General features: G+C 41.6%; 2 protein-coding genes across 2 annotated transcripts; one reads left to right on the top strand and one right to left on the bottom strand.

Annotated features, from left to right (window-relative positions):
* Positions 1–30,317: 30,317 nt before the first annotated feature.
* LOC147619821 (chitin elicitor receptor kinase 1-like) lies at positions 30,318–63,570 on the bottom strand. Its single transcript, XM_086825668.1, has 12 exons — positions 62,817–63,570; positions 62,694–62,727; positions 62,570–62,583; positions 62,296–62,463; positions 61,955–62,148; positions 51,545–51,634; positions 50,874–50,964; positions 50,607–50,758; positions 50,330–50,427; positions 31,191–31,311; positions 30,935–31,033; positions 30,318–30,827 (listed from the first exon to the last, which is right to left on the bottom strand). The coding sequence occupies exons 1-12, from the start codon at positions 63,436–63,438 to the stop codon at positions 30,705–30,707; spliced, it is 1,806 nt and encodes a 601-aa protein (XP_086681794.1). The 5' UTR covers positions 63,439–63,570; the 3' UTR covers positions 30,318–30,704.
* Positions 40,346–43,901, top strand: LOC147619822 (uncharacterized). The gene is made up of 4 exons (XM_086825667.1): positions 40,346–42,413; positions 42,514–42,859; positions 42,966–43,127; positions 43,251–43,901. The coding sequence occupies exons 1-4, from the start codon at positions 41,569–41,571 to the stop codon at positions 43,695–43,697; spliced, it is 1,800 nt and encodes a 599-aa protein (XP_086681793.1). The 5' UTR covers positions 40,346–41,568; the 3' UTR covers positions 43,698–43,901.
* Positions 63,571–72,089: the final 8,519 nt, after the last annotated feature.

Genomic DNA, 72,089 nt, shown 5'->3' with positions numbered 1-72,089 from the left:
AATGCACTAGCAACTTTCCAACGATTGATGTGCATGGCCTTCAAGGACTACTTGCATAGGTGGCTTGAGGTATTCATTGATGATATTTGAGGTATTCATTAACGATCTTTGTGCACACTCATGATGGACGAAACATTTGGCTTGCTTGAAGAAGGTGTTTGAGAGGTATCGATTATATCGCATATCCTTAAACCCTTTAAAGTGTCAATTTTGGGTCAAACACGGTGTTATCTTATGGCACATTATCTCTAAGAATGGAATTTCCACTGATGAGAGCAAGGTGAAGTTGATCATGGAATTACCCCCACCAGCAAACTACAAGGGTGTGCAGCGGTTTATGGGACACGTTGGGTATTACCGACGATTCATCATACTCTATGCTGAAATTACGAAGCCATTGTATAAACTACTCATCGTCTTTGAATGGACTGAAGAATGCCAAGAAGCATATGACAAGTTAAAGAAAGCATTGGCTAGTGCACCAATTTTAAGACCACCTAACTCGGACCTCATATTCCATGTACACATTGATGCATCGAATTTTTTTATAGAATGCGTATTGGCACATCCTGGAGAATTCAAATTGGATTACCCAATTTGCTTTGCCAGTCAATAACTAAATGATGTAGAAATAAACTATACCATAATTGAGCGTGAAGGGTTGGCCATGGTTTATGCTATTAAGAAATACAGACATTACTTATTGGCCAACAAGTTTGTATTCTTTGTTGATCATCAAGCCTTATTATATCTAGTGAATAAGCCATGCACCATGGGGAGAATCACATGATGGTTGCTTTTACTCTTGGAATTCGACTTTATGATCACGGTGAGAAAAGGAACACAACATGTTTTGGCAGACCATATGTCTAGAATTCCAAACGGAGAACCTATAAACGATGACCTCCCAGATGCATGTCTATTCAAAATTGATTTGGTGCCTGAGTGGAGCGAGGAAATATCCAAATACCTAGCTCATGGCTTTCCACAAGATCGGCCCTTGAACAAGGATAATATGCGTCGACTTATTAAGCTGGCCACACCATATCAATTGTTATGGGAGAACTATATAAGCTGGGCAAAGATGATATCCTCAGGAGATGTATGCAAGAAGATGAGTTCGTCCCACGGTATTAGAAGAAGCACACTCGGGAATAGCCATACATTTTATTGGAGAAGTTACAGCTCGCAAAGTGCTTCAAGCAGGGCTATGGTGGCCAATGTTATTTGGAGACGCCTTAGAATTTGTGAAAAGATGTGAGGAATGTCAACGATTTGCTATTCCGCAATAGACGGATGGAATTCCACTTACCCTTGTAATTGTGAGATATGGGATATTGATTTTGTTGGACCCATTAGTCTAGTAGTGCATCCGTCACACAAGCTCGTTATGTGATTGCGACCACAGATTATTTCACCAAGTGGACAGAGGCGAAAGCCTCTAAAAAAACTAATGCTCGAACTACGGCCAAGTTCTTATATGAACAGATCATCTCCAGATTTGGATGCCTCTGAAAAAGCTAATGCTCAAACTACGGCCAAGTTCTTATATGAATAGATCATCTCCAGATTTGGATGCCCACTAGAATCAGTCACTGACCGGGGTTCATATTTCATCAATGAGGTGATTGAACAATTACTCACAGGATTCTTGGTAATCCATAGGAAATCATCACCTTATTATCGATAGGCAAATGGCCAATCTAAGAACATTAACAAGATTTTATGTGTTGTCTTGACCAAGACCTTAGAAGCCAGTCGAACACGGATTGGGAACACAAGCTAACTGTAGCACTATGGGCCTATCATATGTCGTATAAGGTAGTGAAGGGATACACTCCCTTTCATCTAACTTATGGCATTAATGTGGTAATGCCTATGGAATTCTTAGTTCCAAGCCTGCGTATTGGGGTACAAGAAAGGCTTACAAAAAATGCGTTAACTAAAAGGTTGATTGACTTAGAGAAACTCGATGAAACCAGGCTTATTGCATCGCATGCACTTATGGTTGAGAAATTACGAAGAAAACATTGGTTTGAACATAACCTAAAACAAAAAGAACTTGAAAAGGGGGACCTTGTTCTCATATATGGTGTTGGAAGCACCAAGAAAAAGAAATTAAAATACATAGGGTTAGGACCTTTTAGGTGTCCGAGATCACCCCTCAAGGGTCAGTCCAAATTGAAACCATCAATGGGGTAGAAATGGAGGGGTATATTAATAGAAGTATATTGAAAAAATATTATGGAACTTTGACCTAGGGAATGCTCACATAAGAGCATCTTTTGAAACACAAGAAAGAGCTAGCAAAGGAAAAAATCAGACAAGCTCAAGAGGAAGCCAAGGCAAGGGAAGCCAAAACAAAACAAAGACTCCAAGGAAGAATGCTACATGATGTAAACATGGCTTCACTAACCTTGCTTGAAGAGGATGACCTGGATATTGAGCTTGCATGCCTCAGTGTACATGTCTCTAGAAAGGGTAGTCAAACAAAGAGCATTGCATTGATTGATACGGGGATCAAGTCATAACTTGATTTCCTACTATGAAACATGGGTAGCTCTAAAGAAACCCCACCTAGAGGCAACTAATGCACAAGTTCACAATGTGCATCTATCAGTTACGCAAACAATGGGATTTTTGAATGTTAACATCTCCATCAGAAACAATCCCTTAGTTGGGAAGGTATTTGTTATGCCTGCATAGGAACAATGGAAGAGGAGATGACTCTAGGAAACTCCTAGATTTGCACCACAACAACTGTAACATCCAATGGGAAAGACAGACAATACAACTTAACGATGGCAATGACACCATGACCATCCCATTATGGAGTCCCTTGAATAAGGGAAAGAAGGCAATTACATATGCGACATGGAGCTGCCAATGCCAAGCAAAGCAGAAGAATCCATAGAACAGGCGTCCATCTCAAATCAGCGTCACCATTCAAGAGGACCACAGAAAAAGCACTATATGTATCCAGTAAGACAACAATGGGTTCCCAAATCCTAGCTTCAAGCCCAAGGATACTATGATAATGACAAAATCTCATGGGTGTTAAGGCAGAGAAACAAAGCTCCATGCAAGAGCCAATGGAATCAAACCAGGGAGAGAAAGCAACAAACTCTGCATGCCTCAATGTACATTTATCTACAAAGGGTAGTCAAACAAAGAGCATTGCATTGATTGATGCAGGATCAAGTCATAACTTGATTTCCTATGAAACAAGGGTAGCTGTAAACAAACCCAACCTAGAGGCAACTAATGCACACGTTCGCAATGTGCATCTATCAGTTACGCAAACAATGGGATTTTTTAATGTTAACTTCTGCATCAGAAATAATCCCTTGGTTAGGAAGGTATTTTTAATACCTGCAAGAACAATAGAAGAGGAGATGATTCTAGGGGACGATCCTGAATTTGCGCCAACAACAATTGTAACATCCAATGGGAAAGATGGACAATACAACTCAACAATGGCAATGACACCATGACGATCTTATTGTGGAGTCCCTTGAATACAAGAAATCAGGCAATTACATATAACATGGAGCTGCCAATGCCAAACAAAATGGAGGAATCCACATAATAGGCATCCTCTTCAAACCAGCATCATCACTCAAGAGGACCACAACAAAAGCACTATATGTATCCAATATGACAACAATGGGTTCCCAAATCCGAGCTTCAAGCCCAAGGATACTATGATAATGACAAAACCTCATGGGTGTCAGGGCAGAGAAATAAATCTCCATGTAAGAGCCACGAGAATCAAGCCAAAGAAAGAAAGCAACAACCCAAGTATGCCCGAACACCACTTGGAGTTCAAAAGAGGTGGGTAAGGAAAGACTTACTAATAGCGCATGGCTACTATCAGGGAACAACAAAAGTATGGGTACCAAAGGACAACACAAGATCCAATGTGGCGTTTACCTCCAAAAGAACAGAAGAAACCCATAGGCACAAGAAGAATCAAAGCCCAAATATTTCAAGTGTCAAGACAACACCAAAATTGGTATGGAGAAAGAAAGCCAGTCACCCAAATAAACAAGGGAGTGCAACACCACCAACATCACCCCAAAAAAAAGATCAAACAAAACCAAATTCTTGAAAATGAAGTGAACCCACATGCATAGGTAACACAATAGATTCACGAAGTACTTCCCCATTGGCTGAAAGGGAAACTAAGGAGTTCTCACTCAAAACTAAATTGTCTACAACAATACATACCCACAAGCTCCAAAGTACCGGATTGGTTCCCATGGCAATAAGAAATATGGAGGGCTACAAAAGGAACCTAGATACTAGGTCAATCACTTCAATTGTTAATGGGTACAAGGTAAATGGTTAAGCGTTCACGCTGATGCCTATCCCATTTCACGCCCGTGAAACAAGTTCATACGTTTCATGTGCTCAATTCTACTCCTCTAAATGCATATTCCTTATTGTGGAATGTTTGAGCATAGGGTATCAACAATTACATGAGGGAACATGGGCTATTTCACGTCGTGAAACACTTCAGGGCTATTTCACATCGTGAAACGCTTCAGGCCTGTTTCATGTCGTGAAACACTTCAATCCATTTCACGCCGTGAAAATGGTCAAAAAATCCAGCGAATCATTGTCTTTGGCCACATGGCATGCCCAATTAAGGCGATCGGCAGGCCGCCAATGGCTAGAGCATAAATACATTGATTTTGCTCTTTTGTGCACTTCTGCTCATCATAATCTTGTTCGACGGTCTTCTTCTCCCCTTGACCTTGTGTTCATCATCTACACTTTGCCATCCTAGCATTTTTCCATGATCCATTCTCAGATAGGAGCTGTACGCTCTGCGTATGGCTCTACGTATGCGTGCTTTAATTCAATTCTATTCTCATCGTAAATGCTTGATACTACCTGCACAATGTGTTTTCGATAATACCATGCTTGTATTGGTTTCTTTTCTTTTCCTTTTTTATCTTTTTTCATTTCCCCTTGCTAAGACACATGCTACTACCTTCAACTTGATCAATGCATACAAATCGCACAACGTGAAACAACAGTCTGCTGTTTCACGATTTCAAATCAAGCCCCTGCACTTTCACGAACCATCTTCTCATGAAATTGCCTACTAACTGAAATTCACCTATTGATTAGAAAATCATCGACTTTCCCCCATCACAAACTTTCACACTGTGAACAACATTCAGTTGTTTCACAAAATAACTCTTTCATGCTTTGACAGTTCATGCCGTAAACAACATTCTGCTATTTCACGGCCTAAAACTTTCACGGAATAAGTCTTTCATGATTTAACAATTCACGCTGTGAACATCATTCAGGCTAACACTTTCACAGCCTAACATTTATTGCATTAACTCTTTGACACCTTAACAGTTCATGCAGAGAACAACACTTTGCTATTTCATTGTATCACTCTTTCACGCAATAAAGTTTCACGGACTCACGCCTTCACATGGACTAACCATTTCACATAAAAATCCTTCACGATGTGAACATCAGTCTGCTAGTTCACGAAATAACAACTTCATGACGTGAACTTCCTTCTACTAGTTCACGAACTAACTACTAGTAAACTAGAGTTTTCACGACTCTATCTTGGGTTTTTTTACCCTTGATTATCTTATGATTTTCATATTGTGATTATCCTTTGAGATAAATTAGTTTTGGATGATGTCTAGTCTAGCCAACTAAGGAAACAATATTGATAAGAAGAGTAACCTTGAGTTTAAGGGATAAGTGAGAAAGTTGGACATGAAAACCCAGAGTTATTCATGCCTTGAATAACTCAACCTTTGGGTAATCAAAGGTTAGTAAAAAAAATTTTGGGTCCAGAGATTAATATTTGGCCTACTAAAAATCCCCTTTCATGCACTTGAGATCAGGAAAATTTTTGGGAGACGAAGTCACTCTCCATATGATAGTGCATTGAATTACCGAGATCTTCCTACTAAAGAAGTGTCGAATCCAGCCCTTCGGCCAACACAAATCAAAGTGTGTTTGTTTGGAGATGTTTGCATTCAAGTGACACTAGTAGCGAAGAGTCTATGGAAGACACTCATATGGTTGATGAGGGAGTGGAGGAGAGATTTTTCAACTCTTTTACACTATCTAGTGGCTTGTTGAATATTTCTAAAGGGTTATTTGGGATGCATCCTGATGCAAATCAAGAGGTTCACTCTGCCGATGAGGGTCGTGCAATGAGCAACATTTCAAGGTTCCTAATAAGAAGAGGAATTGCATAGGCAACACCTCCTCTTTATAATTTTGTTCAGAGAGAAATCTTTAACCATTCTCAAGAGCTAATCTCTTACACTCTGAGGATTAAGAGGGATGCAAAAATTATTGCTAGAATTGGGAAAACCTTTTTTCCTACTACAAGCAAAGAGATGGAAGTAGAGATGAAGTTCAGGGAGGCCCAAAAACATATACATATTTATAACTAGTGGAAACAATAATTGGATGCTAGAAGGGCCCTAGTAGCTAAACAAAGACATCAAGAAAGAGGGTCAATCCTAGAGTTGAATGTTCCAGTGAAGGAGAGATTAGAGGCTGGGGCACATGCCCAAGCCCTAGCACGAGCATTGGCAGAGGGGATGCCTCCTTTGCCTCTAGAGCTAATCTATGAAAGGGTGACAACTACTCCTTATTGGCTAGTAGAACTCATCTTAGAAAAAGGGGAAGAGCCCAAAGAACAACTATATACTAAGGAGGATATTAACAAGATGATAACCAATCTTGAGTTCCTCACTTACATACGAACAATGCTTTTGCAAGGGCAATATAGATTTTCCAAAGCAAAAGAAGCACTTAATGTTGAAATCTCATCCTTCCCCACAAATTTGAGTAGAGAGGAGTATCAAAGAGAGATCCATCCAGGAAGGGGGAGGGGAAAAGGGAGAGAGAATGTACATTTCACTGAACCAACCTATGAGCAAGTCTCGGTCTTAAAAATAACCACCCTAGCTAATTTATTAAGAATGGCAGAAATAGGTAGAGGGTTGCTAGGGAGTTGGGAATTGCCTAAGCCCATGCCCTAAGGCAAAATCCTATGAAGCCATATCATATAGCTAAACTAATGAAAGCTTCAATAGAGATGGCAATCCCATCCAACATTTAGAAATCTTCAAATCGATTTGTCAAACATGTGGATACATTGATGAGCTCACCAAGATCTATTATTTTTCCTTAATGTTAGAGGTGGGAAGGCACATCAGTGCTATAGGACGCTCAAGCCAGAAGATAAAGATAATTTCACTCAGCTTAAGAATGTCTTTGTGCCAAGCTTTGGTAGAAGTGGTGCAAGTGGAGAGCCCAATGGCATGGCTCTATAATCAACCTCCAAGATTATGAATTGATGAGGGAGTCTATCTCTCGTTCTTAAGCACTTAAATCTTGATGCAAGCTTCCAGAGAGGCTCATTGATGAGCAGTTACTACCGTGCTTCCACAAGGGAGTGTGAGACCCTATAATGACTATTTGCTCTAATCTAAACTAGCCACATTGGATGTGTGCTACAAATTGGCCGCATAATTTGATGATATGCTAGATGATATATTAGAACTACCCTAGCTTGAGGAAAACAAGACTCCATCTTCACCTACACCATCCGAGTGCACAGGATACTTTCCTCGTGATCACAGGTGAAAAGGCTTGCCTAAGAAGAGGTCATAGCCATGATTAACAAAGAAAAATAAGGATGGGTAAAACCTTATCAATAAACATGGCAACACTATCATTTATGGAAGTTGACGACCTAGATATTGAGCATGCAAGGTTTAGTATTCAAGTGTCTATGGTTGGAAACACAGAGACAAGCATAGCCCTACTTGACATAGGATCCTATCAAAACCTAATGTTATTTGAAACATGGGAATCCTAGGGTAGAGTTAATGCAAACCAATTTAAAGACCCAAAGTTTCCATGGTAGCATAGCTAAGAAAATTCAAGTATGTTTAAATGCAAGCAATTAGTGACAAGTATGGGTGGCTGAGTCATAAATAGGGGTGGGCAACACAATTTGAGGTGAGGAATCAGTCTCTTCCTCTACAACTCCTCTCTATCAACCCTCAACCCTTAGAACATATGAGAGAAACACCCTAAGACTCTTTGTTGAACCCCAAACCTATTGTGACCAATCCTTATTGAACAAACATGAACCTCCCCAAGTCAGCCCATAAGCCATCTGAGCCACACACACTCAACCGTAGCTATGAAAGCTGCCCTGTACTCAGCTTCACAACTAGAAGTGTCCACAGTAGGTTGCTTCTTGCTCAACCAAGATATGCATGAGCTACCGAGCATGAAACAAAAACCACTTGTGGACACTCTTGTGTCATAGCAAACCAGCCCAATCTGAGTCCGAAAAAGCATGTAAATCTGGTGACAAACAACGATCCCCCCTTGGGATAAAACAACCCAAGATGTATGGTGCCACTCAAGTAAAGATGTCACACTAAATTTATTCCAAATAAGTATATATGGTTTAATGCTAGATATTGGGTAAACTGACAAGACAACCACTCTCACACTTGAATGGAATAAAAAAATACCACTCTTAGATTCACATAAAAAACCCCATGATAATAATGACCAACCAACCCATCACCATAACAAACCCAAGGAAGATAAACATTGTTAATATATATATATATATAACATGACTCTACACAAGAAACCACTGCTGGGTATAACCATAAGGTAGATACATGATTTTGTCTATCAAAAGATACAAATCATCCACCTAAAGTTAGTAACTATCCACCTCTTCTTCCTCTACAATTTCTACGTCTATAACCCAGTCTGGATGATCTCGTGCAATACGTACATTAATCAACCCTGCTAGAAACTGGAGTAAGACGAACCACTCATAATCAGTGCGGAAAGAGCCTACAATGTTTAGTGAAAAGCCCAAAGTTGATATATCTTGCAACCATGGTTCTAAAACAAGAGACACGATCATGGTGCTAATCTTTTTGAGCATCCCCTCACACCTAACATAAAAAATAAGGTCTTGGTAATAATAACAAGACAAGAGTGTTCCTTAAAGTATGGCTTCAACTTATGTTAGACCCTTCTCTCCTGATCAACTCTGCCTTACTGACCCAATACCAAACTCATTATGCTGCTCAATAAAGGATACATTAAGAGTATGCTCTCACACACAACCCAACACCTCAACTTTCCCCAGATTTGAAAAAAACAAACTCTCCACAAACACAACCCACCAACTATGAACTGAGTAAAAAAATTTGTAAACCCTTGCCTAGGCTAACTCTTGTGGTAATGACTCTTTGTAAACCCTTGCCTAGGCTGACTCTTGTGGTAATGAGAAGGTGCAATTTATATTTTCATATGGATACAACACCCAAAAAAACATAGAACTAGAAAGAACCAGGAACCCTTTGATGATTTGTAGTGGAGCATAGCTTCAGCTTATCTTTCAGTCTTCAAGGTGTTCATCCCCGTCATAAAGCCCTTCAGTATTGTAACTTAGCCTCCTCACACCCTTGGTGTAAACCAAAAAAAGAGAGCTTTAAATACCAAACTACAAGCTTTGTACACTGGTCTCTTTATTGTTCCTCTAGAGCATCCACCGACTAACCTTTGATAGTAAAGCAAGCATTCCTACTGAACATCTTAAGCGATTCCCAATGGCAAAACTCAGAGTAGATATTGCAAGAAGAAAAGCTAGAGGCGGTGGATCTCTACTGCATTTCATTATCCAAAAACCCCCAAAAACTAACAAAAGCACAACCCACCACAGTGATTTATAGCAGCTCAGGACCTAGGGCAACGAAGTCTTTCGGATGCTGGCCACCTTCAGATGTTTACCATTCTACTCATTTACCAGCTTAGACGATGGCCTTCTTGCCCTTTGCATACTCTAACCAATGCCCTGCTAAATTTGTCCAACTTGCTCCTTCTCACGGTCGAGACTCTTGGTGACTAGCTCTTCACACTTTTGCCTCTTCCATCATCCACCACCACGAACATGTCAAGCCATAAGGTAATGGCCTCTAAGGTGTTAAACACCTTAGTAAAGGCCTTACAAAAGATCTTTTTAACTTTTATATACAAGGTTTTAAAACCCTATCACCACAATTTGGCCATCTCAACCTAATCACATCAGAAGAAGCCCCAAACAAGATACATCATTATCACTTGAGATGTGATGTTCACCCACACATAATGCATAAAGCACAATGCTATATTTACAAAATGTAGAGATGCATTTCAAGGTATAATCCCCTCTACTCAGATAAACAACTATGCTATGATACCTACCCTAAATGCAAACCAACCATCAGTGTTTGACACACAAACTTGAGAGTTTTATACAAATATACACGTTTTTTTGATTTATTTTTCTAGCCTCACATATTTTTCCCTCCCCCAAACTGCTATGCTCAGCAACAGAAAATAGGATACACATGCCAAAATCTCCTTCTTCTTCTTGTTAAGAAAATCCTTCATCTGCAACTTGGTCCCAAAATAACTCATCTTTTGTAATGGTCATAAGACGAGCTATGTGCTTCTTCAACCTATACCCATTTACTCTCTTCCCATGTAGATGTGCAAGTTGATAGGTTCTATTTTTTAATTTTCTATCACACAAAATGGTCCTTCCCACTTGATCTAGAATTTTGTTTGAAATGTACTATCCAGCTTGTTATATCTGAGGACAAGATCCCCTCTCTCAATGTCTTTATCTTTGACTTCTTGATTGAACCTCTCTTGATTTCTCAACAACACTTGAGCATAATGCTCAAAATCTCCAACTCTGTTAGGTTGTAGTTCCTGCAAATACAAAAGTCTGTTGTAAAAGACATTACTACCTGCTTCTTCATGTTTCATCAGTACCTTTACTCTACTGGTATCTCCACTTCTATAGATAGCAAATCTTCCTTTCCAAACACCAAATGAAAAGGGGAAAACCTGGTTCCCTCTTTTGCAACCCTGTAAACCCACAAAGAACCTGGCAACTCTAAATCCCAAGTTTACCATAACCTTTCATCATTTTGGTCAACATCTTCATAAGTTCACCATTGAATCTTTCATTCATCCCATTACACATGGGATAATAAGGAGTAGTGTACTTATGTTGAATTCTCAACTTAGCACACAAATGAGTCATGATATCCCCTCTAAATCCTGGTGGTCAGTTATTTGAGAGAAGTTCCAAAGGTACAGCAAACTGATATCTTCGTATGCAAACCTGGCTACTTCTTTGGCTTCAACCTGTTTCACAACTTTAGCTTCCACCCATTTTGAAAGATAATCCATAGCAGTAAGAATGTAGCATTTCCCTCTCGATCTCATGGGCAAAGGCCCCACTACATCAATACCCCATCTTTCAAACACATCAAATGAAAGAAAAGTATGCCCATAACACCTTTTTACCCATTTGCTGACACTACATACAAGACCTACACCAATGAGATACATCTTTTTGGATACTAGGCCAAACATAACCTTCCAAAAACACTTTATGCAGAGTTATCTTCAAAGCATAATGACCACCACATGCTCCTTCATGATTGGCTTCAAGGATCCTGTAAATCTCCTCTCTCCATGATGGTACCCTCCTTAGTACCAAATCTGCACCTTTCATATACAAGACATCATTGATTAATATGTACTTTGTTGCTCTCTTGACAAAAGCATATTTCTCAAATTTCTCCAAGTTCTCTGGAAGATGACCTGTCAACAAAAAATGCTCCTCGTGCTCTAAGCTTTCCCTTCCTAAATACAACGGAGAGAGAATGGATATGGATGTGTATGTGAAGAACCCACATAGAACACTTTGTCCCAGTCAGGAGCTTGCACAAATGAAAGACTACAAAGAACCTCTTTGACTTATGAGTCCACTTCAAAGGGTCATGCTTAACAACTTGTTGGAGAGGATACAAGACTTGAGAGGCCAAAGGAAAAAATCTTCCCATATACTTGACTTTGTGAATAAAAACCATTAATTGCTTTGTGTTTTTAGGAGGAGGTAAAATCACTAAAGCCTTCACGTTATCATCATTTGCTTCGATACCATTTTTTGAAATAACATGTCCAAGCAGCTTGACTTTACGTTGAGTAAGGAAACATTTTTTTAAGGTTGATTTGACCACCACTCTTATTCAATATTTCAAATGCAAGCCAAAACTTTTCACAATGCAAGATTCTACTACTATATATGCAAATATCATCAATGAAAACTTTGATGAACTTCCCAAGATAAGATGCAAACACAACATTGATCCTCCTTTGAAAAGATGAAGGTCCATTAGTTAAACCAAATGGTAGTACTTTGTAGCACAAACACCCCCAAGGGGTTATGAAAGTGGTTTTCTTTTGATTCTCAAGGGAAATTTAAAGTTGAAAATATCATGAATAACCATCACAAATACTATACCTTTCATGACCTGCTATTATTGAATCCAGAACTTCATCTATGTAAGGAAGTAGCTGCATTAAGTGGCTTGTAGTCCACACAAATGCTCCATCTTCCATCCTTCTTTGGTCGGATGACCACTGGACTCACCCATTTAGAAGTTGTGAGACTGGGTAGATGAAGTTGGCTTTCAATAAAATTTTCACTTCCTCCTTTAAAGCATCTTGTTGATCTTTCCCCAAAGGCCGTGAAATTGCAGGTTTTGACCCCGTGAAGTTGCAGGTTTTGACCTCAATGGTTTTTGATTTGAAATGATTCTACGGGTCAACTAGGGCAAGATGTGCAAGAGGGGTGACAAGAGCATTGTGAGCTTGTCTGTAATGTGCTCATAAGTCTCTATAGACGTGGGTTTTTTTTCCCTCACTAGGAGGTTTTTCCCCACTACGTATGTACACCCTCTTATCTACTCATTTTGGGGTGTGTACTTATCTTTTGTATTTGGCACACATTTGTTCATTCTATTATAGTGAGTTTGTGTGCTCTCAAGATTCTCTAGCTTATGTGTGTGCATTGTTGAAACCCTAACCCTAAGTCCAACAATTGGTATCAGAGCTAGCTTCCTTGACACTTGATCTAGTAGTCTACCTCCCTCCTCACGACCCTATTTATTCTATCTCCTATTGAGATACCCTCTTAGGAGAAGAAGGTGTATACTGTAGTGTGATGTATACAAAGTATACAAAATGCGTGTTTTAAGCACTGCAAGGTTTTTGGCGTTCTAGAGAGGTGTTATTTTGGATTGGTTCTGCTCGATTTTGGGTATTTGGGCTGTGTAGCGGCAAAGATTTGGTGTGCAGCAGCATCTACAGTGTCTTCAACAACATCAACCATCATACTTTTGCCAATAACACTCTATTCTCTACTCTGTGCTATTTTTCATACACTTTGCAGGTGATTCAATCACTTGACAGCTATCCAGGGTTGCATCAGTACTTGCAGATTTTACATTTGGTAGAAAGTCATGGCTGGCATTAGTGATGTATTCAACATGTTGTCTGATGGGACTAAATACCCATTGTGGTCCTATATGATGAGGCATGTATTGGTTGCTAAAGACCTCTAGAATGTGGTCATGGTAGTGAAACTCGTCATGTTCAACAACTTTCAATGCAACCAGGTGCTACACGTACATTTGAAGTAGAATTTGATATAGATGTGGCTCCTCCACATGCACCACCACCCAGTACCTCTCAATACTACTCAAACAAGATGGGATGGAAGAGATGCACATGCACATTTTTGTGAAGCGAAGCATTATTCCTCATATTTGGTCATGTAAGACTTCAAAACAGGCATGGGATGCACTTGCTGCATTATTATACCAAGTGCTCAATGAAGCACATGTTGCATATTTGTGCGCAAACAGTTGGAGTCTAAGCACATGAATGAGGGAGACTCAATGGATGGCTTCTTGACCAAGATCAAAGATTTTAAGGAGCAGCTTGCTAGTGTGGATGAGATATATCCTGATAGTACATTGGTGCCCACAGTTCTCAATGCATTGCCAGATTCTTATCATAGTTTTGCCTCTACCCTTAGACTCATAATGAAGGGAAATCCAAATGCCCTTACATTTGATAAGCTGGTTTCAGTACTCTTGCAAGAAGAGTAGTCTAGACAAAATAGATCTAATATGCGAGTTGGTGACCAAGATTTTGTTGTCAATCAGAAAGGCAAAGGTAAAGCTTCTTCACATGGTGGCTATAAGCCAAAATCAGAATCCTCACATAAGGATGCAGAGCAAGAAGGTGATAAGCCTAAAAAGAAGGGTAAGTGTCACTATTGCAGGAAACGAGGGCACTACATACATGAGTGCAAGAAAAGGCTAGAGAAGGAGAAAAAGAAAGAATCGGGCATGGCTGTGGGGCTGATGCATTTGCACACCAAGTATAGAGAAGAAGGAATATGCAAGTTTTTCTCAAGATGATTGGGCATGGAGTGTACATTGCAGTTATGACCCTTCTGTTCATGATGTATGCATGTCAGTGTGGCAGAATCGGATGCTTGGTACTTTGACAATGGTGCTAGTAAGCACATTACTTCACAAAAAGGTTTATTCTCATCTCTAGAATCTGTCCCAAGTGCAGGAACCGTCACATGTGCAAATGGTTCCTCATATCCTGTCAAAGAAGTTGGTAGAATTGTGCTCACTGCTGCAAATGGGGGCGCATTTACTTTGTCGAAAGTTTTATATGTGCCAGTCATTAAAGAAGAACTTGGTGTCAGTTTCAGCCTTAGCCTTGTCAGGCTTGACGGTGAAATTTGTGGATGACAGATGTACAATTCAGGATAGAAATGATGGTTATTCTATCATTGCCTCAGGTACCTTGTTTCATGGCCTATATAAGATGGATGTATTTGAGAAGTTGTAGCATGATGCTTGCTTAGTCTCCTACGACTAGTGCTATGAGTGATGCAGAATTATGGCATGCACAATTTGGCCATCTGAATTATGGCAGTTCACAAAGGCATGATATGGTGTCTGAGTTGCTAACTCTTGAGACCCCTACTAGACATGTATGTGAGGGGTGTATTCTTGGTAAAATGCATCGGGCATCATTTCCAAGGGATGGATCTGTGTGAGCTGTTAAGAAATTACAGCTTATACATAGTGATGTATGTGGTCCTATGAGGACACCATCTATTGGTGGGTGATATCTCTACTTTGTCACTTTTATTGATGATTACTCTAGATATAGCTGGGTGTATCCATTAAAGCAAGAGCCAGAGGTTTTTATGTGCTTTAAGCACTTTGTATCCATGGCTGAAAATGCATGTGAATGTAAATTTGGCACCCTTCGTTCAGATCGAGGGGGGGGTATATGTCCAAGGAATTTCATGCATATATGGTTGAAAAAGGCATAAGGCATAAGGCATCAATGTACAGTGCCATACACACCTCAACAAAATGGTGTGGCTGAGAGGAAGAACATGTCTCTCATGGAGATGGTACGATGTATGGTGAAAGCCCAAGATTTACCTCATGGTTTTTGGTTAGAGGCAACAATGTGCGCAAACTATGTGTTGAACAAATGCCCTACCAAGGCCTTGCAATCTAAAACTGCTTATGAAGCTTGGCATGGCAGGAAGCCTATTTGTGTGTTTTTGGTTGTCTTGCTTATGCTCTTGTGCCTGAGAAACTACGCAGTAAGCTTGATGATAAGGCAGTTAAATGCATATTTGTGGGATACAATTCAGAAAGCAAGGGATATAGACTCTACCATCCGGCCTCAAAGCGGATTTTGGTAAGTAGAGATGTTTTCGTCGAAAACTCAGTTCAGCCCATGCTTTCATGAAAAAAACAACAGAATGTATGCTCACAGGACATGTTTGATTCGCTCCTACCTTTGTTTAATGGAGGGCAGCCATATGTAAAGCAATTGAATACTCAACCAAGTGCTGAAATTCAGCCTTCGCAGGTGCAAAATCAGCCTGCAAATCAGCCTTTTGATGAGGCAATTAGTGAGGATGTAGTGGATGAGGAGAGAGCAGCCATAGAAGAATCTAGGCGTATGCCAAAATGGCTTGTGCAGACATTGAGGGATAGCAAGTTGGCAGCTCCTTTACCTAGCAGAACTCATGCAGGTTCTCATCATGTAGATTATTTTCATGTGGATCATGTTCTCATTTTTACTTTATGTAATGAGGAGGAACCTGTTTCCTTTAAGGAAGCATAGGATGATGATCATTGGATGCATGCTATGCAGGATGAGTATAACTCTATACTCAAGAATGACACCTGGTATTTGACAAATCTACCTCATATGGAAAGAAAGCCATTGGTACTAAGTGGGTTTACAAGTTAAAACGCAAAGCAGATGGTAGCATTGATCGCTACAAGGCCAGACTTGTTACAAAGGGATATGCCCAACAAAAGGGCATTGATTATGATGAGACCTTTGCACCCACATCTCGTATGACTACATTAGGTGTCTCATTGCTTTGGCAACACATCATGGGTGGAATGTACATCAGTTGGACATTAAGACTGCATTCTTGAATGCGGATTTACATGAGGAGGTGTATGTATCGCAGCCTCTTGGTTTTGATGTGAAAGGGGAAGAGTCTAAAGTATGCAGGTTAAAGTATGTAGGTTGAAAAAGGCTCTTTATGGCCTTAAGTAGGCTCCTAGAGCATGGTATGAGAAGATTCATGCATACTTGGTTGCAAATAACTTTTGCAACAGTCGAACAGAGAGTACTCTCTATGTAAAAAGAGGAGTAAGGACACATTTTTGGTTATCGTTCTATACGTTGATGACATGCTGCTCACGGGACCCAATATAGATCAAATTTCAGCCTTTAAGGCTGATTTGCAGTCATCGTTTGAGATGTCAGATTTGGGACCCTTGCATTATTATTTGGGGATTCAATTTATGCAGTGCAATGATGGCATTGTTATGCTGCAATCTAAATATATACAAAAGCTATTGAAGAGGTTTAATCTTAAAGACTGTAAACCTATGGCTACACCTATGGAGACAAGTACTCGACTTAGTCTTCAAGATGCAAGAGACTCTTTTGATGTAGTTTGTATCAGCAGTAGGCTGTTGGATCCCTTCTTTATGTATGCAACACGAGGCTAGATATACAGTATGTGGTCTCACAGTTGAGCATATTTATGTATAGCCCAGGTATGAAGCATTGGTAGGCTGTCAAGCGGGTTTTCTACTATTTGTAGGGCACTCAATATTTTGGATTGTTTTATCCAAAGGGGGGGGAGTCACAGTTGCATGTTTTTAGTGATTCAAATTGGGCTGGATGTTATGACACACGAGTGTCCACTAGTGGGTTTTGCTTTCGCCTTGGTAATTCATGTATATCATGGCTCAGCAAAAAGCAGCCTACAGTGGCCACTTCCAGCTGTGAAGCTGAGTACATGGCAACTTTTACAGCTACAGTTGAGTGTGTGTGGCTCAGATGTCTTATGGCTGTTTGGGTGTTGGACAGCATTACCATTTTCACTAACAGCTAAAGCACATTAGCAGTGCGAGGAATCTAGTGTTTCATGCTCACACTAAGCACATTAAGGTGCATTATCACTATGTCGGGGAAAGACTCTCTTGCAGCAGAGATTAGATCTATGTGCCTACACATGACAACATGGCAGATTTATTCACACGAAGGCTCTTTCTCGTGAAAAGTTCGAAGCTTTTCGTAAAGCTTTGGGCTTACTGTCTTTTCAGGATTGATCAGCCATACCTTGTACATGTTCACATCATCACTCCAGGGGGGATTTGTAGCATTATATGGTAGTGACGTGTGTGAACACACTTAGGACCGTCGAGGCATTTTTTCCCTCACTAGGAGGTTTTTTCCCCCATGCATATATACACCCTCTTATCTACTCATTTTGGGGTGTGTACTTATCTTTTGTATCTGGCACACATTTGTTTATTCTATTCTAGTGAGTTTGTGTGCTCTCAAGCTTCTCTATCTTGTGTGTGTGCATTGTTGAAACCCTAACCCGAAGTCCAACAACTCCTACAACATGGTTTTGTATTGATCTCCTCTCTCTCTTCAAAAGATCTCCTCTTACTACCCATCACTTGTTCCACATCCCCTTCACTCATGGGTTCTAAAGTAAGCATGGATACATCAAAATCACTTGAGTATGAACATGTGCTCCCCTCATCACTATCCCTTTCACTCTCATCCTTACTCTCAGTATTCTCTTTTTCCTTTTCCTCATCTTCCCCAATAGTTTTTTTATCAATCATTCTAAACTTCCTCCTCATCCTTTTTTTAATCATAAAATGTAATGGTACCTTTTTCCTAGTCTTGAATTGCACCCACCAACCTAAGCCATGTTCTTCCTAAGATTCAAGGAAATGCATCCATCCCAGTAGGCATAATGTGGCAATTCACTTTAACATTTATACCAAAAACCTTCACATCAAGATCTATATACGTAAACCCCTTACTTTAGCATGATTTGCACGCCGAATTCTAAACCTAAACCCCACTTGTCTCTAAGCCCATCTTTTCTACACAAGACTGTGTGATTACACATATTTGTGCACCCCATCAATGTAAGCTTCTCCTATACCTTGTCCTTTTTGCCAAGCATCAATACTGGGTATATGTGAGGAATCTCCTCCACTGAATGCACCTTGAAAGTGCCATTCCTTGGTTCTTTACGCATAACACAAGCTCTTGATCTGTTGTCACTCCTTCTACTTGTATTGAACTCATAGTTGTTTTACCTTTCTCTTCAGGTGTCAAGCCACTAGAGCTTGGCTTATCTTTGATCTCCACTACGAAATCATTAATATGATTAGGCAAGGTTGAGGGTGAAGGATGCATATCTCCCCCTCTTCTAGAAGGCTTATCACAGTTAGGGCTTGAGTGTCCCCATTCACCACAATTAAAACAATTATAAGGTCCAAACCTTCTTCTAGGTGCTCCTCTACCTCTTCCATTCTCTTCACTATGTCCTCCACCATAAGCTTCAGGTCCTAGACCAGGTGGTGTATATCCTCTACCTCTTTCTCTTCCACCCCCTAGAAAATTCAAACCAAGTTTTTTGAAGAGGCTAACTATTTCATGCATCTCCTTTTTCAATTCATCAGATCATCCTGGCTTTTCACTAATAGTTGAGGTGAGGTTGGTACTAAATTCTTGACTTCTCCTTTGACCCCCTCCTCCATAATCTCCACACTATGGTTCCTCTGGAGCATCCCCTGGCTGTGTCTACTCACTAACCTTTGATAGTAAAGCATTCTGACTAAACATCTTAAGCAATTCTCAGTAGCGAAACTCACAGTAGATATTGCAAGAAGCAAAGCTAGAGGCGGTGAATCTCTACTGCAACATATCCTCAACACTCCCTCATGAAAAACCATAGCAGCCTCCTCTTCTTGAATACAAAAAACTCAGTATAGATAGCATAAAGATTAGTTGAATACGTAGAAGGTTTGTTGCACAACTCTTGAGTGAAAAATGTGGCAGCATTTCATTATCCAAAAACCCCAAAACCTAACAAGCACAACCCACCGCAATGATTTATAGCAGCTCAGGACCTAGAATTTTCTGAGGCAACCAAGTCTTTCGAATGCCGGCCGCCTTTAAATGTTTACCATTCTACTCATTTCCAACTCAGATGATGGCCTCCTTGCCCTTTGCATACTCTAACCATGCCCTGCTAAATTTGTCCAACCTGCTCCTTCTCACACGGTCGAGACTCTGGCTCACATTTTTCCCGCTTCCATCATCCACCACGAACGTGTCAAGCCATAAGGTAATTGCCTCTAAGGGGTTAAACACCTTAGTAAAGGCCTTACAAAATATCTTTTAACTTTTATTAACAAGGTTTTAAAACCCTATCACCACACTTTGGCCATCTCAACCTAATCACATCAGAAGAAGCCCCAAACAAGATACATCATTATCACCTGAGATGTGATGTTCACCCACACATAATGCATAAAGCACAATGCTATATTTACAAAATGTAGAGATGCATTTCAAGGTATAATCCCCTCTACTCAGATAAACAACTATGCTATGGTACCTACCCTAAATGCAAACCAACCATCAGTGTTTAGCACACAAACTCGAGAGTTTTATACAAATATACACGTTTTTCTGATTTATACAAATCTTACTAGTTTTTCACATAAAAAATTCTTTGAGTTTTCATCTTTTAAAGTGATGTCCTATGTTCTGGGTTCCTACTGACTTGTTGGGCAAAAAAAAATATTTTGTTGCCTTTAAGCCAACTTTTTTAAGCGTGAAAAACTCAAGTTACTCATGGGGTCAAGTATCTACTAGTTTTTCACGTCAAAAATTCTTTTGAGTTTTCATCTTTTAAAGTGATGTCCTGTGATCCTGGGATCTTAGTGACTTGTTGGGTTTATTTTTCTTGCTTAGTGTAGAAATTTTTTGGGCATAAAAACTCAAGTTACTCACACAATCGTATCTTTTGGCTTTTCATGTCAATTGTTTTTCCTAATTTCATACCCATGACTTCATAGTTTTATCCTCTTGACCTTGTGATATGTTGGGCATGAGTTTGGTCCACTTGGGACCACCTTATGGGGGGCAAAACTTGACTTTATCAATTTGCCTCCTTTTTTGAGCAGTGCTCTAAGCTTTGAGTTTCTCCCTCTCCAATTTGTGGTAGCCTTTACTTATTTGGTTGCAGAAGAATATTGCTACTAGAGATCTTCCAGTTTCCTTTTTTATTTGTGCATCTCCTCTTCCAACCACCACTGGGGAAAACTAGCCGTTGGATCTATGACGAAGACTAGGCTAGTTTCCTCCTCGATTTTGCATTTACCATTCTCACTGATGTTACTCCTCATTGGTAGTTATGGTTTAGCCAGTTCTTTTTAGCCTTTTCATCAATGGGTCAAGGTTGTACTTGTAGTTTTTGTTTCGACAACATTGATTATTTTCTTTCAGTGGTGGCCGCACTTCCTTTATTAGTATTGACCTATGCATTCCGCTGTTACTTGATCGCTAGTGTAGCGGTTGGTGTCTTTTTTGTACCCTTTTTGCTATATCCAAATTTTTGTGACACTTTGGTACCCTTACATTATTAGCATTTCCCTTGGCACCCAATAGCTTTGGCTTGGTTTAGCTTGCTTATTTTCACTTTATAGCCGTAGCATTGTTCCTTCTGGTTTTGAGGTAGAGGCATATCTCCCTTTTGTTTTGGTTGTTGTCAAACCTCTTTATTCCCTTTATAGTAATCTTGTGCCTTCAAAAGGTTTACGGGGACCTACTGCTTTCTTGGTTGTTGATGTGGCCATTGCTACTTTTGGAAACTCTTGGAGTTATCACCTTGACTGGCCTTTTAATCTCTTAGCTCATTAGATCATCCTTTGAGCTTGAACTCCCTTGAGTTGTTATCAAGGACAAATCTTATTCCATACTCAAGGACCAAAAGGGTATCTTTGTTTAGTCTTCTTTTGTTTGCATTTGGATGGTTTTTTTCTTCCACTGTATGGAATACTACAATGCATCAATCCATGGTCTTCCTAGTAATACCTAAACTTCCATCACAGCTACAAGCATGACATATGCCTTTCTGATAGCCACAAGGTAATTTGCATCAATCCATGGTCTTCCTAGTAATACATACTCTTCCATCACACCTACAAGCATGACATATACCTTTCTAGCCATAGGGTTATTGCTAAACAACTTCAAGCTAGGAGACATAGGGTTATTGCTAAACAGATTCAAGCTAGGAGATATGGCTTTTTGGCCTTGCATGTTTTGAGGATGGAACAAGCAGGTAGGAGATGTTTACCCCATTTTGGACATAATGAGAGCACTCCTACTACACACGAGAGAAGCCAAATAAGTGTTATGTAAATGACACTCTAGAAGTTATATATATTATGAGAAAAGCTGGAAAATGACCAAGCTTAATAGATTAGGTTTAAGTTTGGGTGCCCTAAGTGTAAATAAGGACCGGATGTACATAAGCAATTTCCTCATAATGAAAAGACATATCCCCCTTTGTGCTAATTGAGTTATGCTTGTCTACTTGCTCTTATCTTGAGAGAGAGAGAGAGAGAGAGAGATGAGAGAGAGAGAGAGAGAGAGAGAGAGAGAGAGAGAGAGAGAGAGAGAGAGAGAGAGAGAGAGAGAGAGAGTTGAGAGTAGAATGTATGAATCTTGGTACATGTGTCTCTTGCTCATTGTATGAGAGTGAGTGTGAGAGTGAGAGTAAAATGTATGAAGCAAGTACATGTGTCTATTATCTTATTAAGAGAGAGAAACATAGTTGAGAGTAGAATGTATGAAGCTTGATACATGTGTCCCTTGCTCATTGGGGTCATTTTATGGTAAGCCATTAATATGCCAACTCGCTTCTTAGTGGTCACTCATTGGTGGCATTCAAGCTCTTCATAGAGGTGGTCTTTCTCAAGTAATCAATCAGTATAATGGAATATGATGTGAGGAGGACTAGCCACCATAGTTGTAAGGTCCTTTGCTCATGCGTTTGTTGTATTTTGCATTCATTTTTGTGCGACTCAAATCCCAATTCATCAGAAAACTTAAAAGTTGCTCACATGTATAGTGAGAATCATTAATGGGAATTCTTGAGAAGAATTTTGAAGCAAGTACTCACCACATGTAAGTACATTTTCACATGCTACTACATAGCTCTGAAATATTGCACTATCCTCTATTTTCAACATTAAATGTGATCATCTAAATGCGGGAATGGAAGGCTCCTCTATGGTTATAATTTTAAGGGGAGACTTGTGTCACCTCACCTTGTCTATGGTCTTTTTTTTTCACTCACACATACATGTACATAAGAAGCATTTTTACCATAATCAAAACAAATAAATTCATTAACAACTCATATTATTGGTTAATATGTTAATATGCATGGGTTCTTTAAATGCATTTTCTATATGCAATGATCGAAGCAAAAAATTGAAAACACAAGATAGAAGGTTGATTCAAGATCTTCTTCTCAAGCTAGACTATGCCTAATCTCTTTAGTTTCTTATTGGATTATGCATTGTTGCCATGCATAATTTGCATCTATATGTAAGTACATTTCCACATGCTATACAGCTTTGAAACACTGCACTATTCTCCATTTTTTAAATTGAAAGTAATCATCTAAATGCATTTTTTCTGTATGATTATAATTTTAAGGAGAGACTTGTGCCACCTCACGTTGTGTATTGTCTTTTTTTTTTCACTCACACACATGCATAGAAGAAGAATTTTTACCATAATGAAAATAAAGAACTTCATCAACAACTCATATTATTGGTTAACATGTTGATGTGCATGGATTCCTTGAGATGCATTTTCTATATATGCAACGATCAAAGCAAAAAATTAAAAGCGTCACATGATAGAAGATTGATTCAGAATTTTCTTCTCGAGGTAGACTATCCTAATCTCTTTAGTTTATTATTGGATTGTGCACCATTTCCATATATGTTGCCATGCATAATATGCATCTACATGTATAATACCATCTACATATTTTTGTATGCCATGTATGTTTACTTGCATTGTTTTATCTTTGTATACCTTGTTTAATCTCTTTGTATATCCTATATATGTATCTTGGTTGGTTTATCTAGTCTCTTTAGTTTCTTACTACTATGTTTTTGTATGTAAACTACATGTATAGTATGTATGTAAACCATGTTTGGCTACTTGCATTATTTATACTTGGTATGATTTCTATACCATTTATGTATCTTACTTGGTTGCTCCTTCTAATCTCAATTTGTATACCAAGTATGATTCTTGCCAGTTTGACGCATCTCCCTATACTACTATCTGTGGATACTATTATGTGTATCTTGCCTAGTTTGATGCATCTCCCTATACTATAATATATGGATGCTATTGTGTGTATCTTGCCTAATTTGGGCTTTGCATATATGATGTGTATCTACATGTTGACACATTATTGTCATATAAAATTTTAATGTTCCTTTTTATGTTACCTCTATTTAAATGCATCATGCTGTCAAAGTTTAAATGTTGATCCTTTTTCATGTTGGAAATTCTTACACACGAAGAAACGAAGTCAAAACATAAAAGTTAAGAATCAAGGAACTAGAAATTCTAAGTCACAATGGAGCAAAATGAAATTCTTACACATGAAGAGAGGAAGTCAAAACATAAAAGTTAAGAAAATATTATGTTTTTCATTTAAAAAACAAGCCAAAACACTAGAACATAGTTCTCTACATGTAAAAGGTTTTAATATTACAAACAAGTTTTGCTATTGTTATGAAAAGCACTATAAATTTGGAACCTAGCGAAACCTATATATCTCAGCCTTGGTTTTCAAACAAAAGACATAAGAATGATCCATGTTACATTCCACCTTTAAAAGGGAGTGGCTTGAGGTTTTGTGAATCAAAGGAGAATAATGAGGTTTATCTATGTTGTTGATACAAATGTCACCTAAAGGTAATGAGGTATTGTTTATCTATACTATTGATACAAATCTCACCTCTCTAAATCCTCTTTTTCCTCAATACTCTAGTATATCAAATTCAAAATATTGAGTTTTTCAATTGTATAAAAAACAAAAAGCGATATGAGAATCTATACTATGAAATATGTTTATGATAAAATCCCAGTTTGTTTTGTTATGAGGTTTATCCACATCTATTTTAAGAGATCCATGCCATGAATTGAGATTGGTTAACCCATCCTTGATGAAGCTTCCTACATGGTAATAATTGAATCCAAGGTGGATGTTTTTTGCTATGCACACTACAAACAATAGTGTTCAACTTCCTTACCTTAAAGCAATGGTGGCTCTTGCAAGGATTCTATATGTGAGAGATCATCATTTACTTATTAACTCTTAAATATAATACTTTGAAGAAACCACGCTTACTTGATAGCGCTCTTGCAAGGATTATATATGTGAGAGAGACCATCATTAACTCATTAGTGCTTCAATCAAATAACTTGAAGAAACCCATGTTGAGATACATGTTGAGATACATCGGAGCTCTTTTGACAGCCAACTTATTAACCATATGCCAACAGTTGTTCAAGGTCATAGCTCATATCCATTTCTTGACTCCACTAAGAAACCATATGGACCCAGAAATTTCTTTTCTTCTAAGCCATAGAGCCTCTCTAAGCTCGTATAAAGTAAAAGTCAAACATTATGATTTCAAACATAATATCAAGGATACAATCTTTGAATCTAAATCTTGAATATTACCTACATAATTTTCCATAGATCGCTTCAAATTCCTTCCTAATCTTAACCTAAACAAAATGGTAATTCCAAGAAGGCCAACATTGGAACATATTTGGATTGAGTTCTCTTGAAACATGAGACCACAAGACTACAAAAGTATTTTAACCCAATAACATTATTGTGCACTTGGGATCTAGATCGTGGCATCCTTATATTAACCCGCAAAGAGAGTACTTTTTTTGAACAAGAATACATTAGAATGAGTTTTCTTAATGATTTTTTTAAAGGGTGACGATTGGCAATGAGCTCAAAAAAATTTCAACTTGGAACTTTCTAGCTGAATAATTTACACAAATTACATCATCCTTCATTATTTTGTGCCTTTTTTCAAGAAATTATTTTCATTTCTCCATGGTTTAGGTTCCTATTAATAGCCTTTAATGTATATCAATACAGAGATAAGTCTACAAAACGGTGCACAATTGTGATGGAAAGAAGATGTGGGAAAAAATAATGGTAGCACAGAGGATAGATTTCTAAGTGTCATATTAAAACCCCCTCCCTCTTCTAAGTCTCTCTCTCTCTCTCTCTCTCTCTCTCTCTCTCTCTCTCTCTCTCTCTCTCTCTCTCTCTCTCTGTCACACACACACACACACACACACACACACACACACACTAGTCACAACTTATAAAACCAAACCACTTTACAAGGTATCCCAACACATTTTTAACATCCCTACCATAGCTTTGTTAGATTCTAGGCATATTTTACTATGAGATTCCCTACAATGTTTTTCTACATATATAAAAAATAGTCCCACAAAGCAACTCTAGCTGATTCTCTTACATTGTGTATAGATAGAAATTATCCATTGACGAATCCTTGTGCTTGAGAGAGAGAAAGTGAACATGTGTGTTTCAAAAGCAAAATCACTTCATACTTGACTTTCTCCAAATTTAACTCACTTTTCAACTAGTGTTTTCTTTTTCTCCACTTATGATTTGTTCCTTGTTACGTTTATTGGTTGGGAAGGAGATGAATGAACGGGACGAATATGAGAAGGATATATTTTCTTAAAAGTTTCTCCACAAAGAGAGGGTTATCAAGAAAACAAAGGAACATAACATGTACCTTGTAACATCCTCCTTTGGATTTAGGAGCTTTCTTATTATTCCCTAATTTTTACTACATCCCTGCACTCTCTCTCTCCCAACCACATCTACATGCATTTGTTTAGAGCCAACTCCAACCTCAACATTTATATCTATATCACTAGTATCCTCATCAATTTGCATTTCTGTGAATTGTAGCCTCTTGTACATCAATATCAATGCACATCGCTTCTTATTTCCATTTATACACAAACATTAGGTAACAACTTTTAAGGGCCTAGTGGAGGATAGATGCTCAATTCTTTAGGCAAGTTTAGTATTTGATTAATTGGGCCCTATCTTTACTTAAGTAGCATAAGAATGTTTTTTCAAATGTGTCAAGGATGTTGAGCCACAGTGGCATCATGTAACGAGCACACGGGTTGCTAAAACCTCACCCCCTAGCCAATGAGGTGATACCTCAAGTGGTGAAGGTATTTGTCTAGGACCTCTTGTATTTGTCTAGGACCAAGAGGTCCTGGGTTCAAAACCCCGCGGTGGCATCACCTATTATGGGTGGATAAAAAGAGGTCTATGGGTGAGCACCTATGGGCGGTGAAAAAAATGGTAACTATATGGGAGGATCTTTTTTCTAAGGCCAGTTTGGGGAAGAAGAAAAATAATCTTGGAATAAGAGAAAGTATTAAAGCCTTCTATTTAACCTTGGGAGAATTAAGAGGTACTAACCTTGGAGAGGAAGAGGTGATTGATGGAATAGCCTTGAAAGAAGTGGTGAAGAGAGGAATAGACGGTGGGCTACAGGCGTACCCTCTGCATGTGCAGCATAGGGGAAGTCGGTAGAACTTTAGGCGAGAGTCTCAATTTCTAGGTCACTGCTATCTTTGCTGCTCCCTTGTCTAATCGCCACCTCTGACTGTGTTAGCCATTATTGTACGTTGGCCCACAAAGTTGCCTTTGATTGGGTCAAAAGCAACACAAAAACCCTTGGTTCCCTCGAGGTGGAGAGCCTTAGTGCTAAGCAGAGGCTCGTTCTTCGGCTTTTCTCCCTAGAATCACAGAAGTTCTATTTCACGTGCATGATCTCATGCTCTTGCTCTAACTTTGCTTCACTCGATCCTAGAGAGGTCAAGACAAAGAACCATATTTTTAGAATCTCAGCTTGGTAGTATTGTTTAATTAAGTCTTATAGTCTTGGGTGACTAAGTTGGGTCATTTTGTGATAACCCTTGATAGGCCAAACCACTTCTCAGTGGTCGCCCGTGGGTGCCACTCAATCTTTTCATGGGTGGGCTTTCTCGAGTAATCAATTGATGTAATGCAATATGCTATGACAAGGACTAGCCACAACTATAAGGCCCATTGCTCACATGCTTTTGGTGTATTATGCATTCATTTTTGTGTGACTCAAATCCTGGTTCATCAGAAACTTAAAAGTTGCTCACATGTACAGCAAGAATTGTTTAATGGGAATGCTTGAGAACGATTTTAAAGTGAGTGCTCACCACATTGTGACATGCTATATAGCGTTGAAACACTACACTATCTTCCACTTTCAACATTGAAAGTGCTTATCTAAATGGGGGAATGGCAAGATCCTCTATGATTATAATTTTAAGGGGAGACTTGTGTCATCTCACCTTGTACATGGTCTTTTTTTTCACTCATACACATACGCACATGAGAAGCATTTTTACCATAATCGAAACGAATAACTTCATCAACAACACATTGTTGGCTAAATGTTGATGTGCATGGAGTCTTTCATATGCATTTTTTATATTCAATGATCAAAGCAAGATAGCACCATAGGATAGAAGGCTTCAAATCTTCTTCTCGGTGGTATGAGGTAGACTATGCCTACTCTCTTTAGTTTCTTCTTGGATTGTGCACCATTGCCATATATCTTTCCATACATAGTATGCATCTACATGTATACTACCATCTACATATTTGTGCATGTACCATGTATAAACTTGCATTGTTTTATCTCTGTATACTTGGTTTGATCTCTTTGTATATACCATATATGTATCTTACTTGGTTTTTCCATCTAATCTTTGCCTAGTTTTTTGCTACTATGTATGTATAAGTAAACTGCCATGTATAGTATGTATGTAAAGAATGTATGTTCACTTGCATTATTTATACTTGGTATGATCTCTGTACCATGTGTGTAAACTGTCATGTATAGTACGTATGTAAAAAATGCATGTTTACTTGCATTATTTACACCCAGTATTTACACCCAGTATGATCTCCGTACCATGTGTGTATAAGTAAACTAACATGTATAGTATGTATGTTAAACATATATGTTTACTTGAATTACTTATACTTGGTATGATCTCTATACCATGTATGTATCTTACTTGGTTGCTCCTTCTGATCTCAAATTGTGTACCAAGTATGATTCTTGCCTAGTTTGATGCATTTCCCTATTTCTATTAAGTGTGGACACTATTGTGTGTATCTTGTATGATTTGGTCTTTTGCATATATGATGTGTATCCACATGTCGACACATCGTGTCATATAGAATTTTAATGTTTCCTTTATAAGTGAACTCTATTCAAATCCATCATGCTATTAAGAGTTTGAATGTTGATCCTTTTTCATGTTGTTTGAAGGCTTTGGTTTTTGTGATGCAAGAAGTGTGAGGTTGTACACTATCGATGAACGTTGTTTGCTACTTCATGGTTTCAATGAGCCCTGAAGGCAACGACCCTACAACAAAAGAGAAGTTGAAAGACAATAAACACTCTATACAAAGCATTTTGGCATGTTTAAGAGCCAAGCATTTTAAAGTTCTAATACGTTTCTTTTGTGGTTTGTCCAATGGATCCTTCTCCTATGGGTGAGCATGCATGGTAGATCTAGGTATGAAAATATAAAAAACATTTTCTCTTGTTAGAGGGGGGACTTTATCCCTTCACGTGATGTGTTGAAACCTGCATCCCCCCGTCCTATGACAATTGGTATCACTGAATTACTAAAAATAGGATGCATAGTGGCTATGTGGCAACTTTCATGAAAGGTTTTGATAAGACTAGGTGTTTCTTTTGTGCTTTCTAGTACAGTGGTCTTTTGTATCGTTTACACATTTTTTATTTTACCAAAATTCACTATACCCAGCACACTAGTTTCTAAATCCATGGTGAAAAAACAAAAACAAAAAAAGAGCATGGAAGAATGCTTTTCCTACAATGTTGGACAATATGATAATTTGCCAAAGAAAACGTTCTTATGATTTGTTTAAGGCTTAAACCATCTAAAAACCTCTTTGAAGTTCATCCATGCATTTCCAACTTTTTCATCCACAAGTTCATGCAGATTCCATCCACCTCCAAGAGCATGTTTAAGTGTGCAAGCATCAATGGGTGCTCTTTCATCTCTTTTTGACCGGTTGACCATGCTTCTGCTCTTTTTAAAATTCGAATACAGTTCAATGGGCATGCTAGACATCATTGATGAAACCGAATATAGAAAGCTCCTTTAATGGAAGAGACATTCTACACAAGGGCTCGCAAACACCAAGCTTATGAACTGGCTGACCTGCACCTCGGATGAGGCGACTGCATCTATACATGGGCAGATATGGAGCTTCTTATTCCTATGAGCTAGGACTGTTTTTTTTAAGGCACTATGATGGATGCGTTTTAACCTAGGCTAAATAGAGGCCAATCCTTGGTGTTTAGCCATATTATGTCACAATAAAAACGTTACACCATACATTTTCAATGTATACGAGAAACCACACCCACAACTAACAGCCTATTGAGGTAGATAGGAAGCTTTCTTGGTTGAAAGGCTTCTGCTGTGTACCCTTACCTGATAGAGCTTTTTGAGGAACGAATGAGCTTGCTTTTGCCACTTGGGTTCCACAAGCCTCAACCCAGCCTTATTTCCATATGTGCTCGCTCTTCTCCAGTCTATCCCTCTGCTACTCTCAGGACCTCTTTCTATCCAACACTTCCAATATTTCATGAGCCGCTCCAGGTCTGGCAGCTCCGAAAGGGACGCATTTATCCTTTTCATTGGGTCCCACAAGGCCTCTGAACCTCTTGTCCGTTGCACATATATAAGAAACAAAGGTAGCATTGACTCAGATTTTGCAGATATATAAGAAACAAAGGTAGCATGGATTGTGTTCTAAGGGATGAGAGCTTAAATCTCCTCCATTACATCTCCAAATGCATACTACTATGTTCAATGTGTGTTCTTGTGATACATAATTACATATTCAAGGCATTGCTATTCTGCTAATTTGATTAAGTATGCTTTGGTAAATCTCCTCTTCATAGTGGTTTTGAGCTGACATTACTGTTTACACGATTTATCACACATGCATAGTAAACATAAGCATTCCAATTTATTCAGTGCTCATAAGGCCTCATTTTACTGGGCCATTAGGGGCATCCTCATAAACACAGAATGCTTCATTGTGATGAAGTTGTAATCTTGAGTGAACTGGCATCTTCAAATTAGGTGTGGGACTCCACATTCTGTGTAACGTGTGATAACATCATGAGCTCTATAACAACCTCCCTCATTGGAGGTCTCAGCTCAGGTTCGTTTCGCGTGCATCTGGCTGCTAGAATAACCATCTGTTGACATACGCAAGACTAACCATGTTAGTTACTTGAAAACCATGCAACTGCAGGTCGGTCTTTACATGTCCACTCATCTTTCACTAGAAAACAGAATGCTTTACCTTCCAGACAGACTCAACTGGGTAATCAGTACCCAAAGCTGGGTCCACTAAAGATTTGAACAACACTTCTGCATCAGGCTTACTTAATATATCATCAAACTGCAAACACATTTACAACAAGACTATCAAGTGGTAAAGAAGAGATTAGCTTTAGTACCACTATAAAAGATTTTTTTTATTTGTGCATAACGCCATTACAAATTCATCTTTGGTGAGCTTAAGTTTCAAAGCAATAAACAGATGGGTTAACTCTTACCACAGAAACGAGTTGCTTGTTTTGCCCAAGAAGTGCCTCCATTCCTGAGACAATTTGAAATAAAACAACTCCGAAGGCGTAGGTATCTAGTTTTACTGATACCTGTCCGAACTGAGCATATCTACATGACAACATTGAAAGTAATCTCTCTCTCTCTCTCTCTCTCTCTCTCTCTCTCTCTCTCTCTCTCTCTCTCCCCACAACTTTGGTGGCTCTCAGAGGTCCCATAGGCCATCTTTTGGCCTCCCATGGAGGATAATATACTCTCTTGAACCCCTTGTAGTCGTATGTGCCCCCCCCCCCCCCCCCCCTCTTTTCTCTTCACGTTGCTGCGCCCCCCTGGGGCACGACCACAGTCTCAGGAGCAGAGTATTCTTTCTAGAAGGAGATTATACTGGTACTTAAGGGACAAGACCCTTGGCATCTTCCAAAATTTGGGCGCAGCCCTAGGAGGAGCACCGGCTCCAACCTCTCTAGACTTGACAGGTTTTATGTTGATGAGTGGGCTTGTAGCTGTGGGGGCATGGTCAGTATCTTGGCAGGCACTACTTTTTCAAATCACGCCCCGGTTATGTTGTCCTTAGAGGACCCCTAGAGTCATGACAGGCATGTGAGCTCTGTTGGGTGTTGGACTCACACACTCACACACACAAACCTGCACATTAGGGTTAGGTGCAGGGTAGAGAAGCTCACACACAGAAATGAGAGAGAGAGAGAGAGAGCCAAAAGTGTGGTATCCACAAAATGCAAGTCAACCCTTGCATGTGTGCCACATCCATATAATATAGAACTACAAAATATTATATGTGTCCTTTCACACTTGATGTCCAAGGGAAAAAACCACATGGGAAAAAGTGCCCTTGGTTAAGCCCTGTTCACACATAGCACTACCATAAGTGAGCATATGCCTACAAATCCCCCCTGTAGTGGAAGTGTGAACCTGTACAAGGTAGCAGATCACTCTCTATATGAGAGTAAGCCCAAAGCTTTGCGAAAAGCTTCAAACTTTTCTCGAGGTAAAGCCTTTGTGAATAGATCTGCAACATTATCCTGTGTAGGGCAATAAGATAAACTGATCTCCCCTGCATGTAGCCTCTCTCTGACATAGTGATGATGAATCTCAATGTGCTTGGTACGTGCATGAAATACTGGATTTCGTGCCACGGCCATAGTACTCTGGCTATCAGTGAGAATGGTGGTGGGTGTCTGCTGACACTCACGAAGATCAGCCAATAGTCTCCTCAACCATACACAATCTACTGTAGCTGTAAAGACTGCCCTGTACTCAGCCTCACAAGTAGATGTAGCAACAATGGGTTGCTTTTTACTCAACCAAGATATGCATGAACTGCCAAGAAAAAAACAATTCCCACTGGTGGATTGCCTGGTATCATAATCACCAGCCCAATCTGAATCACTGTATGCATAAAGCTGCAAGCTGCCCCCCCTGGGATAGAACAAACCAAGATCCAGGGTACCCTTAAGATATCGAAAAATGCGTTTGACTGCTTGCCAATGCTTTGTGCCTGGGCTGTGCATGAATTTGCTCAACAAAGACACCCCAAAAGATATGTCTGGCCTCGTGTTACACAAGTAAATGAGGCATCCCACTGCCTGGCTATAAAGGCCGGCCTCAAAAGGCTCTCCAATATCATGCATAGTAAGCCGTACACCTGGTTCTACCGGAGTAGAAATGGGCTTACATTCATCCATGTGAAACCTTTTTAGCAAACTTTTTATGTACTTAGTTTGCTGCATAACAATGCCATCATCTGTATGCATAAACTGTATGCCGAGATAGTAGTGTAAAGGCCCCAAATCTGACATATCAAATTCAGCTTTCAAATCAGCTTTGAAATCTGAAATTTGTGCTTTGCTTGTACCTGTAATGAGCATGTCATCTACATACAAGATGACTATGAGAATATCGGCATTGGTTTTCTTCACATATAATGTGCTTTCAGCTGGACTATTCTCATAATCTTGGCTGGTTAGATGAGCATGTATCTTATCATACCAAGCTCTTGGAGCTTGCTTTAACCCATACAATGCTTTGTGCAACCTGCATACTTTATGTTCCTCACCAGGAACTACAAAACCAATGGGCTGATTTACATATACTTCCTCCTGTAAATCCCCATTTAAGAATGCAGTTTTGATATCCAATTGATGCACTTTCCATCCTTTATGAGCAGCCAATGCAATCACAGATCTTATTGTGGTCATTCTCGAAGTAGGAGCAAAAGTCTCTTCATAATCTATTCCCTTTTTCTGGGAGTAGCCTTTAGCCACAAGTCTTGCTTTGTACCTGTCAATAGTACCATCAGACTTTCTTTTGACTTTGTACACCCACTTTGTGCCAATTACATGCTTGCCTTTAGGTAATTCCACAAGATCCCATGTATTATTCTTCATGATAGAAGAAATTTCAGCTTGCATAGCTTGCAACCAATGCTCATTCTCATGTGCTTCTTCATAAGAAGAAGGCTCTTCTGAATCAAAGAGACCACCCATTGCGAATGCAGACTCCCCACGATGTACATTCAAAGCATGGCTGGAACTAGCCCTTGTTCTACCTGTGAGTGGAGCTGCAAGTTTGCTTTCTTGCAAAGTTTTCAGCAACCATCTTGGCACTGACTTGGCTGTGTCTATGGCTGTTTGCTCTTCCCTGACAAGATCTTCCACTTCTTCCACAGAAGGGGGCTGAATGGCTGGCTGGTCCACATGTTCTACATGTGGATTTTCTTGTGTAGGGGCTGGCTGATCTGAATCCCCCCTAATTGCAATGGGTAAAAGTCCATCAAACATGTCCTGTATGCCTGTATCATTGATTTTATATAAGCTGACCATGGGCTGTTCTGAATTTTCAGCAAATACCACATCTCTACTTACAAAAATCCTTCGTGTAGTTGGATTATAAAGACGGTATCCTTTGATTTCATTGCTGTAGCCCACAAAAATGCATTTAATTGCTTTGTCATCAAGCTTTGTTCGGAGTTGTTCTGGCACATGTGCATATGCCAAACACCCAAATGTACGCATATAATCCACTGTTGGCTTTCGGCTATACCAAGCCTCAAATGGTGTTATGGTTTTCAAAGCTTTTGTTGGACACCTGTTCAACACATGAGTTGCACACATTATAGCTTCCATCCAGAATTTGTGAGGCAACTTTTGTGCTTTCACCATGCATCTTGCCATCTCCATGAGAGATCTATTTTTCCTCTCAGCTACACCATTCTGCTGTGGTGTATAAGGCACAGTACATTGGTGTTTGATGCCCTTTTGAAGCATATAATCCTTGAATGCATTTGACATGTATTCTCCACCTCTATCTGAGCGAAGTGTTTGGACTTTACATGCACACATATTTTCAGTCATTGCTACAAAGTGTCGAAAGCATGTAAACACATCTTCTTTTGCTTTCAAAGGGTAAGCCCAAGCAAACCTGGAGTAGTCATCAATGAATGTGACGAAGTAAAGATGCCCCCCTATGGATGGTGTCCGCATTGGACCACATACATCACTATGTATGAGCTGTAATTTACTTTCAGCTCTAACAGCTCCATCTTTGGGGAATGGTTTCCGATGCATCTTTCCCAAAATACACCCCTCACATACATGTCTTGGCGGAGACTCAAGAGGCGGCATATTATCAACCATATGATGCTTCTGCAAAAGCATCAAACTCTGAAAATTTACATGCCCAAACGAGCATGCCATAGCTCTGCATCATGCATAGCAGGAGTATGGGCAGCCACTGTATTTGCATCATAAGTGCGCTTGTCATAGCTGTCCAGCTTATACAAGCCTTTGTATCGTGTTCCAAAAGTGACTATTTCATAACCCTTTGATGGGTCTTTTACCAAACACTTCCCATCTTCAAATTCAACCTTTAAACCTTGGTCGTTTATGGCTGAGACGGAGAGCAGATTTTTCTTTATTCCTGGAACATACAATACATTTCTCATACATATATTGGCACCATTGGCTGCAATAAGTATGACATTACCAATTCCCTTTACTAGATATGTGGTATGATCTGCACATGATACAGTGCGGCCATTTGAAGCATAAACCAAGTGCTGAAATACATCTTTGCATGAGGTGATGTGGCTCGAAGCACCACTATCAAAATACCATGATGCATTCTGTCTGTCAGATGCAATGCAAGACATATCAGTGTTCGAAGCACCTGGTGTGTCACTAGTGCATGTGACCAAAAAAGTGTACTCTTCCTGGATTACATTAGCTGATTGCTTTGCTTTGTCATCCGGAGAGTCTGCTACTGCATTGCCTGCTTCTTTCTTTTTCTCTTTTGCAATCCGCTTCCTACATTCACTGATGTAGGGCTGTCCATGACCAGCCTTGCTAGACTGTTGTCCCCCATGCTTAAAGCTCTTTGCTTTACCCTTATCCTTGGCTGTAAATGCCTTTTCTCCACCACGGTTGCTCGATATGTTTGCTCTTGTTTGCTCTTCCTGCAAGAGTAAACCCACGAGCTCTTCAAAAGTGACGGGATCACCACCTCCTCTCATTGAGAGGTTGAGAGAGGTGTGAAAACCCAAGTAGGAAGGCGGTAAAGAATGTAGAGTGTTGGTGACCATTTGTCTGTCTGGGATAACCTCATCAATGTTGAGCAATTGTTCCTACAAATCTTTCACTTTGGTGAGATGATCTGCCATAGAGTCACCCTCATCCATAGAAAGAAGATCCAATTGCCTCTTCAAGTAGGCAACTCTTGCCTCGTTGCGTACCTGATACATTGCTTCCAATGTGTCCCATGCAAGCTTCGATGTCTTGCACGAACGAATGTGTGGAATAATAGTCCTTTTCACTGAAAGGGCTATCAATGACATGGCCTGTGCATCTCTAGAGTCCCATCTTTTCTGCTCTTGTGTGGGAGCAGGATCTACATCAGGAGCTCTTTGAGCACCTCCCCTTTGAGGCGTGGCTGGCTGAATGGTATGTGGGCGTGTGTCATCACCACACACGATGCCCCAAAGCCCTTTGGCTACCAGCAAATTACGGATCATAAAACTCCAGAGGGAGTAGTTAGATCCATCCAGCTTGTCCTCCTGGGTGAGCACACCAAATACATCTGTAGCATTCTGTGCCATGTCAACAAAATATATCTGCAAGCAAACCAAGCACCAATGTGCACTGCCAGGCAACCAAATGTCCTGTGCAAATGTATGCCTGCAAACCAAAGCAAGTGTAAACCTGCACCAAATTGTCCAATTACACTCAATGTGTATACATACGCGACAAATCGCAGCTATAATGCCCAATTACATGCTCCAATCAGAAAATCCCCAATTTTTATGCACTCCAATCGCTTCAATGTGCATCAAATTGGCCAATTTTCAGAAAAGCCCCAAATTTCTGCAAATGTAAGAGCTTCAATTTGCCAATTTTGACCTCAATTTTGAAAAACCCCCAAATTTCTGCAAATAAGAGAGGTTCAATTTGCTGATTTTGACCTCAATTTCAAAAACCCCCAAATTTGCCTTAATCCTGTACCACCTGCAAGCTTACAAATCTTCCTGGCAAAATCTGCCTGCAAACCAAATGTTTATTTTTCTGTTTGCTGAAACAAAGGTACCTGGGCAGCCGGGAAGAGACCTTGTTGAAGGGAGTCGTTGCAGGTGAAGGCGTTGGAGGGAGTCGATGCAAGTGGAGAGCACACTGAGCTGCAGGTGATTCTTCACCTATGCACGTGGCAGCTGGCGGAGGTGTGCTCTGGGCAGTGGCGGACCAGCAGAGGCGGGCTTTGGGCATTGGAGTCGAACAAGAGAGAGGCCAGCGCTAGAATCGCTAGCGAAGAGGTAGGCGGAGTCGTGGGCTAGCGAGAATGGCCTGTAACGGCCGAGCGAGAGGCGACGAGTTGCTGGCGGCAGGTGTTGAGGTCGCTGGCGGCGAACAGCAGACGGACGCGTAGGAGTCGGGCAGGGTGTGCCGGCGGGCTGGGACCAGTGCGGGCGCCTGAAGTGGACGCCAGTCAAGACGGAGCGTAGACGGTGGCCTTGGACTAGTGTCGGGCGAGCAGTGGAGCATACGGCGAACACTGCGTAGACGGACGGACGCGGCGTGGACGGAACAGCGAGGGGGGCCTGAGTGTCGTAGACGGACGGACAGCGGCACCGGAGCAGGACCGTGACGGACGGCGTCAGGCGGGAGCCTGGACGGAACGGCGGGGCGGGGAGCACGTGGACGTTGACGGAACTGGGCGGCGCCGATGCTGGGTCGCCGGCTACAGAGGAAGCGCCGCCGCGAGGCTGGGCGGAGGTGGTGGGCTCCCCACTAGTGCCGCCCGTCTCTGGCGGCCGGACGGCTGAGCTCCGACGGACGGAAACACAGCGTCGACGGAATCCAACGGACGGAAAAACGCAGGCGACGGAATCTGGCAACCTGTGGACGGAATTTCGCAGAAATTTTTCCAGCAGCAGTTTCCCAAGGCCAGCTCCCAGCTCCCAGCTCTGATACCAAATGTTGGGTGTTGGACTCACACACTCACACACAAACCTGCACATTAGGGTTAGGTGCAGGGTAGAGAAGCTCACACACAGAAATGAGAGAGAGAGAGAGAGAGAGAGAGCCAAAAGTGTGGTATCCACAAAATGCAAGTCAACCCTTGCATGTGTGCCACATCCATATAATATAGAACCACAAAATATTATATGTGTCCTTTCACACTTGATGTCCAAGGGGAAAAACCACATGGGAAAAAGTGCCCTTGGTTAAGCCCTGTTCACACATAGCACTACCATAAGTGAGCATATGCCTACAAGCTCTAGGATTCCGGACAGCCTCATTTAGGACCCCGAGAACTGCAACAAGATAGAGCAAATCTGGGCAGGACTAGACTTTATTTTAGACTCTGCTGCGTGCACATTGGATGTGGGCCTAGGGGAGATCAGCGGTTTCTTGCAGGAGGTAGCCCAAAGCAGGTCGGAGGGATTCTGAGCGCAGGAGAGGAGTCTGAGGAGGAGTCCTGCCTCTCTATAGTGGCTTCAAGAGAGATCCCCACATCGCCAGTGGATAGAGAGTCAGCTTGTTGCTGCCTGCACGGAAATTAGATCCATTGAGGAGAGGAGGGTGGAGTATAGGTATCAAGGTTGCATCCGTATGTAACGTACATTATTATAAGGTCCGTACGTTTTAGTGTACGGTACTGTGCCGATCCATACGTGGCTCTCTTTTCTTTTTTTTACCCCCCCCCCCCCCCCCCCCGGACGACTAACCTTTGGCGTGGCACGATCCTCCCGTAGTTACCAATTTTTCACCGCCCGTAGGCGCCCGCCTGTAGCCGCTTATTTATCCACCCGTAGGCGATGCAGCCGAGGAAGCACCAAGGGGAGGTTTTGAACCCAAGACCTCTTGGTCCTAGGCATAGTAACATAAAAACCCGTTTTGCCCTCTCGAAACGGCACGAAACGTTTCCGGCACGAAACGTTTCAAAACAAAACGAAACCTGCCCATAGGAATGGGTAATGCATCTAATTTGTGCATAAAATCCAATTATGATGAAAATCTCACTTTTAATATAAAAAAATCTTTTATGCATATGTTTATGTGTGAAGATCCATTTGGTGATTTGCGGCCAAGGGCCCCCTAGACTCAGGGTGAGGGCTGAAATCCGGACCAAGAGGAAGTCCTTCCAAGGCTCACCACTAGGAAGGAGTCCTCTAACGATCAGTTTGCCCAGCAAGGCACGACTCTTAATAGCAGGGCCAATGAGGCCTAGCCCCCCTTGACAACGTGGCTGAATAATCACTCTCCATGCCACCTTGGCCTTGGCGGGCCTCCTGTCTCACTGCCGGCCCATAAGAAGTTCCGGATCAACCACTGAATCTGGCCAATACATGCTCGAGAGAAGACCAAGCACGAAGTGATGTATCACATGGTGGCAAGAAGAACCTGATTCGCCACTATCACTCTACCTGCCAAGGAGAGTCTCGCAGAACTCCAGTATAAAAGCCTCTTCCGAATACTCAGAAGAAGAGGGGCGAGCTGCTCCTCCGGAGAGATACCAATGCCCACCTGGCATCCAAGATAGCGAACTGGACTGCCTCTTGGGATCCATTGGAAATCCTCAACTAGCCGCTAAGTCGGGGCGGGTGCAGAGCCTACCCAAAAACCACACAACTTGTGCCAATTGATCGGTGCTCCAGATGTGCGGCAAAAAACCTCGATCGCCTCCGCGAATCTCTATAGATTCCCCACATCTCCTGAAAGGAAGGTTGCTGTGTCATCTGCAAATTGTGAATCGAGCAACTCCTCTTGCTTGCGGAGGGGGAGAGGCAATCCTTGAAGCCTAGTTTCTTGGGTTGAGAGAAAACTTCTCATGGCCTCGGCGATGAATAGGAAGAGGTAAGGTGCCAAAAGATAGCCTTGCGCGGCCGTACTGAGCGAGAAAGGGGGAATCTATCGCCACAGGCTCCCTGAATGAGGACCTAGCTGTGCGAAGCTGAGTAAAGTCGTGAAACCCCATGAATCCACTCCACGGGGAATCCCGTTCGGCTCATTGTGCCCTCTAGAAATCTCCATAAATATGGGTTGAGATTTTGAGGTACATTAAATACGTAAGGTCCATAAAAACATAAAAAATATACTATATAGTATATATATACAGAAAAATGAATGAAAAAACAATTCATTTCTGAACATTCAACAACAACACAATTACTAAAATGAGAGCTCCATCTCTTTCTCTCTTTTGCTCCACGGTCCACCCCTCCTCTTCCCTCCTCCTCTTTCCTCCTCCTCGATCTCTCCTTTTCTTCTCGAACTTGTTTCTTTCCTCCTCTCTTCCTCTCCTTTTGTTGCCCAAATTTTGAAAATACCAAAAAACCTACTCCCAAAATCATGAATTTCATACCCACTAGTCCCAAAAAATGTGTCTTCATCTTTCTGTTGGCTATGTTATAAATTTGGTATGTGTATATAAGAAGTGTCATTTCGAAACCTTTGCGTTTCGTCCAAAACCGACGAAACGAAACCTTCGAAACGACGAAACGTTTCATGTTGATATGTCCTAGGCAAACACCTTCACCACTTGAGCTATCACCTCATTGGTAAGTACATGGCAGTTTTTAAAAATATTTTGGGCCAAAAAAACCGTAGGCTGGCCGCCATTGCCAATTTTAGCTGACTTATGCAAAGTGCGATGTGCCACAGATAGCCCTAACTACTGTGCCAAAGTAATAACCTTGCCGAAAAACTGAAGCACTCGGGATCCGTTTTGTTTGAGTCCATAGAACTCATATGCCAGGCCCGTCATGTACTGGGGCGGGAGGAATCTGGTCTTCAGGTCATGGACAAATGTAAACCAGCTAAAAGCTGTGACACCTGTGGTCTGGTCTGTATAAAGATTAGACCAATGCTGCCACCAAGTGACTGCCTCACCAGTGAGATGGGGAGCTGCTACGTGTACTCTATCCTGAGAATCTGTGATCCTAGCTAATGGAAAATGAGCAGTTAATTGATGAATAAACTGATTAACTGCTAAATGATCACACTTACCATCATACTTACTGAAATAAGGTTGGCTGCGAATGACGGTAGTCAAGGTAGGATCAAAACGTACGTACGGATCCAATCCATACCGTACATCCGTACAGTACGGGGATCCGTACGTACGGATCGATCCGTATGTTTTTTTTTTTTTTTTTTGGGGTGGTGGTTTCGGATTTCGCCTACGATAGCGTCTCGTATCTTTTTTTTTGGGTTTCGCCGATACCGTCTGGACTCCATACAGCGTGTGGTGGTTTCGGGTTTCGCTTGCGACAGCGTACACCTTCCGGTAAGGGACTCTACAATCTCTCTCTTCGCCTGCTGTTCGCCACCGCCTTCCCTTCTATGTTCGCCTGCTGTAACCTGTCCGCCCCCCTTTCCCCACCCACCCTTGCTAAGGCCCCCAAGGCAGCAACATAACTCTCTCTCTCTCTCGCTCTCTCTCTCTCTCTCTCTCTCACTCTCACTCTCACTCTCACCTGAGCTGCCCACCACTAAATATTATGCATTGCATGATTGCTGAATCCTGATTGAAATTGTATGGCATTGTGCATTGAATTTGTCAAAGCAATCATGCCGAAGCGAGAGAACCCATACTGGAAGGAGCACACAAACGTCATTCGCATTGTGACTACTCCAGGGCAGGCAGGTAGTGGCACTCGACAATGGCAGTGCAAGTACTGCAATTTCACCCTCACGAGTACAATTACTCGTGTCATCAAGCACCTCACAGGCATTGGCACCACCAACAATTGTGCAGGGTGCAAGAGAGTGCCACAAGCATTGAGAGATCAGTTGATTGCTGAAAATTTCCCTGCAATGGGGGCAGCTAGAAGAGGAAGAGGCACACAAGAAACACAGGATGCGCTTCATGATGCTCTTCTTGGGAACTTGGCCGGTCCATCCACGCAGGTTGATGAATCTCAGCCTGCCTCTTCTGTGCAGGCATCGTCTGCCAGAAAGAGGCCTTCTGTCATGCAAGATGAGAATGAGGGTGATACATATACGGAAAGGCAAACCATGTCTTGGTACGTATTTCTTACGCGCTGTGGATGCTGGGAAGGCAGGCGAACGCATCACTGCTGAGAGTATCTATGAGCATATTCGCCAGGCAATTGTTGAGGTTGGTCCAGAGAATGTGGTGCAGGTTGTAACAGACAATGCTGCTAATTGCAAGGCAATGGGAGACATGGTGGAGGCGGAGTTTCCTCGCATTGTGTGGACTCCCTGTGCAGCCCATTGCCTTGATTTGCTTATGGAGGACATAGGCAAGCTGAGTTGGGTGCAACCCACAGTTTCTGATGCCACGAAGATCACTACATTCTTCAGAAAGAAGCAGCAGGCATTGGCTATCTTTAGGAGCCACAGCAACCTAGATATGGTGCGGCCATCCAAGACAAGATTTGCCTATATGTATTTGGTGCTACACAGGCTTTTCAAATTGAGAGATCCACTATTACAGACAGTTGTGGATCCAAAGTGGAGAGATATGTATCATTCACAGACAGAGCCCACCAAATACATACAGAGACGGATACTGGATGAGACCCTCTGGACGGATGTGCAAACTCTCTTAGTGGCTTTGCAGCCAATATTTGTACTTCTGCGAGTCACAGACATGGAGGGCTCCACTTTGGGCTTAGTGTACCACCTCTTCATGCAGATGAAGAGTCATATTGCAGCCTGTACGTCCCTGACACAGAATTGGTAAGTAAAATCTTGATTCTTGATGGCCGATTACAGAATCTTGATTCTTGAGTCTTGACTTACTAATTGCTCTACTTCTCTGTTTATTTTACTCTTGCAGCCGAGATGATATATTGGCTATTGTGGATTATCGATGGGGGTATATGAGTCGCCCCATTCATGGGATGGCTGCATTCCTCCATCCTTTCTACAAGACGCCACTTCTCTTTCATGATAGGGAGCTGCTCACCTTACGAGATAGGTACATTAATAGTATGTATGATGTGGAACAGCAATTGGAGATTGATGCGGAGCTCTGCAGCTGGGTCAACAACTTGGGACCCTCATTTGTTAGAGTTGTTGCTCTTAGACCAGAGGCCACCAAGCTTCCTCTTACTTGGTGGCAAAACTATGGAAGACAGGGTCTTCCACAGCTTACAGATATAGCTCTGCGAGTGCTATCTCAGGTATGTACATCATGTATGTACTATGGACTATGAACTAGTCTTGTGAAGCTTATTGGGAATTGCCGAGCTCACATGAATGAAGCACTTTTTTTGAATTGGAGTGCAGGATTGTTCAGCAGGTGCTTGTGAGCGCAACTGGAGCGCTTACTCGCTCATACATACAAAGATACACAATCGTTTGAGCACCTCTCAACTAGAGAGACTGGTCTATTGTAGGGCCAACATGAAGCTCGTACGAGCTTATCATGCTTTGGGCACCCCAAAACAGGTGAGTTTATCCTATTCATTCTCTTATGGGGATTGGCCTTCCATTTACATAGCTTTTATACTATAGTATACAAAAAGTTGAGTCGTTGACACTCCGCGTTCTCTTTGGTTTTACGTTGAATAGGTGGATCCAACACGTGTCAAGCTGGTCCCAGATCCTACCACCATTGATGAGGCAGAGCAACGGTTGAGAGATGAGCAGGACGAGATTCTTTGCCTCCTGCATAGAGAGCTGGAGAGTGTAGACAGGCGGGTGACGAGATCGAGAGCCCGGGCTTATAAAATTCAGCTACATGAGGGACCTGCAGATGCAGAGAGTTCTGGCCGGAGAGGCGCCCGGAGAGGGAAGCTGCCTATTCAGACTCCTCGAGCACGTGCGAATGAGGCCGTTCGCCTCATTCACACTACCCAGCAGGATGATGCAGAGACAGGGACAAGGACATCTGAGGCAGCCCACCCACCTGTGCCCATGATGACAGGGCCTGAGTATGATGACGAGGGCAATGTCATCACGGAGGGTTATATGCTTGATTCTCCAGGGTCATCATCCTCATCGGATGATGAGTTTTGATTTGGATTACCTTAGTTTTGATTTGGTGTTGTATGGACATGGCACATTTTGTCATTATTCATAGACTCATTTTCAAATTTCATCATTTCTTGATGTGAATTGTGAGTTGTCACGACTCACTTGTGACAATGTGACTTGTCTTAAGTAATAAGTATTAAGTATTAAGTACGATTAACTTATTAAGTATGATTGACGACTTTGTGATTCTAATTTCTCACTTTTGAATTAGTAGGTTTTTGACCTTGTTGTGTCTCTATTTCGAAAGTTTTATATGTCAATGTGGACATGGACTGAAATTTAATGTAGGTGGCTGAAATTTCTGAGATTTTATGTATTTTTATGTATTTTTACCAATGGTACGTATTTTTACGTACCTTAAAATTTTTTTCCGTACCAAACAACGTACAGTACGTACGGATCCGTACAGTACATAACGTTTGGAACCACCTTGACGGTGGTTGATGCTGCAGACTACTGGCTAGTGGCACCTGAGGCGGGGGATGCTGAAGAGAGGTGCTGGTATCTAAGATGAATGGCCTCCTTTTCCCTTTGGTGCTCGAGTAACATACGTTCTCCATCGAGCTCTCGTTGGTGCTCCCGAGCGGCGAGTTCAGCCTGACGCCGGTCTTCGTCGATCTTGCATTGGGCTTCCTCATAGTCCCGTCTTTCTGCTTTTCTTGTTGCTTTCTTAATTCTGCTTCTGCTTTTTCTTCTCTCCTTCGGGCCTCATCTTCTCTCCTTTGTTGTTCCATCTGAAAGAAGAGGGAGATGTAGTCGGGGGTTGCTGGAGGTGGAGGAAGACGTGCTGCTGCTGCCTCCAAGAGTTGGAGACGCTCCATGAGCAGCTGGTTCTGAGCTCTAAGAAGAGCTATGATGTTTGCTGTAGTCGGAAGAGCAAGGTCTCCTTTGGGGGAGACTTCTTCCGACTGATGGGTACTCTCCTCAGTAAACATGATGCTGAAGTCGGTGGTCGTGCCGGAACGCAATCTGACCATCCAAAGATGCCCTCTTGCTAAGATACAGTGTGTGTGGACAAGTTGAATCTGATACCAATATAACATGAAGCAGAAGTATTCGTATTGGAGGATCCTGTCACACAAATGCTCACACCGTCTACTGTATCCTGAGTTTCACAAGTTTAGCAATCCACTTTAATGACTCCAAACTTTAAAGAGATGACAGAGAGATGAGAACTGTACACCGTATGGGGTCCCGAATTACCCACTGAAGGGCCCCCTATCCCGTTACCGAGATAGTATTTGCTTTATTATCTTTAAAGAAACTGACGGTGTGACTGACAATAAGCCAAACACAAGACCTCTGAAGACCAAGTGTTGGGCTGAACTGTACACTGCTGTAAAAGCACCAAAGATGTCCAATCTCGAGCCTATGCACTCTTCCCAATGGAATGAGGGAGAGATGCAAAGCTAGGGCTGAGAGAGGGGCTGTTTGGGACTGTTCTAGACTGAGTATGAATGCTGCGTTTTACCTTCACCAAGTGGCTGGAGCAAAACGATGAATAGATGAATGCTGAAAACTGTATGGATGCAGAAAACACAAGGCTGAATGCTGGCTGAATGCTGAAACTGCTGCGTTTTGCTGATGCAAGGGCTGAATGCTCATGCGTTGATGCGCCTACGGCTGTAGGAGGAAAACGCTGAGGTAATAGGGCTCGAAACTACAATCGCTTTATGCTCCTTGTGCTGAAGGCTCCAAGCCTTGAATGCTCTACACTGAATATGATGAATGAATGGTTGAATATGCAAGTGATCTATTTATATGGACACCATGAGCCAGTCGGCTAGCTACTGAGCTGGCCGACTGCTCATGTCCACCATAAATGCCTAAATGATGTGTAAAATGCTGAAAATGATGGAAAAAATACCCAAAAAATCCTAGTAAATATCCTGATAAATACTAGATGATATCTGGGGTGTTTGCCATGGTCTAGATGCAATGGATGAATGATGTGCAATATGCAGAATGCTTTCTGATGCAAACCCTAAGGTTTCTACTGACTGTATATGCATGAATGCGTCTCTTTAAGTGGGTTAAGGGACTTAGACTGACTGACTGACTTGCTATGGCTAAGAATGACCTACGTAGCTCATGCCTGACTTATCCTCGACTGAGGATTACAATGGAGTCACAGCGTACGACAAATATCATCCTGTATGGAACTAATACTGTACAATGTTGCACTGATGATGATGAGCCAATTTGTCACCATGCACTACAGTGCAGAGTACATGTAACACTTTTTGTTAAACCTCTTACCTTGTCATTATGCTCTATTTTTGTCATTAGCATTGTCATTAGGATTAATCTCTCTTTTGCATTTCTAGCATGTTAAGATGTTGATTCTCATCCATTTCTACACACCCTAGAGACAAATCTCAAGTCGCCTTGTCTCACGAGCATGCCAGCAGCCTCGTATAGGTGCTTCGGGAGGTGATACTATGTCTACTTTGACAGTAGATCCTACATCCCCTTCTATTGCGGAGCAAGCTAGATGGGATGGCAAAGATGCCAGTGCACATACTTTAATAGCATTGTCTATGAAGCGAAGCATAATTTCTCATAATCGCTCATGTCAAATTGCCAAGGAGGCTTAGGATACGCTTTGCACCAGTTTTCAATGTACACAATGAGACACGTGTCGCCTTCCTGCATCAGTAGCTTGAGACAAAGCATATGAATGAGGGAGATTCAATGGATGGTTTTCTCACGAAAATCAAGATTTGAAGGAGTAACATGTAAGAGTGGATGAGGTGTATCTTGACAGTTCATGAGTGCTCATCATTCTCGATGCATCGCCGGACTCGTACAAGAGTTTTGCTTCTACCCAAGGTCACCGCGAAACTTTTCACTATTGAAACGAAACGATGCTAAAACAATTTATTTTGGAACAAAAATTTTCAACACCACATAGGTGGACAGTGAAACGTTGGCCCGAAATGATGATATACATAAAATGTGAAGGTACTAGCCAATAGTTATAAGATTATACTAGCATATTTATCATTAGTAAACAAAGAAGACCTACAAAAGAGAAGAGAAAAGAACAAATAGGATGAAAGAAGGAAAGAGAAAGATAAAAAGCACACAAAATCACCACCTTTTTCCCCACATGAAACGATATGGTTTCAATGTGCACACGAAATGTTTCAACATTGAAATGTGAAATGAGTTTCATGGTGACCATGCTTCTACCATTAGACCGTGATGAAGGGTAATCCAAATGCCCTGACTTTTGATGAGTTGGTTTCAGTGCTCTTGCAAGAAGACCAATCAAGTAAAAATTGGTTTGTTATGCATATTGGAGATCATGCCTTTGCAATAAATCAACATGGTAAAGTCAAAACATTCTCATAAGGGGATAATAAGTCTAAGATAAATTCAACCCAGTCCTCCGACAAGGATGCAAAGAAAGAGGGCGACAAGCCTAAGAAGAAGGGCAAGTGCAACTATTGCAAGAAACCTGGCATTACATTTACGAATGCAAGAAAAGAGTAGCAAAGGAAAAAGAGAAGAAAGATTCGTGCATGGCTATGGCTGATGCATCAACACCTGGTGCCGTGAAGAAAGAATCTGGGGACTATGCAAAGGATGATTGTACATTCCATGTGCAATGTAGTTATGATCCTTCTCTACATGATGTATCCATGTCAATAAAAGATTCCCATGTCTGGTATTTTGATAGTGGTGCACATCACTTCTCATCGAGATCTGTTTTCATCTCTTGGGTCTGCTCCCCAAGGAGGTACTCACACGTGCATGGCTGTGGCTGATGCGTCAATACTTGGTGCTAAGAAGAAAGAATCTACGGACTATGCAAAGGACAATTGTACATTCCATGTACAATGTAGCAATGATCCTTCTCTACATGACGTATCCATGTCAATAACAAACTCCCATGTCTGGTATTTTGATAGTCGTGCTAGAATCTCTGGTATTTTGATAGTGGTGCAGATCACTTCTCAACGAGATCTGTTTTCATCTCTTGGGTCTACTCCCCAAGCACGTATTCGCATTTGCGAACAACAACTCCTATCCCGTGAAAGGAGTTGGCAAAGTCGCCAATGTTGCAAAATGTGGGACAATTACTCTCTCGAATACTTTGTATGTACCAGCAATTAAGAAGAACTTGTTGTGAATCTTGGGCATTGCTAGGGCAAGCCTAGTGGTTAGATTTGTGAATGACAAAATTACAAATGCACAGTTCATGATCGGATGGATGGTGACAAGCTAGATGTGTATGAGAGGTTGGCACATGATACTTATTCAATCACTGCCACACGTGCTATGAGTGGCATGTCTACTTTGGTAACTTGAACTTTGGCAATTCGTTGCACCTTACAAGACAAGATATGGTGTTAAGACTTGCCATAGCTTGAGGCACCTGTCAAACATGTATGGAAGGAGTGCATTTTGGGCATGATGCAACAGGTATCCATTTGGCCACCCAAATGGTCTTCTCCAATCTCTTGCCAATTTACAAGGGCTAGGCAACCTTCAAGCCACCCGTATTGAGGCCAAACTGTGGATCCAAGCGCCCGGGATCCAAGTTTCCTTGGCATGTGCATCCCACACTTGGATGCCACGTGGCCATATCTGTGCATCAAGTGCAAGTCTTAGAGTGGTAATTGTCCCTTTGTGAGCCCTTGTCAATGAGGAAACCGATCAATGAGGAGCACAGGTGAAGACATTCAATTGGCTTTTCACTCAAAATCTTTGTTTTGATATACGCAATCCAACCCAGTTCAATCCATCATGCTCACTACATAGAGGCGGCTCAACCTCTTATTACATAGTTAGACTTACCAAAAAAAGCAGCACTCTGAGACCGTACACATTGTTTATGGGGATGCAACACTACACAACAAATTTTATTTTTTTCAAAAAGGAGACTTCTATTAAGTATGAAAAAATTTTACAAAATGGAGATTTCACACCAAGCAAGGTGGAGATCTCAACCAATCAAGAGCCCTGAGCTGCAAATCGGGTCCCGAATTAGAGGATGTGAAAAAGATACCAATGTCCCACTCCCTCATAAACTGACTGCGCTTCCTCTCCGCAGCCCTCGAAGATCCCTGGATTCTGGCCCAGGTAGCCATAAAGCCATAATGGTGTGAATAATATCACTCCAAATCCTACAAAGACACTGAGAAACGGAGTACCCTCAATGGCCTCAGTGCATCAAGCCTTCCACATATTCCAGGCTGAGATGCTAGCAATAATCTCCCAAGAGCCATCTAACCTATGTGCCGGAGGGACAAAGTGTGAAAGTGGCAAATCCTGAAGACAACACTGCCGAGCAACTCCTTGCCTAACCATAATGGCCAAGCTCCTGTCAATCCCCTTGAATCTCAGCCGAGGCCCAGACTATGTCAACTAAATGATAGAGCCAAAAGAAATGATAGCATCCCTCTTAATCCTACCAAAGAGGTGTGCAATCGCAGACCAAACCCTCTGTGCTTCCCTGCATTCCCATAAACAATGGTAAACTGACTCCTCCGAAACTCCTGCACATCTAGGCATGCTGGGCAAGCACCAGTAACAAACCTCTACTGATTGGTGGCCAGACCACCATGAAGAGAAACCCAGATAAAGGAGGAAATCTGTGGCTTCCTATAAGAATGCCACAATCTCCGCCAAAATACCCTCTGAATGTCAGTCGAAATGCCGTAAGATTCCCAATGGAGTCTAAGAGTAGGGACACTCTGAATGTGTCCCAAGATAAGATGTCTGGCATTCCGCACCGTATAATTGAAAAAAGGCATGCTTTTCAAAGGGTTACAAGCATCCTTCCACTCCCACTCATTTAGGGTTCTGTAGCCCAACTTATGGGTAAATTGAGTGACCGAGCCATGCATGTGACTTGGGAGGCAGTTGCTTGGCTCTCCCAGTCCGGTCGGTAGCTTTTTTATGAGGGCAAAGGTACAGATTCTGCTATTTTCATTCGTAGAGGTATTGCCCAGCATGGTTTATTGCAGGATGTTCCTCACTCTAATTATACACCCCCTAGACAGAGGATTGACACCAGTTGGGAGATTATTGCCAGTCTTACAGCATGGCAGATCTGGAGAGCTAGATGCATGGAGGCTATTGAAGGTGTCCAGATTTTTGGGTCTCAGTGCATTAGTACTATATGGGGTGATATCATCCATACTCTTATGGCTACTTGGGCTCGCATTCAAGGGCCCTCTCGTTCTGCGCAAGCAAAGCGTGTGATGTTTATGCAGGAATGGGACCATGGCATCTTCTTTTCCTTTAGTACCACAGGTCTTACATGGCATCATGATGCTCCTCAGTGGTTGAAATCACCTTACATATTGGGGTGATTCTATTCTTTTCCGGCTTATAGCTGTGATTGTTGTATGTTTTTCTCATACTTAATAGAAGTCTCTTTTTGAAAAAAAAAAGGAAAAAAAAAAACAACACTCCTTTCAGACCTATTTTTGCTCTCTCTACATTTAACTCTAGAATTATCTGATAGATTTTGATTATTTGGCAGATAAATGTTGCCCCAAGCTAATATCCATAGGGTAGATGCACAAACTTTATACAGTTTGCCTCTCAAAAGGAATGAGTCCAAAAAAGAAAAACTTCACACGACATTAAGTACTTACTCGGGAGCCATATACCCAAATGTGCCTTGCCTTGCCAATGTGTTTGTAAATCCATTGCCTTCTGGGTTCATAAGTCTTGTGAGACCAAAATCTCCAACCTGTAATTCCACATGCAACATATGACAGTTTTGGAAAAGCATACATATCTGACACTTCTCAAAAGCTTGAGGCCTGATGCAAAGTGTTTATCTAGATAAATTCATAAAGCAACCTCATGAAGATTTGGCACCTCACTGCAGCTTATGAATAGACGAACAAATAAACAAATAAAGTGGACCTTGGCACGATTATTCAAGTCAAGAAGAATGTTGCTTGGCTTTAAATCGCGATGAATGTAAGTTGGTCTGGTATGATCATGGATGTATTCAATACCCCTTGCAGCATCAAGTGCTATTTGGACTCTTTGCGTCCATGGCAGTACGTCAGTTCCTAAAAATACTCAGACAATCATAAAAAGTGAGTTGCAACACCACCACCAGTAATTTAAACCTCAAAAAATTTGTGTGGATAAATGTCTTTTGGTTTTTGTACACATCATTCTTACTAGATCGTAGGTGGTGAGCTAATGTTCCATTGTCTACATACTCGTAAACAAGAAACAAATAACCTTCAGTACAATATCCAACAAGATCAAGCTGCATTCAAAAGGATATAAATGAGATCAAATGACCATAAAATTTACAATAAACATTGAGAAGATTGCCACACATATTAGCTTCACAAAATTTGTTTGATCCGTGTCAAACATTATGTGGGAATGTCTTCTTGCACTTCATCATCCCAAGCAGACTAATGAAACCACACTGGAGCAGGCAAGAACACAACTCAATCCCTCTTATTTATTTTAACACAATTTCAACAGTTCCACTGTGCATCATTCGCTGGAATATACAAGAGTTAACAATGCTGTGTAAAATAAGAAAAGAGCTCCCATTTGCTTTTGATAAGACAAAGGTTTGCATCTTCCTTATACAGTAGCTTGCACACAGAACCAGGAGTTGTAGTTAGATATCGAAAACATGCAGCCACACATAATAGAGTCCTAATAGCATAAATGTCCTAACACCAGTTCAGACTTGATACTTCAGTTCTTGCAACATTGGCATGTGTTGCAGCAGTAAGATGGTAAAACTTATCACTAAGTTTTTGCATCATTGTGAAACTTGCCACTTTCAGTTAAATGATAACTCCAACTTACTTGGAGTTTCAACTTACCAAGTTTGCATGGTGTACACTTGAAAGAATCCTCAGCTCATTAAAAAATTCTTTTGTCTCCTTCATAGCCATCCTCTTGATTGCTAATCTCTGCACACAAGTGCATTGTCTTAATGACCAGTGGTACTACATAATATAATGTATAACATTGAGATTTCAAAAACCAAAACAGAGATGTACAGTAGGTCATCATTGCATGTGTGACAAAGAAGCAGCCAACATTTAATGCTCAACAATGTTTCAGTAAACAAAACTAAATTCTGTTAGCAGAGATGGAGTTCCGTATATATTGTTTTAATGTGCAAAGTAGTGTAGAATATCATGCCATCTAGTGCACACATTTGAAAGTAGAAACATTCATTTCATGTCACGCTGGTTTGCACATATTCCACATGAAGCACTGCCATACAGCCTGCAAATAACATGTTCTTCAAACCTTTAAGTTTTACGCCTTGGTCCAAATAGCCCAAAATAGTCTATACACAATGATTTTTCAGCCCTAGAAGAAGTCAACCACCTCATAGGAGACCTGAGATGGTGGACCATCACGGTGGAGGATGTAGGATTTGATCTTTTAACTCTTTAATGTTTGGTATGCAAATCCTTAGTTGATAGAATAAGCATCCATCACTAAGAGCATAATCTTCGATTATCCTACTCTTTCTCATAATGAGTTGTTTGGGCCATGAGTTGTAAAATATGCCCAAAGTATTCATCCAAGGCTATTTTGTCCTTCACTTCCATAAGGATTACCTAGCATAGAGATTGCAATCAATGCATCTACAACTACATTATCATTGCCCTATCTATATTTGATTTTAAAATCAAATTCTAATAAGATCTCTATCCAGCGCCTTTGCCTAAGATCTGGCTGGGTAAAAATCCACTTTAAGTTCTTATGGTCTATAGTAAGCATGAACTCTCTGCCTAGTAGGTAGTGTCACCATAGCTTAACAGCATGAATTATAGCCAAAAGTTCTAGATCATAAGTAACATAGTTTCTCTCATAATCCTTGAGTTTCCTTGAAGTGTAACCAGTTTTCCTTCTTGTGAGAGTACTCCACCGATAGCCAATCCACTGGCATCAATGACTACCTCAAAATCTGCACCAAAATTTTATAGTTGAAGGATGGGTGCAGTTGTGAGAGCCACCTTGAGTTTGTCGAAGCTTTGTTGATGCTCCTTAGTCCAAACTACTTTTTCATTCTTTTTAAGTAGCTTGGTTAATATCACCATTTGGCTCCCTGAACAATTATCTGAGCTCCTTCGAGCCGGATTTATTCGGCCTTCTTCCTCACCATTTGCTGCACCTATCCTATTTGTCCAAAAGAAGGACAAGTCTGCATGCCTTTGTGTAGACTACAGGGCATTAAACAAACTCACCGTCAAGAATAAGTTTCCTGTGCCAAGGACAAAGTACATTTTCGAGTGTTTAGATGGTATTAAATTTTTCATTAAGATCGACCTCAAGAGTGGTTACCATCAGGTCCGCATTTTTGAAGCTAACATTCCAAAAACAGCTTTCCGGACAGAGCGTGGTCACTACGAGTTCGTAGTCATGCCTTTTGGGCTTACAAATGCACCTGCAACCTTCAATAAGATGATGTCTAGGATTTTCGCAATCCACATTGGGAAGTGTGTTTTCATATTTTCTCATCCTTAGAGTAGATCAAAATATCATCAAAGAATACCAAGACATGATAGTCTAGCTGCTTTCTGAATATGTCTTGCATGACTCATGAGCCTGTTGAAAGTTGCTGGAGCATTAGTCAACCCAAATGGCATCACGGTGTATTTATAATGTCAGTATTTGGAGTTGAATGCTGTCTTTGGGATGTCTTCCTTCTTGACTGTAATCTGATAGTAACCAAACTTCAAATCAATCTTTGTGAAGACTTCGGCACTGTGAAGTCGATCTGGAAGTTCGTCAATCCTAAAGATTGGATACTTATTTTTCATAGTAAGTTGATTTGGACTCTTATGGTCAATGCATAACCGTAGGATTTCGTCCTTCTTCTTCTAAAATAGGACCGGAGCTCTCCAACGCGATACACTCGGTCTGATGACCCCTTGCTCTAACCTTAGTCGGAGTTGTTTCTTAAGTTCTATCGACTCTGGAACCGACATTTTTTATGTCCTTTTTGCCACAAGTTGTGCTCCATGAATAAGCTCAATCTCGTGGCCAATTTTTATTTGTAGAGGCATCTGGGTAGGTTTCTCTAGGAAGAGATCTTTGTAGTCCTGTAGCCAATCATGTTCACTCCCTACAATATCTTTCTCTGCCTTGTTGAGTTTTACTACAAACACCCTTTGATTCTTCCTAAGACCCTTTAGTAACTATTTTTTACTAGTTGTATGCTCGGTCTACCAGTCCTCCCTGAAGCTGATGCTTCTTCGTTTTTGGCATCCTTGAATGAGATTTCTCCAGTCTACAATGGATAGTGACACTTTTTGCTTTTAGCTAATCCATTCCAAGAATACCATCATAAATACCCAATGGCATCATGTGGAAGTAGCAGTTGGTTGGTTCAAACTCTAGATATCCTATGATATGTTGGGAAATTACTTTCTTGCTACTAGCTAGCTTGATGAACATTTTCTTGGATGGTTTTTTATTAACACCTAATTGTTTAATGCACTTTGGTGAAAGAAATGAATGAGTGCTTCCAAAATCAATCAACAATTTAAAATGTTTACCATGATGAGATGCTAGTGTCTGGATCACTGAAAATTGCCGATTTTCACCTTAGTGCTCTATCGCAACATGAACCTGAGCTCTATCCTCCTCTTCATCTTCAAGGGTTGCTTCTTCAACTTGGATCATAGCAACTCTTCCTCTTCCACGACCTCTTCCATGATATTCACCTCTGGGGCCTTGAACTCCGTTTCTTACTTGACTAGGTTGTTGAATGGACGCAACTCTTCACCTAGGATTAGTTTGTGGATTCTTGGGAAAGTTCGGAGGAGGTAATTTTGAAAGGTTAAGAGCCTTGGGTGGATGAGGACATTTAGCACGACGGTGACGTGCTTGGTGAAAGTTGTAGCACACTCCATGGTCGAAAATTTTAACCACTAATTGGTAGCTGATTGAAGAGTGATCCAGAGGATCACCCTAAATTGAACGATTCCAGGTAAGGCCTCTTTCTAAAGTTGTTGCTATTTTTATCCTTCGGATCTTCTTCTAAAGATTTAGCTCAAAAAACTGCATCCTGAAGGCTAGTCGACTGCATGGATTCTAACTGATGGAGAGGGTTTAAACCTTGCACAAATCGGCTAATGGATTGAGCTAAGGCCATAGATGAAGCGTACTTCTTAAGCTTAACAAACTAGGAGTAGTAAGAATCTATTGATGAGTTCTTTTGAGTCAGGCTATAGAACTCATTCATCTTTAGGATTTCAAAGTCTGGACTCTAGAGGCAAATACCTTTCCTTGCCGGCTCCCTTGATTTGTTTCCAGGTGACAGTAGACTCTAGAGGAAAATACCTTTCCTTGCCGGCTCCCTAGGTAACAGTGCTTTCTTGGATATCCTCTTCCCTAGCTTAGCATCACCGATTAGTCAGAAACGGACCAACATAGATTGGTTGGCTTTATTAGTGTCAACAAGAGAGAAATAGTTGATCATGGACTCTATCCACTCCTTCGCATCTTTGGCAACATCCTTTCCTTCTCCTAAGAAGAAAGAGGGTTGCATATGCTTAAACAAGAATTTCCTTTCAGCTTCGTCATCCTGTTGGTGTGAAAAAAGAGAGAATACGCTTTAATGCCAAATGAGGAAAAACCAAAGAAGTGCAAAAGATAATGTTCACTTTTTATTACATTTTGTGAACAAGGTTACATACTGATGTATAATACCTTCTCGAAGATTGTTTATCCCTAGGAGGCTATTTAGCAAGATCCAAGGCATAGATTTTTGTGGAATCGGTGATCCCAAAAAACCCCACAGAAACCTACAACAACAATGAATCCTGCACTTAGGGATGAATCGAGTGATCTGATCGTAGATGCGTTGGGATGTGTAACGAGTCTCCCCATTCACAACTACACTTTAATCTGGGAAAAGCATCTCATAGAATATGAAGTATTTTAGTATCCTAAACTTCTCCAAAATTTGAAGAATGCATAGCTCGGCGTATGAGAGTTCGAACCTAATGGTGAATATACATTTAAGAGTGGAAGGAAATTGTAGAAACTTCATCCCCGATACTAGCGAGACTGATAGAAGTCTAAAAAGTAGCTTGCCCAAGCTCTCCGTTCGTCAATTGGTTTCATTGCTAAGTGATCGAAGGTTATTTAAATATTTCTATTGTTCAATCAATACTCATATGGGATCGTACCTGTAATTCAATTGTCAAAATTAAACTCTCTCTCTCTCTACTCTCAACCTGGCTGCGATACCACCTATAAGATACCTCCTGTACCCTTCCTTCTTTCGAGGTAGCAAGGAATCTCACTAGTAAGTAACACTCTAAGCTTTCTATGAAGATCGCCTAATCGGGAGCCAATCCTTGACTATCTGATATACAAATACATTGATGGTCTTGGGAGTCTTGCCTAATATTTGCCTATATTTTCCTTCGAAAGTATCCGACTAATCGGCTCCACCCTACGGCCCACTTTCCAAATTTGGAATATGGTCATCTAAGAGGTTTTTTAATTACTAAACACATTGTTAATACAAATGCATCACATAACAAGGTTCCTTAATTTGATTCCCTTCACTAGTTCCTTTATCCCTTAATGCCAAAACAAATCATTTTAAAACATTTATAATCATGAACTTGAATTACAACACAATCTGAAAATCATCCCTAGGCACTCAGAGTTACATACAATCTAGACATTGCGACCGTTGTGGCGATAAATTATCAAATGTTAGTAAGGTGAAATGTCTCCTCACTCACCTAGACTAGCATGAAACCTATCAAGCTCGGGTTTGCAATCCCAGAAGGAATCCTCGCCCTACCTTGTGGTGGATTAACCATCATAAGCAATTACCGCAACTCTGTAAACACTCGAGAGTTGATTGGCTTGGGTGGGAGAATATATCCAGTTACCCTAGACTCATCACTTTGGAATGGTTATCCCCAAGAGAACACATCCCTTGGTTTATTATACAACAATTTTAGAATATATTACCTATCTTATTGTAATCTTGCATCTATATTTCACGTAACAATCCATGCAAACATTCTCATATAAGAAAATAACCTTTTCTATCTTCTCTTTATTTAGTTAAAAAATACCTAGCTAAATGCATTAGACAATCCTTCCTTAATCAAATAACTTCAAGGGTTTGGTTTTTGTGTATTCCGAAGAACGGCAATTGATGCAAAAGACTTGGGAATCGAGTGGAAATCCTCTCTTACGCAGAGATAGAGTTTAAAAAATTAATTGATTAAGAGATTTACTCAGATTCACCTGGAGATTGAACCCACAACCTCCAATTTCTCAAAATATTCTTCTACCACTAGGCCATATGCATATTATTGTTTAATAATCAAGTTAAAGTTATTTACTTTAACTCAAGAGTGGAAAATAATAGAAAGGGAGAGAGAGACCGAGAGATAGAAAGAGGAAGAGAGAGAGAGAGAGAGAGATGGTGACCTGCTCTTGTGATTGCTTGTAGACTGATTTATGAGAATGATTTATGCTGCGGCTGATGCGTTTGCTTTTATATGATTTAATGCTGCTGGTCACTTTGCTACGGAGTGTCGGCCTGCTGTGGACAAGGGAAAAATGCTTTTATTAGCACTAAATGCTGTGCTTAATCCCGTATGTGTCCCATAGGCTGGCCGACTAGATGAGGCTGGCCAACTGGATGTCTAGAATGACCATGTGGCTGCCGACTGGATGTCAAAGCTTTCCATGGTGCTTTTCTACTGGCCGCCTTGCTGAATATGCTGATTCGGCTGGCCAACTTGATGATGTGAGGTGGCATAGGGTGTAAAGACCCATATGCAAGGTTACCCCCGTGATGGGGTGCCTTATGGGCTGGCCCATGTGCATATGCCTTAAAATGCCTGCTAATGCAATAACTACTGCTGAGGTTGACCTCTACGTGAACCTATGTGACGAATTCTCCAAGTGGATAAGAGGACTAACACATACAAACTCTCTATGGCTGTGGAGACTAACCTACATAGCTCATGCCTAACATGTCCCGGACTGGGGCTCACAATGAGGCCACGGCATATGACAAAATATTTCTAAAAAGGTAATCCTATTGTATAAATGTTGCACTGATGTGGACAAGTTATAAGTTGTTCACACAAGCTGGACCTGATTATTGGTCTGGGTGCCTGGCGGATTGTCACATGCACATTGCTTTGGAGTGCTATGTGACACGCTGGCTCTCATCAAACAATGTGTAAGTCCCAAATAAGTCATGCACACACACGTGCCAAGGGTGCCCAAGTATCCCCGGTCCTATGGACAAGTCATAGGCAGCCTACCAGGCAATGTCCACACATAAAAACACTTTCACACAACATAAAAATAATATATATATACCTAGATGAATCCAGGAACATGGCCAAATTCACCTTTTAGGAACGTGCATGTCATATACTCATGGTACAAGACTATAACTATCAACTCCCTTATGCATAGTATGGACTAGATACTACGACATCCCCACTAACGTCATCAGTGCCCAATAGTGGGTGTAGAACTCTGTATCAAGATATGCTCACACACACGCACTCCACGCACACACACACACACATAAGAGTATATATTCACACAAAGCCCTTCGTACTGAGTTTCTGTCTAACCTCCGGAGATGCAGGGCAGACTCACCCATAATGAAGCCTAGCACTAAGGGAAGTAGCAAATAGAAAGATAATGTCAAGGTATCCATCGGGTATGCATATGCAATTGTTGACTTGGAAAATCACCCATCCATTATCATGTACGCCATAGATATTGCCTGGTTATTGTACATCTACATGTGCATTGGAGAGTATCCATATACTAGCACCACCTCATAAATTATAAAACACTCAGAAAGTCACGACTCTCAATGAGTCATCATATCATATCAACATCTTGGACTCCTCGTGGATACCATCCATGAGATCTATAAACATACCCATGCCAAACATGTACCACATGTCAGTAATCATAGGATCCTCCCGGCTTCTAATCAGTTGCTAGCAACGGAGAAAGATCCAAGTCCTGCAACCTTTTAACTCTTCGTTGCTGAAGCCATGCGCAGCTTCTTGTGCGTGCAGGGCACTGTCCTTCAGAGTCTCAGCTTCCACATGCGCACCCTGGAGGAGCTCTTGAATGTAGAGCTCATGGATGACACAGCAGCTTACCCGAGTGGCTCAGATGGGAATCTTCCGCGCTTTGCAAAGGCTTTTGAGCTGTTTTGCCTGGCTTCTGGTGCACGTATCAAAACTTGGTACCCAATTGAGGCTTTCCGGTGGATACTCAGAAACACTTCCGCACACTACTTTGGATGCCGGGTGGGCATCGACATCACACCTGAGCAATAGATAGCCACTCTCCTATTGAGCATCCGGACGAAGTTACTGTACTAGAGCTCAGCTTGTCTTACTCTTGCCAGCAAGGAGGTTATGGCCAACCAGGTTTTGTCGGCTGTGGTACATCACCTCGTGCTAGGCTTTCACCGCTCATGCATCGGCCAAGTTCAGAGGCTAATCTGCAACTTCTTGATGTCCCGGCAGCGACGGGCACCCTGCCCACGCCAAAGTGGCTTGGCATGTGATTGTCCAACTCCCCCACTAAGGGGGTTCAGGCATCATCAATCCCACTACACAAAGCAAAGCTGAAACCGGCCTTCAGAAATTTGACGGGGGGTGAAACAAACACTCGCACACAAAACACTTCATCACCCATGGGGACCTGGAAAAGGAAACAAACAAGGGGAGCTAAAATGCTCCTGCAAATAATACAAGGACACTGATTGGCCCCAAAACGCAATGGCGCCCCTTGCGATATTTCTTTAATTTAATCAAATTTGAGTACAAAGTACAACTTGTAGAATCCTCCACCAACAGGATCCCTCGAAGCTTTCACCCAGGACTTCTAAATAAGAACTCTCGTTATTACAGCACACCATACCATAGAGAAGGCACACCTGTACAACACCTCCCTACTTGAAAAGGTTTTCTCCATCGCTACCATGGATCTCTCAAACCCTTTCCCAAACAGCAGTAGGGCTGTACCAAACCATATGTCCTTCCCTATAGTCACAGCTTGCATGTAAGCTCGAGAAAACTACAACCTGTTCACATGAATCCAAAGACATGCTTTCTACATGAAACCAAAGACCTGTATCCGATAAACCAAAGACCTGTATCCCATAAACCATAGGCCTATTTCCTCCATACCAAAGTCCTGTTTCCTCTCGAAAACCAATGTCCTGTTTCCATGATAGATACACCATCCAAGTACGGTGCCAAAACCCAGAGAGAGAAACAGAAAAAGCCTATCTCTAATCTCCTGCACAGGCCATAGCTCCAAACATGCCATCAACCGGGCTCTGATCATGGACCGGGGGTTCCTTGGAAGAGCAACCCCGGTCCTTCGACTAAGCTCTCTGCAGAAACTTCGGTAAGAACCTGCACCATAGCCCTCTGCTGAAGATCAGTAAGAACTTGCACCATAGCTCTCTACTGAAGGTTGCTCGCCTGGCTGCTTCTACGAACGCAGCTGCCACCAGTAAGAGGCCTGCTCCATGCTGCAGAGGTTCGCCGGTTTCTACTGAACCAAAAAATAATGAAGGCAACCATAACAAAGGCGAGGTTCCAGATGAGGTCCAATATGTCCACGGGCTTAGAGTATGCCCAGTCGCTCTGCCGCTCCTCAAGCTGCTCTGCGGGCAACCTCTCTCACCATCATGGAGGACTCTCTCATCATTCTGTGCCTACTGGCCCGCCGCAGGAAAACGAGTTGCCCCTGATAAGCCTCCTTGCACATGTGCGGGACTCCTCTCTGTGCCGGGGTTAGTTCCAAGCAGAGGGGAAGAGTCCAGCGCCGGACCGTCTGGAGAAGAGGAGGTTGAAGGCCATGCCTGCTCCATGCCCTCGAGCGTGGTGCTGCAAGGGCCTGCTTCTGCAGCATGTGTGCAGATACTCGATCATCTTCACATGCCACAGGATTTCTCCAGAGAGCCAAAAGCAACATAGCAAAAACGCATACTTCAAAAAATAATAATATTTTAAGTCATCTAAGGTTTTAAAACCTTATAAACTCAAAACTCCCTTTTGTCCCCTTTCACACTTGGGTTGGCCACACACATGTGTTTCTTTTCATATCCAAATTGATGCCTGTTCACACTGTCCATCCCGTGCCCACCTGCTTGTTGTCCAAAGGGAAAAACACAGGGTCGTAACATACCCCCTCTTGAAAAATAGCAAGCGTCCTCGATTGCACTCAATAACACAGTAAGCATCCAATGAAGAAAGAGTCTCCATATGACAAAAGCAATGCCCCTCTAGTGCATCTGGGTGATGAAACAATCACCCTGGACAATTAGGCCACACTGTCACATCAAAGTGACAAACAACTCTTGCTTGTTCCTCAGAACCTGGAGCAAAAGTCTAAAACCAAGTGGAAACACGTAACCTGTGTTAGCCAAAAAACAAAACCATGCATCGTTCTACATATGACAAACATATGCATGACACATATATGCATTCACAAACAATATGCTCCTCAAGATGCTCTACCTACTCCAATATAACAATCTCAGGGCTGCTCGCAAGCCTTACGCCCATGGGTATCCCACACGACCCACGACTGAAGGTACAACATGAGCATATGAAAGCACTCAATGCATCCAAACAAGACATCCACTAAGTACTTTCCACATATGTCCCTCTTGATGCTTTACCCCCTCTGCACATGGCCATCCCGCAAGAGCCACACTCAGTGATACACCATGAACATGGTAAAGTACCTGATGTATCATACCAACATACATGCATCTCATCCTGACACATCCAGAGTATTACCCATGTATTCCCAAGGGTACCAGGATCCAATGGCACCAGAATACAATAATACCTCAGGAAGTGTATGAATGCATACAAAAATAATACCTCAGGAAGTGTATGAATGCATACAAAAATAAAGTTCGATCCATAAGACCATCTGATAGGACCTTTTCCAAAATCATCAAGGTTATTGAAATTTGCCCTTGCCATAAGGTTATAAACAATCATACAGAAACATGTCACCACACCAGCTGCATCAAGTGCATGTTATTAGAGTTATAAGGCAGTATCTAAGAATGTCATCAACTTCCTAGTGTGATTTACATTACCGAAACTTGATTATAGTTTTGGGAAACCCCAATAAAAGCACAAGATCATGGTTCAAACAACAGAAACTATGCCCAAAATAAATAAATCCATATGACCATTAGCAAGATCGCCCACCTGTCCTTGCCATTCACCGTAGAAAACGGTAGCAAATCCACCCCTTCCTATCTCCTTGGCAAGACTGAAATTATCAGTGGCTGCAGCAAGTTCTTCAAAAGAAAAATTGATGCAACGATCAACAACTGGCAAAGGTCCAGGTTTGTTTGAAAAGTCCTCGAAAGAAACTGTGTTGCTGGTTTGTTTTTTGAATGCTGTAAACAATACAAAAACCACTAGACTTAAAACCAATGAAATATCTACAGGTAAGTGGTGATTGCCCTTAGGTAATTTGAGTTGGGAAAGAAAAAACTTTGGAAACTTAAACTGCCATAGAAATTCTGAGGCAACAGCCAGCTCACCAGAGTCATCCACTTCGATTTGATTTTGGTGTTTGTCCTGATGACTGAGTTTATGTCTTGTTCTGGGACGTCTAGCACACAAAAACCAAATCCCAATTCCCACAAGAAGCAAAAAGGCACCTCCTCCACCTACTATAGCTGCTACAATGATCGCATTGTTTTTGCCTCCTGTCAAAAGAGTGTCTGTTTTGAAGCTAGCAAATATAACAATGTAATTTATCAAGTTTGATGGTTGATCAGGATTTTGTCCAGAAGCTCTAATAAATTTTCTCACCAGCTGCAGGTACACTGTAAAACGAGAATAAGTTTATCGAGTAACTTCCATTTCTAAAGGGATTAAACTAATACAGCATTTACAAATGCTAAGGTCGGTGCAGAATCTGCACTCGAGGTTTTACCTTGAGATAAAGGGCGGGTATTGGCCACTGCTATCTGGAAGCGCAACGAATAGTATGTAACAGCTCACAAAGGAGACTTTGAAAGCATGCGAATGAAATTAACAAGGGGTTGTGGGAGCTTACTTTTGGATGGGATGAAGAGGATGGAGACGAAGGGCTCCAGAGGATCGAACGATACGGTGGGGTTGTATTGACGGAGAAGCTGCTGTGAAATGTTGAAGTCGCGGCTGAGGGAGGGGAGGGTGTCATTGGCCTGCACGACGTAGGTCGCGAACATCCCATACTGCTGTGAGACTGAGGGATCGCCACAGGAGCAGTTCACAGGGATCGATAGGACCCGCCCTGGTAACAAGCTGGAAGTGCCGCCGTTGGCGTCGTCGATCCATTCCACCGTGGTGAGGTTGCCGTACTCGGTGCTCGCGATGGTGTTGTCTTGGTCGCCCTGGACCACCGAGTAGGCGAAATTGTGGCCCAGCGCTTGTCCGCTGCATGTGCAGTTGAAGGGAATCCTCAGGTGCTGGCCAGGCGTGAGGACATCGGGATTGCTGATGTTGTTGAGATCTTGGAGGGTCGTGTAGGTGCCAAGGCCAAAGCGAATGGCGATGTCGTACAAGATATCGTTGGAGGACACCACGTAGATAGCCCAGGCATAGCACCCCGCCTCAGTCACGCACATCGCTTGCGACAAGCCCAACATCGCCATAAAAACACAGCTCCCACCCACTAGCACCACCTGCGCCCGCATGACCGTGACGATGCTGCAGGCCAAGGAGAAGACGACAGCCAGACAGCGCTTGCTGAAGTCAAGTGTGCTACCGAACACTGTAGCAACTAGACTAAAGTCTACATTCAGACAAATTATTTGAATAATTTGGTTTATCCTGACAAATTATTTGATATGTGTTAATTAAATACCATTACTCACTTGTCATTTAATTGATACAACTTTTGAAGATGAATTCTCCTACCCTCTCTCCCTCTTTTCTTTTTCCCTTCCTCTACTCATTGATTGAGCCCTTTGAGGCTTTTTATAAAGAATTGTGGACCTTAAATAAAAACAATATGGGAGAATGCATGCAAAAATAAAAAGCATATGGGTGAATGTATGCAAATAGAAAGCTTATGGGGAGTCATTATTTTATTACCTTAAATAGAGAGGATATGGGGGTAATCATTTCATTGACTTTTTCAAGCACTAATCATTTCATACTAAAATGAAACACTCTTATTCTTAAAAATCTCAGAGAATATATTTAATGGAAATGCAAAAAATATTTTGGTGCCATATTTAGACTAAAGTCTACATTGTCCTCCTGCCATTTGGAGATCCACAATGTTCTTAAGCTATGAGTTTGATATTTTGTCTTTTCTCAAGTTAAGTCATAGATGAAAGATTCCCCTTAGTATAAAGTTGCTCATTTGAAATTTAATTAAAGAGTTATTAGAATCTTTGTTATCTTTTGATTTTTTGGTAGTAGGTGCCACATGTATTGTTGCTAATTTTCATGAATTCGTAATTTGAGAAGCCGTTCAATTTTCTAACACTGTTTTGAAAGAAAGTAACATCTAGATTAGCTTGAGATTAGACTAATTAACATGGATTAAGAAAAGATTGAGAGATTAACACTAAGAACAATGAAAAATAAAGTGTAATGTCAGTCCAAAGATATCAAAAGGTGTCAAAAGATATATCAAGGTTCAAAAACATTTTTAATAGTCCTAGAGCACATGCCTTTTATATTCCAAGGCCCATGTGCCCTGATCCCACATGTAAATAATCCTAAGCCCATGTGCCTAGACCCATCCCATGTGCATGTGCATCCTAAAATACTTTGTTACAAACCATCCCCTCCTAACATGATTTCATCTTCGAAATCTAAGGGTGGTCATGCATGAAAATACACATACAAGAGGCTTTATACAAAAGCAAAAAAATCGAACATATAGTCCGTATACATCTAAGTGTGGAAATGAAAATCGTGGTGACATAGATGGTGTAGAGGCCTCTCGGATCGAATGGAAGCCAAAGAGTCACACGATCAAGGATATGATCTCATGCCACCCGAGTCGAAAGGGTGGGTCGTATCTCCCCTCACACCCACAAGTGTGTGGCCACGTGGGTCAAACGTCAAGTAATGTTGCCCCACCTCAAAAGGTGATCTTCGATGATGCTCGGATCAAATGGAAAGGTCAATGGCCTCCTGTCTCGATGATGAGGCTCGACAAGCTCCTACCTGGATCGAAGGGAAATCCAAGGCACTCTAAATCCAAGACAATGGTCTCATGATGATATGGTGCAAATAAAGAGGCTAAGGAACCACAGTTGATGGCAAAGCTCGTGTACCCTCCAAGATCAAATGGAAAGGTAAGGTAGACATGAGGGATCCTCGAAATAGATGTCGTGGGTAGCTCCAAGGTCGAAGGGAAAGCCCGTAAACCCATCCACGATCACAATGTGAAGCCGAAATCCAAGGTATCCACCAAGTGAAATCAACACTCCTAGTAGGAATGTGGAATGGTCACAGTAGAGAAGAACCAAAGTGTATGCCATGACTGAGATGTGCTATAGGTGCATCAAAATGATGTGCCACATAGTCGAACACCATGTGCCCAAAGTGGCATACAATGCACCCATAGAAAAATGTCTTGGCCCTAAAGAACAAAGGCTTGTGTCAACACCCATGAGAGCCAAAAGAACATAGCTCAAAGTCAAGGTCATGTATGATCAAGTGTGAGCCAATGCCGATGGACTGCCCAAATATATGCACTTAACCTAAGTGAATGTTGCTACGTATGTTATAAGAGCTAGGAGTAGAGATAAAATCATAGATATCCCCGTGAATAAAAGACCTAAAAGAGTAGCCTGACTCATCTAGCACTAGGAACTCAAGTCTACGCCCATAGGTGTCTCGAAAATCCATATGTGCAGTAGCACTAATCTTGAGGGGTACAATGGATGTCTCACTAGCCAAATGCACACTGTCCTCAAGAATTCCCTCACAAGATCATCTAATGCATCGCAATGATCTGGTAGGCATAGAAATATCATCACATGTAGTGCTTGGTATGCTCACTGCCATCCCTCCCATCAAAATCATGCCCACATGATCTAACTCACACACATCACTCTCGTTTATCACTATCACATGCATCATCATCATGTGCATATGTGTCAATGGCATCATGTGCACATGTATCACTATCATCATGTGTATGTGTGTGCGATACATCAATATCATCATATGTATATGTGTGTGATACATCATTATCATCTGAGGGACATGATCATAACTACTCACGAGTGTAGGGCACTCGCTCAAATCTCCATGCACATCATCCTAAGCAAACAATGCTAAACCATCCGTGTCAAGATAGCCACATAAGTTAACAAGAAAATTACCATGTGTGGAGGACCATCTAAACCATTTGGCACATATAGCTCCCTCATTGAGTAGATGTCTAAAATAACCTGGTAATAAACCCTCAAGGTCATACATCCATAGATGACATGAATATGATGCCTCATCATAGCATGATGTCGGTAAAGAAAGATCTAAAGGTCGAAGTCTCATGGTGCCAAATGTACATGTGAACTCCGCAAATAATATGCAATACATGACTCGAATGTATGTGTGAACTTGACAAATGATATGCAATACGTGACTCAAAATAGTAGCTCAATATAGAGCAAAAAGAGCCATCTCAAAAATAAAGCGTGAGCAGAAGTCAATTGATGAGAGTATGAGATAGTGTTGTAGTGATGTTGACAACAATGATGATGCTGAGTAGCAAGGCGATTATATGAAGGATAGTAATAAAATAAATAGCTCATGACTGCGTATGAACAATCTCTAATAAAGCCCTTAGCATGCAATCAAAGGCTCATATGCACAAATAAATCACAATGAGCTCGATAGTAATGTGTGCATGTGAACAATCACCAAGGAACCTCAAAGCGTGTGAATAGCACTCACAATGCATGTAAAAACCCACACATAGCATGTGAACAATATGAAAGAACCCCTAAACTCCCAAAAGTATACAAACGTGAACTCCCAAAAGTATACAAACGTGTGAGCAAACCTCCAAAATCCCAAAGCATATGAACAAGCTCCACAAGGTGCAAAATAGTCGGGTGCCCGATTAGAAGTGGACAAAAGAGGATGTGAGCACTGTGGAGTAGGGAATGGATGGCTACTAAAAGGATATAGGAATGGGCACATGGACAAAAAATATGAATAGATCCAAAACATGAAAGGAGAAGGTGTGTAACCCTAGAACTAAAGGTTTTAAAAAACTTCTTCCTTCTTCTCTTTTTCCCTCACGTTGGCAGCCATTTTCCCCTTCCTCCTTCTCCTTTCTTCACACACGCTAGTAGCCAACTCTTGAGAGCTTTCTTTAAAGCTCAATGAAGCTTCATGTGGTTGTGCGAGCGTTGAGCCTTTCTGACAAGGCTGTGAAGCCTTTTTGCCTTATGCGTTTACTTATCGTGTTGCCGAAGAGTGATAAAATGCTTGACATAGCCAACACACAAAACAAAGAGAGAGAGTTATATCCTAAGCACTGGTTGTCGAAATGTGTGTGTGTGAGAGAGAGAGAGAGAGAGAGAAAGTTAGCCTATGCACTATGCTTGACATAGCTAACACACAAAACAAAGTTAGAAAGTTAGCCTATGCACTATGCTTGACATAGCTAACACACAAAACAAAGTTAGAGAGTTATCCTAAGCATTGGTTGTCGAAATGTGTGTGTGTGTGTGTGTGTGTGTGTGTGTGTAAGAGAGAGAGAGAGTTAGCCTATGCACTGGCTCTGCCAAAATGAAACATAGAGAGAGAGAGAGAGGTATTAACGTCGATAGAATGCAACACGAGGGCATATACGACCAAAAAAATGAGACTTTGAGTTGTTTGCTTTGCACTACGCACTATGTTTGAGTCTTGCGGCCAAGCATTCTTTATAGCTACACCCCCTCTGATGTAGCCACCGCTGCTATGTGATGTGCACTACACTGTTTTTGCTCCAAAAACTGCTCACAAAATAATGCCATGATGAAGCTGCAGCGTGTCACTAAATGAGAAAGAGCGAGAGAAAAACAAAAGAGTAGAGCGATGGTAGCATCTATGCACTATGCTTGACATAGCTAACACACAAAACAAAGAGAGAGAGTTATCCTAAGCATTGGTTGTCGAAATGTGTGTGTGTGTGTGTGTGAGAGAGAGAGAGAGAGAGAGAGAGACTTAGACTCTGCCAAAATGAAACGTAGAGAGAGAGAGAGAGAGAGAGGTATTAACGTCGATAGAATGCAACACGAGGGCATATATGACCAAAAAAATGATGATTTCGAGTTGTTTGCTTTGCACTGCGCACTACGTTTAAGTCTTGCGGCCAAGCATGCTTTATAGCTACACCCCCTCTGATGCAGCCACCACTGCTATGTGATGTGCACTACACTGTTTCTTCTTCCTTTTTTTTTGTGTGTTGGAACCCTCTAAGTGACTTACTTTTGGTGCACCATGAGCTATGCTCCAAAAACTGCTCACTAAATAATGCCATGATGAAGCTGCAGCATGTCACTAAATGAGAAAGAGCGAGAGAAAAACAAAAGAGTAGAGCGATGGTAGCATGTGGGCACTCGACCACTCAAGTTAAGCTACACTATTTTCTTTACGCTCATCTCCTCTCACAAAGAGCGAAGAGTCGTTGCCTGCTTCCGAACAAGTCCATTGGTTTCTCTACACTTGTCTTCTATTCACAACAACCAGTATGCCATGTCCTAGATCTTGATGGTTTTGGATAAATTTTGGGGTGCCACGATACGTGGCACCCATCTCCTCTCACAACGAGCGAAGAGTCGTTGCCTGCTTCTGAACCAGTCCATTGGTTTCTTTACACTTGTCTTCTATTCACAACCAGTATGCCATGTCCTAGAGCTTGATGGTTTTGGATAAATTTCGGGGTGCCACGATATGTGGCACCCCGCGGCACCCAGCACGAGCAGTCACCTAGCTGATCACCCGCCTCGGTCTAGAGGTATAGACACATGTCCATGCAAAAGCGGTATAGACACATGTCCGTGCATTTGCTAGGATTCGAACCCAGGTCGTTGGGAAGGGAGGCGAAGCATCTATCCACTGCACTGCGTGCACACACATGATATGCACACATGTCCATAACATGTTATGGACACAAGTCTGGACATGGGCCCATCACCGGCCATTGACTGGGTGACCGGGCCCGCGGGCTGCCACGTATCGTGACACCCTAAAATCTATCATAAGCGGAGCTTGACAAGCTTTCCTTCTAGTGCGGGGGAGATAGTGAAGCTAGGTCTAGAATCCTCTCTCAAGAATAGTGTTGGGCTTTAGAAACCATCTTTGCATGCTGCTTTGTTTCCTTGTTGTTTGTTTGTGGTATGTCTATGATCGAGCACAAAGCCTGTGGCTTTGTTTAGCTTATGAATTGTTTTTCTAATCAAGATTAAGTTGCTTTTCGATTTCCAGCAACGTTGGGATAGCCTCCAAATTGCTTAAGATTTTGATGATGTTTGTAACCCTCTCTTGGGACTAGATCATTCTCTTTACATCTCCTCTCTTGAAGTCATGAGGTTGGAATTCTATCTACTATTGGGCTAAGCTCGAGATCATCACCAAGGAACCTCAAAGCGTGTGAATAGCACTCACAATGCATGTAAAAACCCACACATAGCATGTGAACAATATGAAAGAACCCCTAAACTCCCAAAAGTATACAAACATGTGAGCAAACCTCCAAACTCCCAAAGCATATGAACAAGCTCCACAAGGTGCAAAATAGTCGGGTGTCCAATTAGAAGACAAAAGAGGATGTGAGCACTGTGGAGTAGGGAATGGATGGCTACTAAAAGGATATAGGAATGGGCACATGGACAAAAAATATGAATAGATCCAAAACATGAAAGGAGAAGGTGTGTAACCCTAGAACTAAAGGTTTTAAAAAACTTCTTCTTTCTTCTCTTTTTCCCTCACGTTGGCAGCCATTTTCCCCTTCCTCCTTCTCCTTTCTGCACATGCTAGTAGCCAACTCTTGAGAGCTTTCTTCAAAGCTCAATGAAGCTTCATGTGGTTGTGCGAGCGTTGAGCCTTTCTCACAAGGCTGTGAAGCCTTTTTGCCTTATGCATTTACTTATCGTGTCGCCCGAAGAGTGATAAAATGCTTGACATAGCCAACACACAAAACAAAGCACTGGCTATCAAAATGTGTGTGTGTGAGAGAGAGAGAGAGAGAGAAAGTTAGCCTATGCACTATGCTTGACATAGCTAACACACAAAACAAAGAGAGAGGGTTATCCTAAGCATTGGTTGTCGAAATGTGTGTGTGTGTGTGTGTGTGTGTGTGTGTGAGAGAGAGAGAGAGAGAGAGAGAGAGAGAGAGAGAGAGAGAGAGAGAGAGAGTTACCCTATGCACTGGCTCTGCCAAAATGAAACGTAGAGAGAGAGAGAGAGAGAGAGAGAGAGAGAGAGAGAGAGAGAGAGAGAGAGAGAGAGAGAGAGAGAGGTATTAACGTCGATAGAATGCAACACGAGGGCATATACGACCAAAAAAATGATGATTTCGAGTTGTTTGCTTTGCACTGCGCACTACGTTTGAGTCTTGCGGCCATGCATGCTTTATAGCTACACCCCCTCTGATGCAGCCACCACTGCTATGTGATGTGCACTACACTGTTTCTTCTTCCTTTTTTTTGTGTGTTGGAACCCTCTAAGTGACTTACTTTTGGTGCACCATGAGCTATGCTCCAAAAACTGCTCACTAAATAATGCCATGATGAAGCTGCAGCATGTCACTAAATGAGAAAGAGCGAGAGAAAAACAAAAGAGTAGAGCGATGGTAGCATGTGGGCACTCGACCACTCAGGTTAAGCTACACTATTTTCTTTACGCTCATCTCCTCTCACAACGAGCGAAGAGTCGTTGCGTGCTTTCGAACCAATCATTGGTTTCTTTACACTTGTCTTCTATTCACAACCAGTATGCCATGTCCTAGAGCTTGATGGTTTTGGATAAATTTCAGGGTGCCACGATACGCGGCACCCCGCGGAACCCAGCACGGGCGGTGACCTTGCCGGTCACCCGCCTCGGTCTAGAGGTATATACACATGTCCATGCAAAAGCGGTATAGACACATGTACGTGCATTTGCTGGGATTCAACTTGTTGGGAAGGGAGGCGAAGCATCTATCCGCTGCACTGCGTGCACACACATGATATGCACACATGTCCATAACATGTTATGGACACAAGTCTGGACATGGGCCCATCACCGGGGCCATTGACTGGGTGACCGGGCCCACGGGGTGCCACGTATCGTGGCACCTTGAAATCTATCATAAGCGGAGCTTGACAAGCTTTTCTTCTAGTGCGGGGGAGATAGTGAAGGTAGGTGTAGAATCCTCTCTCAAGAATAGTGTTGGGCTTTAGAAACCATCTTTGCATGCTGCTTCGTTTCCTTGTTGTTTGTTTGTGGTATGTCTATGATCGAGCACAAAGCCTGTGGCTTTGTTTAGCTTATGAATTGTTTTTCTAATCAAGATTAAGTTGCTTTTCGATGTCCAGCAACGTTGGGATAGCCTCCAAATTGCTTAAGATTTTGATGATGTTTGTAACCCTCTCTTGGGACTAGATCATTCTCTTTACATCTCTTATCTTGAAGTCATGAGGTTGGAATTCTATCTACTATTGGGCTAAGCTCTAGATCATTCTCTTTACATCTCCTATCTTGAAGTCATGAGGTTGGAATTCTATCTACTATTGGGCTAAGCTCCACAGGGTTTTCACAAACAAGTACATCATTGTACAAGTGCACCATACCCCAGTCAGAACATTCACATTGCCTTGTACCACACTGAAGTTTGTCTAAACTACACACTTACATCATATTTTCTATAAAATGTCTTGAACATAGCATTAGTTTGCATTAATTTGCACTAAAATTGTATAATGTGCACCTTTCTTGATTAAGAAATGCACCAAATTAATTTCTAACAAATGTTTGTCCCTTCCTCAAAGAAACTTTACCATCTTACAAGTGGCATCGACTCATCTTCACCGACATATTCTAAGACTTTTGTAAGTACTCTAGTAACTTGCTAATCAAGTTCTCTTTGCACCAAATTTCAAGAAGCTCCAGATCATTCTCTGTACATCTCCTACCTTGAAGTCATGAGGTTGGAATTCTATCTACTATTGGGCTAAGCTCCACAGGGTTTTCACAAACAAGTACATCATTGTACAAGTGCACCATACCCCAGTCAGAACATTCACATTGCCTTGTACCACACTGAAGTTTGTCTAAACTGCACACTTACATCATATTTTCTATGAAATGTCTTGAACATAGCATTAGTTTGCATTAATTTGCA

Source organism: Cibotium barometz, chromosome 32 (genome assembly GCF_041138505.1).
Source record: "Cibotium barometz isolate CiBa-2024 chromosome 32, ASM4113850v1, whole genome shotgun sequence".
Taxonomy (NCBI): domain Eukaryota; kingdom Viridiplantae; phylum Streptophyta; class Polypodiopsida; order Cyatheales; family Cibotiaceae; genus Cibotium; species Cibotium barometz.
Note: the sequence above shows the minus strand (reverse complement) of the source record. Positions and strands in the feature narration are given on the sequence as shown.

Coding starts and splice junctions, on each gene's coding strand:
- LOC147619822 (XM_086825667.1), top strand. CDS start 41,569: ATGCGCTTCATGATGCTCTTCTTGGGAACTTGGCCGGTCCATCCACGC. Junction 42,860..42,965: donor CTCTGCGAGTGCTATCTCAG/GTATGTACATCA, acceptor ATTGGAGTGCAG/GATTGTTCAGCAGGTGCTTG. Junction 43,128..43,250: donor CTTTGGGCACCCCAAAACAG/GTGAGTTTATCC, acceptor TACGTTGAATAG/GTGGATCCAACACGTGTCAA.
- LOC147619821 (XM_086825668.1), bottom strand. CDS start 63,438: ATGCGGGCGCAGGTGGTGCTAGTGGGTGGGAGCTGTGTTTTTATGGCG. Junction 62,728..62,816: donor CCTCTTCATCCCATCCAAAA/GTAAGCTCCCAC, acceptor TTGCGCTTCCAG/ATAGCAGTGGCCAATACCCG. Junction 30,828..30,934: donor CAGTTGAGTCTGTCTGGAAG/GTAAAGCATTCT, acceptor GTATGTCAACAG/ATGGTTATTCTAGCAGCCAG.